Source organism: Cotesia typhae, unplaced genomic scaffold (assembly GCF_013202065.1).
Source record: "Cotesia typhae breed Kobodo isofemale line unplaced genomic scaffold, CoteBio_Ctyphae contig_43, whole genome shotgun sequence".
In the NCBI taxonomy this organism is placed as follows: Eukaryota; Metazoa; Arthropoda; class Insecta; order Hymenoptera; family Braconidae; genus Cotesia; species Cotesia typhae.
This window is the reverse complement of record NW_027423752.1, coordinates 4,081,144-4,137,908: the sequence shown is the minus strand read 5'-3', so window position 1 is coordinate 4,137,908 and position 56,765 is coordinate 4,081,144. Positions and strand designations below refer to the sequence as shown.

General features: G+C 31.3%; 3 protein-coding genes across 4 annotated transcripts; 1 reads left to right on the top strand and 2 right to left on the bottom strand.

Moving 5' to 3' along the window:
- Positions 1-4,487: 4,487 nt before the first annotated feature.
- Gycbeta100b (guanylate cyclase soluble subunit beta-1-like) lies at positions 4,488-30,202 on the top strand. The gene is made up of 14 exons (XM_074244176.1): positions 4,488-4,622; positions 4,744-4,817; positions 9,038-9,138; positions 9,233-9,351; positions 11,681-11,836; positions 11,919-12,072; positions 12,148-12,302; positions 19,566-19,694; positions 20,077-20,159; positions 23,886-24,056; positions 24,304-24,541; positions 25,943-26,083; positions 26,470-26,627; positions 29,979-30,202. The coding sequence occupies exons 1-14, from the start codon at positions 4,620-4,622 to the stop codon at positions 30,106-30,108; spliced, it is 1,812 nt and encodes a 603-aa protein (XP_074100277.1). The 5' UTR covers positions 4,488-4,619; the 3' UTR covers positions 30,109-30,202.
- Stops (SOCS domain-containing protein stops) lies at positions 27,409-29,970 on the bottom strand. Its single transcript, XM_074244178.1, has 2 exons — positions 29,462-29,970; positions 27,409-28,528 (listed from the first exon to the last, which is right to left on the bottom strand). Exons 1-2 carry the CDS (start codon positions 29,589-29,591, stop codon positions 27,618-27,620), a joined length of 1,041 nt encoding a protein of 346 aa, XP_074100279.1. The 5' UTR covers positions 29,592-29,970; the 3' UTR covers positions 27,409-27,617.
- Positions 30,203-40,198: 9,996 nt separating the features above from the next.
- Positions 40,199-42,982, bottom strand: LOC141528250 (uncharacterized). Of its 2 annotated transcripts, XM_074244201.1 has the most exons (3): positions 42,450-42,982; positions 41,063-41,344; positions 40,199-40,988 (listed from the first exon to the last, which is right to left on the bottom strand). In XM_074244201.1, the coding sequence occupies exons 1-2, from the start codon at positions 42,774-42,776 to the stop codon at positions 41,303-41,305; spliced, it is 369 nt and encodes a 122-aa protein (XP_074100302.1). In that variant the 5' UTR covers positions 42,777-42,982; the 3' UTR covers positions 40,199-40,988; positions 41,063-41,302. The 2 variants fall into 2 exon arrangements, with proteins under 2 accessions (XP_074100302.1, XP_074100301.1); XM_074244200.1 differs by lacking the exon at positions 42,450-42,982 and having other exon boundaries at positions 41,063-42,398.
- Positions 42,983-56,765: the final 13,783 nt, after the last annotated feature.

Below are 56,765 nucleotides of genomic sequence, written 5' to 3'. Positions count from 1 at the left end.
TATAAAAGGCCACTGACACTGACTAAAGCTAATACCAAGGAGAAAGCCCCTAAAGATATTGATAGACACGAAAAAAAGCACTTACCTGGAAATAGCTTCATGTTCTTTTGCTGTAAAAGCGTTCGTGCACGATTCAATGAACAGTTTCATATTTTCTTTATGGACAAGATCAGCTTTGATAAAATATATATCTAGAATTTTTTGTTCACCACGAAGCACGAACCCGATAGAAATAATTTGTAGAAAAATTTATTCGTCAAAATTTTTGAGTATAAATTCGTTTGCAGTAAATAATGTTAAAAGATCCATACATTAAAGATTTACTAATCAAAGAATGTTTTGTTCATAACAACAATTTTTTAAAAAATTCACTCATCAAGAAATGTTTTATCACAAAATTTTCGTTTCTGAATGTACTTTTCAAAAAAAAAAAATAATTAAAAATTTTCATGTTTTATATTTCGCGGTAGTATATTTACTGATGAAAGAATTAATTCAAAAGATCGAAGCAAAAAATGATATTTAAAAGCTGAAAAGGGTAATTCTTATAAATTTTGAAAAATTCTAAATTGCACAATTCAGAACGCCTATTTAACTTTTATAAAAAAAAAAGTAATGTTGCTAACTTTTAAAATAAAAGAGCATATATTAATGGGGTCCGGTGGTCTAGCGGCCTAAAATTTAAGCTATTTCGAAAAATTTTATTTCTACATTAAGGTAACGATTAATACTTAAAATTTTTTAGACACTTATTCTATTACTTATCAACTACATCAAAATGAAAATTAAGACAAAAAAAAATGTTTGACAAAATGGCGCGTAGTTGAAAAGTAAAAATCTAAAATTTTTTCTCAAAAAATATTTTTAACTACGGGCCATCTTCTCTAATATTTTTTTTTAACTCCCCGCTAAGAAAATTGAAAATTTTCAAAAATCGGGAAATTATTGGTTTTACCCCGTTTTTTGAAAAACGAGTTTTCAACGGATGATGACGTTTTGAGCTCCTAAGAAGCTTTCCCAAATGTTTCCGCGATGATGTCCGTATGGCTGTATGTGTGTGTGTGTGGCCGTATGTAAACCTCTTATAACTTTTGAACGACATTAGCGATTTCATCGCGGTTGGTGCCATTCAAATCGGCTTGACTTAACTTAGATTTTAAATACAATTTGGACTAATTCGACCCTGTGGATTTTGAGAAATCTCAAAAAAACTAAAAAAAAGATGTTTTTTAAATGTAATTTTTGTAGAACGACTTTCAAACGGCTCCACCGATAAATTCCAAAAACTAATCAGCTGTTAAACTAAAAAAACCACGTCGATCCACTTTTTGTGGACTTATCGTGATTACATACAAAAAATTGCATACTTACATTCGGACATTGACGTAAAATTTCTTTCAAATACTTTTTATTTAAAATAGCAACATAAAATGATTTTTTAAAAAATATGAGGTGGATTATTTAGTGTTTTCTTGATATTCGTTTAATCATATTATATCCTATAAGTGCAATATGATTATGATAGTGATATTTTAATAAGGCCACAAAATTGCTTGAACTTGACGTACTTAAAGTAAAGCATTACCTTAACTTTTTCGTTTTATAAGGAGTGCAAAATTAAATCAACCAAAAGAAAAAAAAGTGTGATCTGATCAAGGAGATAATTTTTTCTACATTTTAAATTGAATAAGGCCTTACTAAAAATATTATTTAATAACTGTAATAATTTTTAACCAAATGCATGAATTCATAAAATAAATGCCTATTATTTAAGGTCGTATGGTTTTCAATTATAGATTTTAATAGGGCTGAATAATTCATAGACCGGATAAAAATACCGGGGGAAATGGTTATTAATTAAAAGGAAAAAATCTAAAAGAACGTAATGAATATTGATTAAATAATATATCTTCTGTTTTCTATTTTCTGTTCTAATATTTGCTATGGTTATTGTTAATAGTTATTAAGCGACTTTGAGGAGACAGGACGGAAGTTTTATCTTAGTGAATGTTTGAGGGTATAAAAGAGAGCTGACTAGAAAAGTTAGCCAGCTTTGGTAATCTATTATTTAAAGGTGACCTCCTTTTTAGTTTACCTCCTGAAATGAAAGCGCAGAAACATTTACGGACTAAAAAAAAAGGAGGAAATTACTACGCATTCATTCTTTTCGTCAAATGAATAACTTTTGGGACACGATTCATGTCAGTGAGATCTAGTCTCCCTTTTCCGTTTTTTACTTTACCGGTGCTTTTTTACTTCGTTTATCTAGCGCCGATCCCAATAGAATGAGAATGAGAATGAGGAGGAGAAAATGATGAGGATTCCTAGTCTAAACATTTTTTTCATTCCTATTTTCATTTTTATATGTATTTTACGGCTCGTAAAAGAACACTTATGAGACTGTTGGTACGTTTTGTTAATGGAGACTAATGAAAAAATTTATACATTCATTTATGTTTCAAATAATCAATAAATTTATTCACTACGAGTAATTATTTTTCAATTTAACAAAGGTAATGAGAAAAAAATAGAGCTCCACTTATTTTAAGTCGTAAAAAATTGAAAGGTTAAGATATTTACAAATTTTTATTCCACATTTTCTACTCTTCGAAAAATTAAAGATAAAAGCTTGCTTAATTTTCGAAATTGAATTTCACTATGATTTTTTTACTTAAAAATTTCTCAATGTAAAATTTTGACTTTTGATTAATTTTCCAACATTGAAATATTTTTTAACTGTTGATAAACATTTACTTGGAGCCTTAAATAAAATATAAGTGTCGAAATTCTGTTTAGATACTTCTTATAACCTCACAACTTTATCATATAGAAAATTTTAAATCAGGTAGATTAATAGTTTTTTTTATTAAAAGATATAGCAAACACAATGAAGAGCGAAGAGTAATAATTATATATTAGAGAATATGTGGTTTGATAGTGTAAATTATTAATGTAATATTGCGAGTGAGACACATTCAATCCTAAAAATATTTATTAACAATCATTAAGTATTTTATAACTGCTCATACATATCGTATTTATTCCCCAAAAAAAATTTTTGCTGAAAGTTAAAAAATAATTGTTTATACTAATCAATTAATAAATTGTTTCAAAGTAATTGAATTTATTAACAGTACATGACGTCACAATTTCACTTGTCAAAAGGAAATAAGGAAAAATTGAGTAATTGACGTATGACCTTCAAATTGTCAATCAAAAGTCAAAATTTCATTTTCAAGATCATTGAATCCCTAAAATCATTTCAAGATCCACTTTTTTACCAACCCAATTCGTTTTTTATCATAGGCAAGTTAATTGCACGACTCATGATGCGAAGCATCAGAGAGTGCTTTATGATCGAAAATTTTTTTTCGCCTCATTTCGGTAACTATTTTTATTATTATAGCCCTGTTGGTTTACGGAATCAAGATATTTTGCATACTATTGTCAAGATTATTTAATGGAAATTAATTCCTTACTTTTCAAAAATTGATTTAGTGCAATAGAAACGGAAAAAAACATCAAAATAGGTCAAAAAAATTTTCTTGTCCGTCATGTATGAAACCCCGGAAACACTGTAACTTGCGAAAAAATGCATTAATTAAGTTAATTTTTTTTTTTTTTAATTCTTTCAGAGAATTGTAGGTCACCGAATGCGAATGGTTAGGTAATTCAGTGTCATTTACTTATAATTAATAAAATAAAACGAAAACCAGAAAATTGTGTATATATATATATATATATATATATATATATATATATATATATATATATATATATATATATATATATATATTGTGTACATTTATCTTGCTAGAGACGCTTGCGCATTATCGTGATATTTCAGCTGCTTTATATATATTTTTTCACATTCTTTATTTTATTAATACTAGAATTTGAATTTGCGCGCGCAAGCGCGCGCCTCATATTTATTGTCATGATATATTTATATGTAATTTATGTATATTATATTCACTTTCAACCAATCATAATAAGAATAGTTATTTTCGACCAATCACATCACGAATAAATTGGTTTCACATACATTTTATCTCTATTTTAATATTAAGATTTCATAACTAAATGAACATTATGAGTCGTGCACTTTTGGATTTTCCAAACTGTTTTTCCATTTATTTTTGGCTTTAAAAAAGGCAAAATCTTACTTATATATAATTGCTCAATATTTTGGATATTATTAGCCTAAGAAAATTTTATTAACTTATAACAATCTTTTAGTATGATAAATAATTTATTGACATTTTCTACAAAATTTAAATTCTATTCCGTACATGAGTGATTTAAAGTTTACCGAGTTAGACGTGGTAGGAAAAGCGGATTGCAAGCAAGTGCAGGGGTTGTATTATAGCTGAGAGCCCAGTAGTATCTCAAACTACCCTTAAAGTGTGTACCTAGGTGGCGCAGTTAGCTCTAGTGAAAAATCGATACTTATCGTGAAACGCGAACTCACTAGCAGTTCACGTCTCGTGTGCGTCAAGTAAACACACATTCTCTTATCCAACAATGATAACAACAACAATAATATATTAAAAATATTCATTATTATTTCCAATCAGTTAGTTATACCGTAGGCTCCTGAAATTTACTTGTCCTAAATCATGGTAATCGCTAAATGTTTTAATACTTGACTTTAAAAATTTTTTTATTATTATTATTGACAATAAATTACTTAATTAATTAAGAATTCATTATAAAAAAATTTTTTTTATTGTGTTTTTACAGTATGGTTTTGTGAATTACGCACTAGAACTCCTCGTTGTCAGGACTTTCGACAGTGAAACATGGGAAGCTATAAAGTAAGTTAACTACTTAATTTTTCTTTTTTGTTAACGTAATTTTTTTGCATGATTAGTTTATTTGTATTCTAGTGAATAAAAAATTAATTAACACCGAGTTTTCTTTAAGAGCTTAAATTATAAAGTGCCGCGCCATTGACTTCCACGTGGTGGCTTTGCGAAAAAAAATACAAAACATTCTATTGTATTGATGAAGAGAATTTAACTTTCTAGTTTTGGGATTAAGTGGTTTTTTATAATAGGACTGATGTTGTGGAGAGAATTGGAGAAAAATATTTATAATAATTAATGAATTGAAAATGGTTGGTTGTTTTTCATTAGAAAACTACGTTATTCATTAGTAAACTACAAAGAGTGAGTTTTTTAAATTTAATCACGCGGAGTAAAATACTAAGTTTTACGTTTTTCTTATTTTTATTTGCGTTTATTGTGAATTAACAAATCAATTGGTATCGAGGGTTCAAATTTAGAATAAATTATTTTTTAGTAAAAATTCCTTAAGATATTTTTGCATTGACACAAGAGCTTATTAATTGCTAATAAATTCATTTATTTAAAAATAATTTATTAGTATATCAAGTATAAGCAATTATTTTAAAAGTTTTAATAAATATTTCTTGGGTATAAACTCTAAATTTATAAAGAGTTTACAAATATTTATTGACAGTTTGCATATTTGTTTCGCTTGCAATATTACATTAATAACTTACACCATCAAATAAAACATTCTCTAATTTCTAATTATCATTCTTCATTATTGATTTTAATTGTTATACTTTTAATCATAAAAATTAATAAACATTTATTACATCATTTAATGCTAAAAAAATCAATTAATAATAGTTAATAAAGCTTATTAAATATCAAAAATCTTTGTATCAGTGCATTTATTTTTGAATCATTAAAAGTAATCAAAATTTCATTCTTTAAATGATGACTAAAATTTTTTCAATGATTCGCACATTTTCAAAATTTTACTCAAAAAGAACTTGTATTATAAATTTTCTTGTAACTCAATTTCGAAATTGAAAACCATAATTTTTCAATTGAAAATTTTTTATCTTTCCGGTAACAACTCAAACCATTTGTCAGTAATTCGAGCAACAAAATCAATTAAAATGTTAATGACCCAATTTAAAAATTGAAGAAAATAATTTTCAAGTAAAAAATAATAAATTTTCAGAAATTTGTTTAAAAAGGCAGTGCAGAATTTTCAAAAAATTTTCTGCCTTTCAAAAATAAACAAAATTTTTTTTTTCGATAGAAGTAACATTACATAAATAAAATTAAAATTTACTTAAGTATTTAGACACTGTAAAAAACTGTCTTTCTTCAAAACTAACAAAATTCTTCAATTTCTCTCAATTAAAACCCACCTTCGTTAAAAAAAAAAACTTGGACAAAGAAATTTTTTTTAATAACTCTCCTGAAAAATAGTAATAATAATAAAGAAAAAATACTCATTAAATTAATCACTGACAAAAAAACCGGTAATTATACCTACCAGAGGGTGAGTTTCTCAATCAATAAAATAATTAGCTCCACAAATTTAAGAATTCAACTTTATTATCAAATCAATCTTTAACGTTTGAACCTCGGATTTGCATAAATTACCGGTTAAATAATGTCAAATGTCAGTTGATAAAATAAAATTTTATAAGATTCAACTCTTTATTTTATTTTTTATTTTTTATCCCTATACCCTTGACAATGATTGATTAGACTTTTAATCGCTGGCTCGCTACTTCTTCTAAAACAAAAATAATTAAAACACTTATATTACTTTGTTCTACTTATTTATTTATCTATTTGTTGAGCTTCTGTGCAAACGGAAAAAGTGATAGTGTTAGTCGGGTGGTGTTTGTCCCTTCTTCACCAAGAGGGAAAAAAGCAATAAACGAAAAAAATACTTTGTACGGAGTAGGCATCGAACGCAGTCAATTACATGCATGAATTGATGAGTCTGGTTGAGAACAATAAGCCCCGTAGAAGTTGAAACAAATATATATAGAAATTTTAGTTATATTTTATATATATATATATATATATATATATATATATATATATATATATATATATATATATATTATATATATATTGAGGCTATTTATTCGAACACCCACACGAATCTTTCATTTATTCTGTATATTTCATAAATATGAGAAATATCATATAGATACAATTTTTTATTTAAAAGCTTATGCGACATTTTCATTGTCGTCGCTTTTCGTTGCTACGGTAACGACCTTGGCAACGGTTACTATGGCAACGGTTAAATACTACTGAATAAAATTTGTAAAAATATTAATCAATTAAATTGTCGATCATCACCATGTTGGCAAAAGCACGCTCGATTTTTTCTAGTATATAAAAATGTTATGTGGGCACTCATATGAAAGGTCTCACCCTAGTTGCCATGATAACAGTTGCCAAAGTGGTTGCCATAGCAGCAAAAAGCGACAACAATGAAGAGAAAAATAAATTAATTTAAATAATCTTAGCTAGAGATAAAGCTATAAAATTTCCAAATGCAGTTTATATTGACACTTCTTCAAAGTCTGATCCATCATGTCGTAGATCTCATTTAAAAAAAAAAAGAAATTGAATTTTCCCGGAGAAATGTCAAAATAGTGGGATGCCCCGGGGCCGGGAGTCCTAATACACCATGAAATATTTATTATAAATAGTAAGCAGACCTTACTGTCAAATAATTATGAAGACTTAATTTGGTCAAATAATATAAAACAAAGTAATTTTTACACAAAAATTAGTTGGGTTATCAACAGAAAATGACTGTTTGAGTTATTCGAATATTTGATTCGATTCGAACACTATTTGCACGTCCCTAAATTTAATTTCACCCGTTAATTAAAGTGACCAACGTTTGTCTTGTTAAATTTTTAATTACATTAAAAAAAGTGACTATTTTTTTCAAAATTTTATCTAAAATATTTTAACAATAGTAAAAAGCAAAGCTCTGAATATTAAGATTTAGAGACCATTCATAAGAGATTTATATTTTCTAATGTTTAATAAGACAGAAAACAAATTTCTTCGAACTTTTGAATATCATCATTCTTTAAGGTGGTACGGAGGTGGAAAGCATATTTCAAGAAAATTGTATAATTTCTTTTATTGATAGATAAATATATTAATAACTCACCACCAAAATTTCAGATCAATTCACCGCACTGTTTCTAAGTAATCAGTTTTTGAAATCGCATCTTTTACCAGTAGAGGTATAGAAAGATGGTAAAGTTATTATGAAATCTTTCGTACCACTTGAGTGATGCAAATAGATTTCATACGAACTTTATCATTTCTTTATCCTTATACGTGTAAAAGATGCAATTTCGAAAATTAATTTCTTAAAAACGGTGCGGTGAATTGATCTGAAATTTTGTTGGTGAATTATTGATATAGTTATCTTTCGATAAAAAAAATTTCAACCGGTGAGGTTAGCCGAGTGGTTCAAGATGCATGGCCTATAAAGCACTCAAACTGGCTCATCGGTCAGGCATGGGTTCGAATCCCAAGCTGGTCTTAGAAACCATCTTGGGTGATATTCGATCCTTGCTGCATAGATTAAGATTTTCACGACGTGACTTGATAAGACTAGTTTTTATATCAGACCTTATCAGAAATTTTTTTACAGGCTATTCGACTGATTCCCAAATTTTTCTTTAAATAATTTTTTTTATAACATATGTTAGACTGATATCAATCTCGTCAAAAACTCTTGTTTTATTTATCTTTCACTGTTATAAAATTTATACTGAACCAACTATTTTATTCAATTTAGTCCCTACGAAAAAAAACGACTACGAAAAAAAAAGTTTTAAAATTTCAAAAAGTTTTAATTTTTAATAAAAAATTCTTTTCATCGTCAATTGATTGAAAAATAAAATGTCAATTGCATTTATTTATTTTTCTACTTTCTTTTTATTTTTTTGCACTCATTGATTTTTAGTATGGATATAAATGTATATTAAAAATATCTATTTTTTTATTGTACATTTTTATTCACCAGTAGTTTCTGCACTTTAAAATATTCCAGGTATACATAATAATAAAATAAAAGTCGCGGTATATGTATAACTATAACTATGAATATTACATTTTTATCACGCCTGTGATACTTTGTACAGTTATTGTTTCCATGACTACACAGATAAAATGTAAATTATCTTCATCTTTCACATGTTTCTACTATACTTCAGGAAGGACGCCGCTGTCAATATGGAGGGACAGTTTCTCGTCAGGCAGATTTATGACGACGAAATTACCTATAACATTATTGCCGCGGCTGTAAAACGGCTCAGTATACAATTATTTTAATTTAACAATTTATCGATTTAATTAATCAAATAAAAATGAAAATTATTATTATTAAATATTGTATTCTACTTTTATAGATATACCAGCTAATGATATTCTCGAGTCATTCGGTGTTATGTTTTTCGAATTTTGTCAAGAGTCTGGTTATGACAAAATTTTAGAAGTACTTGGAGCTACTCCACGGGATTTTTTACAAGTAAGTTTTTTTTGCCCAAAATTAGTTTTAAGAAATTTAAGAGTTAACGGGGTTGTAAACGCAATAATTTTTTAAAAATCTAATTTTTTTTTTTTCAATCTTTTCTTCCGACCAACACAAAGAACCATTTTGAAAATCTTAGCTCAATATTGTTTTGTCTGATAACAATTAATATATTTCGACTGGAAGTTATAACCAATTTGCCACCCATCGGTCAGTCGTACTGTTTATTTTCAAAAATATAAATTTAGTTGACCCATGAATATAACTGAGATTATACGTAGGTTATTGCACTTTCGACCATTGTTCGAAATCACCAGAAGGTGACGTAGTAGTCTATACACCGAAAAAAGTAAACTGTAAAATTTACTAGGATTCCGGTTAATAGTTTCAAACAGTAAAGTGGACATCGAGGTGACAAAAATATAAATATTACAGAACCTAATGTAGAAAGTATGAAAGCCAAAATTTATAATTTAACATTGAAAGTAAGTGATGAATAGCTGTTCACTATAGTAAATAACGAATCTCTCATCTTAAAAAATTATAGTTTCAAACAGTAAAAATAGCTGTTTTAATATATAGTCTTTACTATGAGGAGAAAGGGAACTTAGATGAGAAGAGGGTCTCATTCTGGAAGAATTTAACATTTGAAACAGTAAAAATTCTACTTTTAAAGTATATATTTTCCCATTCCAAGCAAGTCAACATTTATACACTGATAGAAAATTTATGTTGACTCAAGAGATATTTTCTTGTTCTAAGAGTTTATTTTGGAAGACAAATGATTATTTTGCTTTAAGAATTTCTTGTCTTGATTTAGATTTTCTTGGCTTAAGAGCTAAATTATCTTCAATCGATACATTTAATTTTTCAACCAAAATAAAATTATCGTTCAAAAAATTAAAAATAATTCATCAAAGTATACTTCAAAAACCAAATTGTCTTCAATTGTTGTACCGAAAAAAATCATTTCTTGGAAATAAGTAAATTAATGACTCAAAAAAAGCCATTCTTAACACAAGTCGGTAATATCTTGAATCAATGTTATCGCCTATCTTGAACCAAGAGACAAAAATTCTTGAAAGAAATATATCTATATCTAGTTTCAAGAGTTCAAATTTTGAAGAAAAAAAGTTTCTTGAATCAAGATTGTTTTTCTATCAGTGTAGTTTCGTTTAAAATTTACCATTTTACTTTGTAAATATTGACGTTACTTGTATTAGAAATTTAGTAACTGCATTTTATACTTTTTACATATATTATGCGATCATTTTTTAGGTACAAAATAATAAATATCAAAGTCAAAATTCTTAATTAATACACTTTAACATTTCCGATATTCACGTAGCGAATAGCACTGTTTGAAATAGTATTGTCTTCGATGGAAAGAATAAATTATAGCATTTAAATGATTAATATTACATAGTGATTATTAAAATCACGATGTTACTGTGTGAAATGGTAATTTTTAGCATTTGATCATTATTTATTACAAATCGACTATTATTTGTTACAGTTTAATTTTTTCCGTGTTGCGCAGAGTTTCGTTTAAGTTACGGCGGGCTATTCAAAACTAAACTTAAGAAAATATTTATTTTAAAAATAGTATTTAATGTAAAAATTTTATTTTTATCCTCGATATTTTTTTCTGAATCTTTAATGTTCCTATAAACTCTTTCATACTTTTTCTCCTGCAAGGAATAATTAAGCTTCCTTTTTTTTTCAATCAACCTCTATGTTAAAATATTAAAAATGAAGTATAAACGTTTTAAATGAAAAACTTTTTACTCAGCACTCATATTGTAGTCGCTATTGCATCCTTTTTTTTAAATTGACCTTTATGTTGGAATTTTAAAATAACATTGATAATAAAATACCAAAACTCAATTGATCAAATAATAAAAACAATATATCCGTTAATTACATTACACTGTCTATTATTTAAAGCCAACAAATTTATTTCCCCGTCGAAAGTCTCCTCTTAGTCGCCGCAATCAAATTATATTACGGGGAATAAAATATCATCTTAAGCAGGAGTAGTCTCCTAGGGGAAAACAAAGTTTTAGGAAAAACTTTTTGAATTCAATGACTATTCTTGATCATTCAATATATTTAGGTAAATCTCAATATAACAAATTCCATTTTCTGTCCTTTAAAACATCTCAAGCATTATTTTTCAAAACAAAGCTTTTTTTTTTTTTTTTTTTTTTTTTTTCTAAAGAAGTGTCTTGGTTCTTAAGTTGATGGTTAAAATTCAATATCATAAAAAATGACACAAGTTATTAAAAGTCCGGTTCTCTTTTTCATAAATATAAAATACTTACAGAACTTAGATGCTTTACATGATCACTTGGGTACACTTTACCCGGGAATGAGAGCGCCGTCATTTCGATGCACGGAAAGACCAGAGGATGGTGCCTTGGTACTCCATTACTACTCAGATCGACCGGGTCTTGAGTACATTGTAATTGGGATTGTTAAAGTAAGTTTACTTCCTTTTTTTTTCTACATTTTTTCTCAAATTTTTCAAAAAAAATTTCGTATAAATTTTGTTATTAATATAGACAGTTGCAAAAAGGCTCCATGGAACTGACGTTGATGTTCAAATTTTAAAAACTAAAGAAGAGTGTGACCATGTACAATTTCTTATCACTGATACTTCAGCACCGGGTGTTGCTACAAATCCTATGATTGCTGATCTTGAAACGTTATCTGTTGGTGAGTTTTATTTTTAATACAGGAACAATAAAAAAGAATAAAATAATAAAAATAATAATAATATTTTGAATGTAGAGCCAAAAGTAAGTCCAATGACATTTTGTCGTGTTTTCCCGTTTCACTTGATGTTCGATCGTGACCTGACAATTGTGCAAACTGGATGCACAATCACACGAGTCATACCCCAAGTTACGAGTGGCAATTGTAAACTCAATGACATACTTCTAACGGTAAATTCAATAAAATTTACATTGTTCGCTTATTATTAAACCGTCATTCAATCACCAATAAATGTCCAAATTATTTTTTAATATTTAGTACTTATGATATGTAAAAGAGAATTAAAATTGATTAGATTTTTCTTTTTTAACGTTGTTATTATAATCATTAAATTAAAAAGTTCTAATTATTAATAGTATCGTGATAATGTCAGTGAGAAAAAAAATGGGGCGATGCTTGTTGACCTGTGTCAAGGATTCTTTTCATAATTTTAGTAAAATATCGATTTGCGTATTGTTTTAAGCTATACAGTGTAAAAATTTTATTTTTTATTGATAATTGTTTAGTAAAAAGAAATTTCCGTAGAAATTTGAAGCAAGAAAGTATCGTAATTTAAATAAAATTTATAGAAACTAATTCGTTTATTAATTTGCGATCATTATGTCATTTAATTTTTTAGAAGAATTATTAGTTTTATCTTTTATTATTTAAAATTAAGGTAGTACGAGCGCTAGACGGGGTGAGGATAGGTATCGACTCTGGTGCGGTAAGAGGAGAGCAGTAGCCATGTGATTTTTCTCAATGTGTAGATATACATCTAACATTGGCTAATGGCGGCATTTATTTTTCTTTTAATTAATACACTTTAAAATATCGGGCAAGTGTACATTTTTTTGAATTAAATTTATCACAAATACATATATTTTCATCCATAAGTTTATTTAATTAATCGGGCAATGTCCTTCGAATTTTCCGAATTCATTTAGACATATTCAAACTTCATATTAAAAAAAATCAAACCTTTTATCCAAAGTTGCCTTGGTGCTCGCACTACCTTAATCAAAACATAAATAATAATAATAATAATAATAATAATAATAATAATAATAATAATAATAATAAGCCCGTGCAGTGGGCCAACTACCCACTGCATGGAAATAACTGAGTTACCACAAGATACCAACTCAGAAGTGCTCCCCACAACCGGTCCTTTTCGGATGAGGACCATTCATCAGGTGGGAGGAGCATGCCGGACCCGATGAAAGATGACGACCCTGGCGCCTTAAGGACTTACTTTAAGTGGACGGAGGAACTGAGAGTCGATCTCTTGGTGTGCTACCAACGTAGCGAGCCGGGGGTGAGCGGCTATATGGCCCGGATGCACACTCTTTGGAGTGATATGCATCCGGAGCTAGCGCATTTTACGCCCAAACACCTGCGTAATTATGCCGCTCATCTTCGGCGAAATAGAAGATCGCTTGTGCCGGACAGAAGGCAGTCTAATAGACTTTCCTTTCCGGCGCAACACCAAGAGCGACGCCGTTCCTCCTTGGACAACAACAATCCCTTTGTAGGTCGGCAAGTAAGTATATCTAAAAAGATAACTTACTCCCAACAACAGCTTGACGCGGTAAACGAAGATCTCCGTGCAACCATCCTGGAGGACTCCACCCTGCTCACTGTGAGCCAGGTTGTGTATGGTGCAGCAGTTTCGGCTTTTCCGAGAGAGAGACATTGTCTCTCGATCGAGGCAAGGTTGAGACAGCGCAACTTACAACTTGGCTCCAAAATTGACAGATCCCGGAAACATGTCTCCCGCATTCAGTGTATGATTGAGTTCGAAACAACTCAAAAAGCATACACGCCCCGAATTCGACGCATTGTTGCTGAACTTCGGTGGCGTCATCACACACTGAACAAGAGTACTCTTCTTGTCATCAAAGAAGAGTCTCTTAATAAATTGCGGGCTCTAGTGACTGCCAAAAAGTCACTAGAGAAAAGGCTGAAGCGGTTGGTCGACAACTCGTTGTTTCGATCCAGCCCTTCACGGTTTCTGACACCAAAGACCGATGTTACTGGGACTTATCCAACACCTGAGCGGGTGGAAGCTTTTTGGACTGAGTTGTATGGAGATCAACCAAACGTGAACGCCAATACTCCAGGTCTGCATGACTTCAAAGCATTCTGTCGGGAACACCGTCGGCAGAATGCTGATGAAGAGAGCCCTGCAGTCAGTGTGGATGAAGTTCGTTCAGCTCTAAATGGCAGCAAAAATTGGGCTGCCCCGGGACCAGATGGCATTAATGTCTTCTGGTGGAAGAAGTTTACTTCTACCCACCTCCATCTGGCCTGCATATTTACATCGTACATTAGAGCTGACGATCCGATTCCGAACTGGCTTGTAGAAGGGCGAACCGTACTGATACCTAAAAAAGGTGACTTGTCTGACCCTAAGAATTTCAGGCCTATCACCTGCTTGAATGCGGTTTATAAAATTTTTACAAAAATTTTAAATAACCGTATCTTGCAGCAGATAGAGCCTGTATGGCAACAGATATATGAACAACGTGGCAGTAAAAGAGGCCTGTCAGGTTGCAAGGAGAACCTCATAGTGGATCGATGCGTCTTACAAGATGCGATCTACTATCAACGCAACCTGTCAATGGCTTGGATTGACTATCGCAAGGCATTTGACTCAACTCCACATGAGTTGATTTTATATCTACTCAAATGCCTGGGAGTCAATCCGGAAATAGTGGAATGCATTCGGCGTACAATGCAGCTCTGGCAAACGCGTTTTCACATTGGAAGTAGAAACGCATTGCACGTAACCGGAGTTGTAGAGTACAAATGAGGGGTCTTCCAAGGCGATTCCTTGAGCCCTCTGCTGTTTTGCATTTCACTGCTGCCTATATCTGTTGCTCTCCGTAAAACTCGTGGGTACTCTGTGGGGCCTCCGGGTGATCGAAAATATTCGATCACCCATCTGCTTTACATGGATGATCTGAAGCTATATAGTGCTGATGAAGATCATCTACAGTCAAACCGGAAATAGTGGAATGCATTCGGCATACAATGCAGCTCTGGCAAACGCGTTTTCACATTGGAAGTGGAAACGCATTGCATGTAACCGGAGTTGTAGAGTACAAACGAGGGGTCTTCCAAGGCGATTCCTTGAGCCCTCTGCTGTTTTGCATTTCACTGCTGCCTATACCTGTTGCTCTCCGTAAAACTCGTGGGTACTCTGTGGGGCCTCCGGGTGATCGAAACTATTCGATCACCCATCTGCTTTACATGGATGATCTGAAGCTATATAGTGCTGATGAAGATCATCTACAAGCGGCCCTTAACATCGTAGCAGAGTACACACGAGATGTCGGAATGTCTTTTGGGTTGGACAAATGTGCGGTCGTACATCTGGCGAGGGGTAAGTGCTCTGATACTGGTGATGATGTCGAGTTAGTAGATGGGAGCGTCTTAAGACAATTAGACGCCGGAGAGTTGTATAGATATCTAGGCATGGAAGAGCACCGCATGCATGCGGTCTCTGAAGTCCGAGCAACTCTCCGGAGCGAGTATGTTAGGAGACTCCGGAAAATTTGGTCCTCCGAACTTTCCGGCAAAAATAAAATCTCAGCTACTAACATGCTCGCTGTCCCAGTCTTACTATACTCTTTCGGTGTCCTGAAATGGGCCCGAAAGGATCTACGAGATCTCGACATCAAAACCCGTAAAATCATTAATATGAATCGGAGCATGCACCCCAATTCATCAGTCGCCAGATTATACCTCTCTCGGTCCATCGGTGGGACAGGTTTGCAGAGTTTGGAGCGGCTTCACGACCGTTTGGTCCTGGGTTTAACACACGAAGTTGTCAATTTCACTGCAGACGAGGATCACTTTCTTATGCAAATTGTACATAAACATGAAAATGCGCATAAGGGGTCATTCTTGTATAAGGAAGCAATATATGTGGCAAGAACCCTTGGTCTTGGAGAAATAAACGCTCTTATGGAACTCCGAAAGGAGGAATTTAAGAGCGTCATCAGGAACGCCGAGGAAAAACTACTCCTTGGCGAACTGATGGACAAGTCCATGCACAGCGTGTTCTTTAAACACGTGCGTGATCATGGCTTGTCCATCCAGCTGACGTTTTCCTTCTTAAAGTCAGCGGGCCTGATGTCCGAGACTGAAGGGTTCATATTTGCCTGCCAAGATGGTGTCATTAACACTCTTGAGTACCGTAGCAAGGTGCTCCAGGTGCAGCTTCCGGACACGTCCTGTAGGAGGTGTAGACAACATCCGGAGACGCTTATGCACCTTTTGTCGGCATGTCCAGTACTGGCGAGAGGTGCATATATCCAGCGTCACAATGCTGCCCTGAGAGTACTGTACTACTATCTTCGTCATTGCTACGGTATTGACGTGACACCAGTGCTGCCTTATTTGCCAGGAGATATTCCCCAGGTTGTTGAGAATGACAGTTGCAAAATTTATTGGAACATGCCATTTGCAACAACCCGGCGGATAGATCACAACAAACCTGATATTGTGCTCTTCGACAAGGCCACTCGTGACATTTATGTCATTGAGTTCTCGGCCCCGGCTGAATACAACATCTCAGCCAAAGAAGAGCACAAAAGACAAATATATCAGGATCTCCTGTTTGAAATTGGCAAACTTTACCCAGGTTACCGTGTCAAGCTTGTCGTCCTGATTGTTGGCGTCCTAGGAGGGATGAAACAGTCTTTTGTATCCTCACTTGCCAAAGTTCCAGCTTGCTCATCAAAAGCTGAGTTCTTGGCAGTTAGGATGCAGAAGGCTGTTTTACTTGGTTCTCTCCGTCTCTTAAGGGAAATGACTTTGGCCTGCTGTGATCACTAACCGCCTTGTTGTGCGGAGTGGTCCAGCAGTAACGGATGGAGCTCAGGCTGGGCCCTCGGAGAATCGGACTCCGGGGATTACCCCCCTGAGCATTTAATAACAAAATAATAATAATAATAATAATAATAATAATAATAATATGGACTGGCTTGTAGAAGGGCGAACCGTACTGATACCTAAAAAAGGTGACTTGTCTGACCCTAAGAATTTCAGGCCTATCACCTGCTTGAATGCGGTTTATAAAATTTTTACAAAAATTTTAAATAACCGTATCTTGCAGCAGATAGAGCCTGTATGGCAACAGATATATGAACAACGTGGCAGTAAAAGAGGCCTGTCAGGTTGCAAGGAGAACCTGATAGTGGATCGATGCGTCTTACAAGATGCGATCTACTATCAACGCAACCTGTCAATGGCTTGGATTGACTATCGCAAGGCATTTGACTCAACTCCACATGAGTTAATTTTATATCTACTCAAATGCCTGGGAGTCAATCCCGAAATAGTGGAATGTATTCGGCGTACAATGCAGCTCTGGCGAACGCGATTTCACATTGGAAGTGGAAACGCATTGCACGTAACCGGAGTTGTAGAGTACAAACGAGGGGTCTTCCAAGGCGATTCCTTGAGCCCTCTGCTGTTTTGCATTTCACTGCTGCCTATATCTGTTGCTCTCCGTAAAACTCGTGGGTACTCTGTGGGGCCTCCGGGTGATCGAAAATATTCGATCACCCATCTGCTTTACATGGATGATCTGAAGCTATATAGTGCTGATGAAGATCATCTACAAGCAGCCCTCAACATCGTAGCAGAGTACACACGAGATGTCGGAATGTCTTTTGGGTTGGACAAGTGTGCGGTCGTACATCTGGCGAGGGGTAAGTGCTCTGATACTGGTGATGATGTCGAATTAGTGGATGGGAGCGTCTTAAGCCAATTAGACACCGGGGAGTTGTATAGATATCTAGGAATGGAAGAGCACCGCATGCATGCGGTCTCTGAAGTCCGAACAACTCTCCAGAGCGAGTATGTTAGGAGACTCCGGAAAATTTGGTCCTCCGAACTTTCCGGCAAAAACAAAGTCTCAGCTACTAACATGCTCGCTGTCCCAGTCTTACTATACTCTTTCGGTGTCCTGAAATGGACCCGAAAGGATTTACGAGATCTCGACATCAAAACCCGTAAGATCATTAATATGAATCGGAGCATGCACCCCAATTCATCAGTCGCCAGATTATACCTCTCCCGGTCCATCGGTGGGAGAGGTTTGCAGAGTTTGGAGCGGCTTTACGACCGTTTGGTCCTGGGTTTAACTCACGAAGTTGTCAATTTCACTGCAGACGAGGATGACTTTCTTATGCAAATTGTACATAAACATGAAAATGCGCATAAGGGGTCATTCTTGTATAAGGCAGCAATATATGCGGCAAGAACCCTTGGTCTTGGAGAAATAAACGCTCTTATGGAACTCCGAAAGGAGGAATTTAAGAGCGTCATCAGGAACGCCGAGGAAAAACTACTCCTTGGCGAACTGATGGACAAGTCCATGCACAGCGTGTTCTTTAAACACGTGCGTGATCATGGCTTGTCCATCCAGCTGACGTTTTCCTTCTTAAAGTCAGCGGGCCTGATGTCCGAGACTGAAGGGTTCATATTTGCCTGCCAAGATGGTGTCATTAACACTCTTGAGTACCGTAGCAAGGTGCTCCAGGTGCAGCTTCCGGACACGTCCTGTAGGAGGTGTAGACAACATCCGGAGACGCTTATGCACCTTTTGTCGGCATGTCCAGTGCTGGCGAGAGGTGCATATATCCAGCGTCACAATGCTGCCCTGAGAGTACTGTACTACTATCTTCGTCATTGCTACGGTATTGACGTGACACCAGTGCTGCCTTATTTGCCAGGAGATATTCCCCAGGTTGTTGAGAATGACAGTTGCAAAATTTATTGGAACATGCCATTTGCAACAACCCGGCGGATAGATCACAACAAACCTGATATTGTGCTCTTCGACAAGGCCACTCATGACATTTATGTCATTGAGTTCTCGGCCCCGGCTGAATACAACATCTCAGCCAAAGAAGAGCACAAAAGACAAATATATCAGGATCTCCTGTTTGAAATTGGCAAACTTTACCCAGGTTACCGTGTCAAGCTTGTCGTCCTGATTGTTGGCGTCCTAGGAGGGATGAAACAGTCTTTTGTATCCTCACTTGCCAAAGTTCCAGCTTGCTCATCAAAAGCTGAGTTCTTGGCAGTTAGGATGCAGAAGGCTGTTTTACTTGGTTCTCTCCGTCTCTTAAGGGAAATGACTTTGGCCTGCTGTGATCACTAACCGCCTTATTGTGCGGAGTGGTCCAGCAGTAACGGACGGAGCTCAGGCTGGGCCCTCGGAGAATCGGACTCCGGGGATAATCCCCCTGAGCATTTAATAACAAAATAATAATAATAATAATAATAATAATAATAATATGTCTGAGGCTACTCACACTATTGTTGAGCGCCCAACTTGCATGTTAAATTCTACGTCATACTATACCATAAAGATATTTTCAAAATTGAAGTCATACAGTGTGATATGGAATTTAATAATAAATTAATTTTTTCAGGTACGACCACATTTGGAACTGACATTCGAGAATATATTGTCTCACATCAACACAGTTTATGTGTTAAAAACCAAAAAAGGTGTCATGCAAGTTGATGCTTCCGAAGAATTTTCAAATTTACGTCTTAAGGTAAATTTTATCATTTCTATAAATTTTCAAATTTCTTGAAGATTTTGTTATTGTTTTACTTTCCTTAAATTTTTTTTTCTCAAAAATTTCAAGTTAAATTACGGTCCTTCAATAATTTTTTCGATCACATAATGGCACATTTATGACTGTCAAAAAATGTGTTTAGTCTTTTAAATAACTAAACATTTATTTCTGATTAAAATGACGTCATATATTTGAAAGTATATTTGGCGCGAAGCACTGCCGGGTCCCTGACAAAATATTTCTTTAATAAAAAAAGAAAAAAAAAAGGGAATATTCAAATAATTTGAATTAAATCTCACTTATTTTTACTAATTATTTTAAAATCAATGATCGCTAACGAATAATTAATTTTTTTCAGGGTCAAATGTTGTACATTCCAGAATCAGACTTAGTAATATTTTTGTGCTACCCAAGCGTCATGAATCTCGATGACTTAACCAGGTAATATAAAGAAAAAAAAAAAAGAAAAAACTTTTCATAACCGACCGCTAAAAAGCATTTATTATTTATTAGTTAATTGTCTAAAAAAGTATAACCACCGGTACTTTTCTTGTCATGCAAATGATTTTACTTACCGCAATCCTCGCCCATTATTATTATACAGAGAAAGTTTTCTCATCGTCGTTTCTTTGTAAAAAATTTTATGAAAGCAAAAATTATTCAAATAAGTTTAAATAATTCATATTCTTTTTACTTTTTTTTTATTAATATTTTCTCTTTAAATTATACCGTACTCGACTTTAGTTTTAAACAACGTATTTACAAATTTAAATATACATATACCATACTCCGTTCCATCCCGCGAACCAACGTTTTATTAAATCAGTAGCGCTAACAATTATTTGTTGGTTAGTTTAATTTACGTAAAGTGCCCACCGGTAGATCTGAATAGCTTTACAGTAGAGGTAAAATAAGCCATCACCGGACTATTATGCATAAATATATAGATATAAATTTATATACTACCACCTGTACGGTAGTAGAGTAATAGTAGAGGTGAGTATAGAACGCCAGGTAGTAAACAAATTAAATGGCTAAATGCATCAACCTCCATTATAGTGCCTGTTGCAAGTGATATTATTTGTTACTCAATGAGGGTTAAGTGCTCCACGTTTAAATTTCATACTATATAACTAACACTGACTTGTACGCATACACACAAGATAAGAGAACATGAGTCGTATCAGCGTTGATACATTAATGATTACATGATTTACCTTTTTGTTAGAAAAAAAATTTTTTTTTATAGAAAATTATACTCCTGCTTCGAAGTATTTATCTTTTTCATTTTTTATTCTTTCGCTAAAAAAAAATTTTTTAATTTAGAGAAAATGTTCTGGATACTCGATGAAAAAAGTTTTTGTCAGATTATATATGATTATATATGTTCATATAAATGATCATATATAATTATATATAATCATATATGAAGTTATATATAATCATGCATGATTATATATGAGGTCATATATAATTATATATGACCCCATACATAATTAGATCTGATCATACCTGGCTGTTATAACCCCATATATAGTCATACATAAGTCTATATATGATAAAATTCATTTTTATATGATATTTATGATAAACTTGATTTGATACGTTATGTACTTCATAGAATCATTATCATATAAGATAGCAGCACAGCAGACGGGAACTTCAAGGGGCACGGATATCACCAAAGTTAAGCAGCATTGAGCGTGGTTAGTAGTTGGATGGGTGACCGCTGGTGTTACAGCTGCAAAATTATATACAAAGCTTTTTTTTGTATTTTAATTGGTTATATAGAATCGCGTATGACCATATCAAGTACTACATCCATAAAAGTAACCAAATAATTAATTAGAAGTAAAAATATATAATTAAATATTGTTATATATAATTATATATTATTATATATAGTTATACATGATTATATGTAATTAGACCTGGCCAATTTTTGGATCTGATCATATATAGACAATTATGCATGATTATATATGATTAGACAAAATCTTTATTCATCGGGTAAAAAAAAATTATTTTGAAGAGAACCGTTTGTGTTGTTTATTTATCCGTATAAGACTAAGCAGATACTCAGCCAATAACAGGGTCATGCCTGTTGGCAACAAAATCAAATAATAATAATAATAATAATAAAAATAAAAAGATAATAGTAGTACAAGTAAAATATTTGAAATTAACAATAATTTCGTTTTAATTTAAGAATTTTATACTTTGGGTTCAAGAAAAAACTTTCTTCATTCGAAGTAGTAAAAAGAATAAAAAAAAAAATTTTGTTACTTCAATCCATTTTAAAATATATTTGAGATTTCTTTTCAATGATATAGAAAATAAGAAAAAGATCGGAGAATTATTGGTATTTTTGAATTGAGTTGGTAATATCTTTAACTAACTTTTTTTTTGAAAATAGTAAGATAAACGGTTGAATTGATGCAATTTTTAACTGGCAAACTTTGCTCCCTTTATTCTCATTGTTCAATTTTTAGTAGATTTCATAGAAATCTAACTATTGTATTTGTCCTCATGTCGGAATTTTTGAAAAATTTTGCTATATCCTGATTCAGCTCGACGAGCTGAATCAGAAAATACATATAGTTCAAATGTTTATATATGTATGTATTTATATATATATATATATATATATATATATATATATATATATATATATATATATATATATATATATATATATATATATATGGGATATAACGCGGGCTTGTCAGCACGATACCGTCTACAATTCTTAACGGATCATAATGAAACTCAACATACTTAGTTTATGACTAATTACGAAGGTCGAGTTCAAATTTGAGCCTAATCGGTCGATTAGTTTAGTATTGTCGAAAATTGAGTATTTCTGCTATTTCTCCCTCGTGTAACTTTCGAACACATTGAGATATTCGATCCTGGTCAAATGCATCTTAAAGCTGAGAAAATAAGCTTTAATTTACATGTTTACGCGTATTTTTAGCCCGAAAAAATGTATCTGTTCTGGGATTATTTCAATGAAATTTTACTCTTGTAGTCGTTTTAGATGTTAAATAACACCCCTTGTCATTCTGCCATACTGATGTTAGTTAGTCAATAATTCGTTCAGTTATTACGCAGATTTCCACATCACCCAAGAGGTACTGTGTAATAAGATGCGTTCCCTTTCTTTAACGTGGCGGGTCCCCGTAGGCCTTTACCACGTAGAGAGGAGGAAAGGAAGCAAAAATACAGCTCTAAACATAATGAATACTTTCTACATTAAATTTCATCGTAAGGTAGTTGTCGCAGAGAATCGCATTGTCCCAGAAAATTCTAAATTTTTTCTATCATTCTGATGCTGAAAGGTTTATTTTCCACTCTATTTTTAAGGATGAAAAAGTTACATTGCCGCCTGAGTAATGTACGCGTGTATTTTAATCATTGTGAAACAGGAGGGGAACATTAAATTAATTATAAACATAATGATTATGATAATTATTTTATTTTTTTATACTTCACATGTGAATTTATATAGTTTATGAAATCTACTTCCATTTCGGCTGCCGAATGGCTTTTTTTTTTTTTTTAATTGATTAATGAACTTCTTGGGTTGAGTAATTTTTTTTTCTTACAGTTTAAGTTTATAAATGGAAACTTCTAGATGGTCTCTTATTGTTTTAAAACAAAAATGCAGTACGTTAAAGAAAGATACAATTATATAAAAAATGTACTTCTTTAGTTAATAATCAAAACTTATCAAATGATCGATTTTTAAACTTTTAAACAATTTTAAGTTAAGAGTAAAACTATTGGTGAGAACAGCGTTTTTAAAATTAAAATGGCGGGTTTTTTTTTAATTATTGTTTAAATTGATGATAAGTTTGAATTAACTTTAACTAAGAATTTTTCTTGATTTAAGTAAATTTTACTTGATAAAAGCTTGATTAAACTCTAAAAAACGTTGATCTTAGTTCAAAATTTATCTTCTCGAATCAATGTACTTTTTTCATCGGTGTATGCATGCATATCCAAATTTTCCACACTCTTTCACTCTTAATAGAATGAGTTTTTGCTCCTGAAACGATTAATCTCTTCGTGCCTCTAAAGAAGAGTTTTAATATCGTATTAATGTGTAAAATTATCAAGCTTAAAAAAATATTAATTACCAATAACAAATGTTCTTAAAATTAGACGCGGGTTGTACTTGAGTGATGTTCCACTTCACGATGCAACGAGGGACCTAGTTTTGATGTCGGAACAATTTGAAGCAGATTACAAACTAACGAGAAATCTGGAGCTTCTGACTGACAAGCTGCAGCAGACGTACCGCGAGCTTGATGGTGAGAAGCAGAAAACTGACAGGTAAATATGTAACTTATAATTTATTAAGTTAAATATAAACTAATCTAATAGCAGTAGCAGTAGCGCTTCATTAAGTTAATTTCAAATTTAATTTGATCTCGTTTATTTACATTAGTCATTTCATTTGAATTTTCTGGAGTAAAATGAAATTGAATTTTCAATAATTAACTTTATGAATTGTGTAATTATACAAGTAACTTATTGGAGGATGAAATAATAATGATAATAATAAAATTCATCTAAACAGTTTGCTGTACTCAGTTCTACCGATATCTGTGGCAAATGAATTGCGACACTCGAGACCAGTGCCAGCACGACGATATGACTGTGTCACATTATTATTCTCTGGTATCGTTGGTTTTGGCGCTTACTGTGCCGCCCACACAGACTCAAGTGGTGCTATGAAGATTGTTAGTATGCTCAACCAACTGTATATTCATTTTGACGTACTCACTGATCCTAAAAAAAATCCTAACGTTTATAAGGTAATTTACCAGTTATTAAATTTTTCATTATTTTTACACTTTTCTTATTTTGTTATTTGTACATTTGTATCAACAAATTGTTTTTAAGAATTTTTTAAGCACTCCATAGAATTTAAAGAAACATTTAAAAGAATGAGACAGAAATTAATTTTAAAGAATACTTCTAGTGAATTCAAAATGTTATTGTTGTTTTTTCTTTCAAAATTTATTGGGAAGGAAACTATTAAATTTAAGTTGCAATAAATAATCGTTACAATAAAATTTTGAACTTTGTTAATATTGAAAAGTTTCATTGTCTTAAATCAAAACGAAAAATTTTTTAATCAAAAAAAATTTACTTAAATAAAAAAAACATTTCTTAGTTCAAGAAATTTTTTACTTAAATTGAAACGATGAAACTCTTCAAAATGATTTTTTTGGTTCAATAATTTATCTCTTAAATTGAATTAGTTTTCAGTGTAAATATTCACTTATTGATTGTAATTATTATTCTTTAAGGGGGATAGCCATTGTGAGGATAAATAGGTGATTTTCGGGAATTTTTTTAATTGGGGTAATAAAGGAATTTGGGGATCGGGTTTTTTCTTTATTTTATAAAGTATAAATTGAAGATCATTCTCCTAAATTTTGATTAAAACATATTTTGTCGTTATGAAGTTATAAGCGTTCTTGTAGAGCACCAAAAAAATTTTCCCACCATTGTGGGAACTCTAACTCAAAAACAGATTATTTAAAACATAAATCAAAATTGCGTTGTAATCTGATGCATGATGTGATTATCGTTCCACGGAGAGGATTTTGAAAGTTTGAATTAAACAAAAAATGGCGACATACTAAAAATTTTTTCGTTTTTTTTCTCAGTTTTTTGGGTTTAAACACTCCTACAAAATATTAAAAATCAAAATTTACAAAACCCTCTACGTGCAACTATAACTACTGAATAGACGAATGCGGGTACAATGGTCATTCGACACGTTGTTAGAAAAATGACTATAACTCGAAAAATATTCGAAATTTTCATATAAAACTCTAGATACATATTTTTGAATGTATAAACTTTGATTTAATAAATTTTTTTTTTTTTTTCCAATATCACAGTGGCTATCCCCCTTAAAAACCATTAACTGAGCCCATAACGTAACTCATATTTTTCTTACACTTTTTAGAAACTTTCTTTTCAAAATAAACATTCATTTGAATAAATCTTTCAAGTTGCATTTCATTTCAAAAAATCTTATTAATTATACTTCAATTTTAAATAAAAAAAAATAATAAAAATTTTTCATTACAGACTAAGCTTCAATTTAAAATTCTCCAGTCTATAATTAAGAAAAAAAAAAAAAAAAAAATAAGAAAAGAAAAAAAAATCAATAATGATAATAAAAAATATGTAACATACAGGTAGAAACGGTCGGTGACAAGTACATGGCGGTCAGCGGGTTACCAGAGCCATGTTGGAGCCACGCTCGGTGCATAGCTCGACTCGCCTTGGATATGATGGATTTAGCCGCGGACGAGGTCCAGATAGATGGAGAGCCAGTGGTATGTTAATTTTTTATTAAATACAAAACCTTCAGCATATACATACAGTATACATGAACCTCAACTCTCCGGACTGTGGACTTACATAAATTACTGGGCTTAAATAAATCATTTTATCACATAACACATAACATTACTGAGATTTGTGCGTTTGTACGCGACAGATTTTTTATTTATTCATTTTACGGTTGGTTACGATGACGGGTATGGAGAAAGCACATCAACCATTTAATTCATTCCAGATCGTTTTTTAAAGAGACTGAGTATAGAACTGTACCACGGTGCTGAGAGTTGAGAGAGGTAGAAATATATGTACATTGTACAAGTAGAAGTAGAAGTAGAGACAGATATAGAGTGTGTACCGTAACGAGATGATTAATTCGCAGAAAATCACTATTGGTATCCACAGCGGTGAAGTTGTTACAGGAGTGATCGGACACCGTATGCCACGTTACTGCCTGTTTGGTAATACCGTCAATCTTACAAGTAGAACGGAAACTACCGGCGAACCAGGAAAAATAAATGTCTCTGAAGACGCTTACAGGTTTGGATTTATTTATTTGTTATATTATTTTTTCTTACTATTTTTATTTATTATACTTCATTGACGTGACTTAAACTAATTTCGTTTTTGATTCGGGATGTAGTTTTGATCTTTACACGTTATGTGTTATTCGGATAAATAATTTGTTTGCTTTTATCCGAGATAATACCTGGGTGAAAGGAAAATAACTATTTATTGTAACTTGTAACTTGTACTAAGTAATCAAATGAAATGAGTAATTATTGTTACGGTATTTTGTATATTACATCAGAGCATTAAGTTCAACAGATTATTAATTTTAATGGAAAGTTTATTAAGATTGTATTATTCTTCTCTATTTATTATTTTTTCCAGTTTTATTAATTTACCGAATTATTGTTTCATTAATTAGAATTTTGTTAGACTTCACAATTATTCTACACGCTACAGTAAAAAAATCACATTTTTTATTGAAAATTTTTTTTATAAAATCACATTAATTTGTTTTTATGGAGAGTTTTTTTTTATTCTTTAGATAAATATTTTTAACAAAATCAAAATTCTAGAGTTAAAAATAAAAAAAGTTTATTTGAATAATTGTTTATAAATTAAAAATTTTCTAAGAATTAAATCTGAGTAGAAAAACTACACAATTTGCTCAAGCAAAAAATTTTGTTCAAAATAACTTCATTATTGTATTTTTATATAAAAATTTTCTTAATATTTTATTATACAATCGTACCCAGAATTTTTAGTCAAAATTTTATCAAATTTTTTTTTTATCATAAAAATCTTCTTTATAAAATCAAAATTCTGAATGAAATCAAAAATGAAAAAAATTAAGGAAAACTATAAAAAAAAAAATTTTAATTTTCTCTAAAAAATTCCGGATAATTTAATTTTAAACATCTACAAACTATTTTTCACCTCCAAATTCTCATACAAAATTCAATACCTGCATACATTGATTGCTCACCAGGATCAATTTGTTCTATAATTATAAAAAAAGTCTTAGTCAGCCATTAAATCAAGATAACTTTGCAATCCCCTCGGAATATGCAAAGTTTTAATACCATGAGGCAGCGCCCAATTTTTAAACAACCTCTGTCTAATACAGCATCTACACAGATGCCTCAACTCCGGTGGCACTAATCCACTTCTCTCCTTCGGGACCAAATTTCTCTCTACTAATTGCGGGTACTGTTCATACAAACTAACATGCGTTAAACCACAAGAGTTCGCGATATGTTCCGGAGTCTTAACAGTTGCCGTTGGAACGGTTCGAAGGATAAACCTCATACAAGTAACCAAATTTTCTGGAATTTCTTTCATTACTCCGCCATTTTCTTCTTTCATGTCATACTCATTTAATTTTGTTAGCAAAATTTCCAGCGGAGAAGGCGCTAAAGTGTCAGATTCAGTCGAAGCGCCGTACCTCAACATGATCAACAAGATATCGGGCGCACCATTTTGGATCGCGACTCTCAGAGGCAGCACTTGTCCGTAAGACTCCATGGGCACGTCAATAAATCTTCTCTTTATTCCTGCTGCCGTTGATGTGTATTCAAGTCTCCCGATGATTGCGTGGTCTAAGAAATATATCAAAGCGCGCAAATTTTCCTCTCGGTCTTCAAAATCGCTTTTCCAACCGGACAAAAAATGCGTTACGCGAATCCCAAAGATGGCGCCCACAATTATTCGTTCGAAGGTTTGCTCGCAGAAATAGATGTCGTTGAGCAACCGGGAGACTATTATATTGTTGGTTAGGTTCCAATCGTAACACAGTTTTGCGGCTACGTACAAAACGTTGTGGAATTTACCCATTAAGCACACTGAACCGTTTTCAGACATGGTTATGTTGTGGTAACGTAGCGCCGACATTACAATCCGCTCACAGACGTCGCTAGTTTCCAGATTTTCAGCTAGTACCAAAATTTTTTTAGTAATTTAAATAGTAAATGAATGTATTCACTGATAGAAAAATTTGTTGATATTTTATAAACTTTATTAATCGTCAATAAATAATTTCTAAACAATTAATGATTTAACAGATATTTATTAATAGTTAATGAACAAGCTGTTAAATTATAAATATTGTGCTTAATTCTGAGGGAAAAATATAAGGTTGTTTTGAAAAATGAAAAAAAAAACTTAGAATTTTTAATAAAATTTTACTCAATTTTTTACCCTACATTTAAAGAAGAATTGGCTGATGTTTAATTAACTTTAATTGATATTTGTTAATAGCTAAAAAATTTTAATCAAAAGTTAATAAATCGTTTATTGAACACAATATTAAAACTGCTAATAAATATTTGTTTACTGTTGATAAATACTTTTCAACTGTTGATAAACATTTATTTTGATCTCTGAATAAAAAATGAGTGTCGAAACTCTATTCAGAAATTTTTATAACCTCATAAGTTTAATACATAGTAAATTCTAGTAAATTACATAGATTAATAGTTTTCTTTAATAAACAAATGTAACGAATAAAACAAATAATGAAGAGTGATATTTATGAATTACAAAATGTTTTTTTGGTGGTTTAGATTGTTAATGCAATATTGATTGCGAGAAACATTAAGTCTTAAAGATTTTTATTAACTATCAATAAATATTTTTAACTGTTAATAAAAGTATTATTTATATAAAGAAGGAAAATTTATTGAAAGTTATGAAATAATTGCTTATACCTGATCAATTAATGAGTTATTTTTAAATAAATGAGTATATTAACAGTTAATAAACTCATCTATCAGTGCATTAAAATCAATTTTTATAAGTCAGAAATTATAAAAAAAAGCATTGCAGTGTAATAAATCACAAGTTATTATTTATGATATAAGTTTTACCTTTAGCAGAGCTATTTATCACATCGGAAAAATATTTAACAAGTTGTCGTCTTTTGTGACGCGATACCAAATAGTCGCGCTGCATGTTTTCAAATAATTTGTCAAAGTAACAGTCAATAACCACTTCCATTTTAATTCTTGTTTTGTTTTGTAATTTATTTTTAATAAAAGTTTTGAGGAATAAAACCACTACTCGATTGTTCACTGAGTGAAGTACACCAAAAAGTAAACAAGCGAATTCACGTCGGGGACTATAATTTAATTAGGGTTCGCATACCAAGGGCTTCTTTTGTTAGGTATTAGTTTTTAATTTTTTAATCAATTTATGGATTTTTTTAAATTTTATTCATAAAATTTTTAATAAAATTCAGTCGTGGTTTTTTGTGTTGTTTTTACGAATTTTCATTTTAATTTCAGTAAGTTTTTATTTTATGATTTTTATTGATTCAAGCATGACTATGAAACTATAAATGAAAAATATTTTATCTGTTTTACTAACACAAAATATTTTTTTTAGGTATCTCTGTATGCCGGAAAACCAAGATCCGCAGTTTCTGCTGGAATACCGTGGACCAGTTTCAATGAAAGGCAAATCGGACCCCATGAATGTCTGGTTTCTGTCCCGCGAGCATGAACTATCATCCTAAAACTCAAGCAAAAATACTTTATAGCAATAATTGCGTATACTTGTAATAATAAATCGGACATACATGTATCATAAAATAAATGCATACTACTGAACTTCGAAGGAACGAATCAATACAAAAGTATAAAAGAATAATTAAAATAATTAGGAAAACGGTTGACCCTGAAGGCCATCCCTGCAACTTTCCGCCAATTCCATACCTAAACGCTTGAAATTGCATTTCATTTGTAACCAGGGGGTTTTGCCCAGGTTCAGTTAGCTACCCCTTTCCTCTTTAGAAAGGGCGCCACTGGAATTTTAGACACGGTGTCCCAGAAACCGGGGAAGCATGAGAGGGAAAAGACAGGGTCGTGAGAAGTCCGAGAAAGGCTGTAAATAAAACTGAGAAAAAGTTATTTATAACAATTAAAATTATTTATTCAATCAATCTACAAACTTAACAATTTCCTTATAACTAACTTAATTGTGAGAACCTCTCACCTACGCTGGCCCTTGCCAATTTATTCAAACCTCGTCACTCCGGCGGAATACCTTAAAATCTAAATTTTCCCTCGTCAACCTGACGGAATACCATAAAATACCAATTAATTACCTCGTCAACCTGACGGAATATCAATTAACATTATTTACCTCGTCAACCTGACGGTTGACATTGTTAATTCATTAACAATTTTCTCAATAAATTAATTCACTAAATTTACTAAATTAATTGAATTTAGCCTAACGGCCTAGAATTAATTTCACAAAATTACAAATTTCAAATTCTACAAATTTAACAAGCCTCATTAAATATTCAACTTACATATTTTCCAAAGTGACCTTGACTATCTAAATTACACAATTACTTCTACTATTTCAACTTAATCAAATAATTTTAACTAAATAATTTTCCATAACTAAAAGGCTTGTAACAAACTAATTAATTGACATTATGAATAATTTACTTATAAAAGAATCTACTAAATGAAAGTGACATCTGAGACAATAGCGATCATTAATTGACAAATTTTTTTACAATTAATTCGGCCTCTCAATTTTCAAATTCAAGCTTGGCCTGAAATAATTGTAATAATAATACCTGACTTAACTTTTCCAACTCTCCAAATGTTAAGTGATGTCCTGGTGGAAACTGGCGAAATCAACGGCTGGTTGGTCTCTTTCTCGTCTTCACTGAATTATCTGACTCCAAGTAAAGGGTTCCCAATTCCGGATCGTACATTGACTTCCTTCTTGATGGTCCTAAATCTTGATGACAGAATTTACTACACAGCACTACACTGACTCACTGTTTTGCCGAAAGCCTCACTGTCTCAAAGCGTCACTGGCTCAAAAAGCGTTACTTGTTCCAGGGCCTGGCTCAAAAAGCCTCGATGTTTCTTTTGTCGGCTCTTTTATAACCCTCAACTCCGAGTTCTCGAACTTTCCTATTGTCAACCCCGCTTCGTTTTTGGGGACAGCAGTGGGGACTTTCGATTTGCACGCCCGGTGACAAGTCTGAACTACTTGTCAAAAATCGAACGGTAAGGGAAAACCCTCATTTATCGTGGTGTCAATAAAGTGGTCGATAACGACCATGGGAAGTTCAGTTTTCCCTGTCACACATTCACGATATTTATTTCATTAGGAGAGGAACTTATTTCAAGGATAAATTACAGTTTTTGATTAGAAGTGACTTAGTAAAGATTTTTAAAAACCTTAGGGTTAGCCTAACCCAACTATTTTTATCACATCGAACCTGAATGAAATTCATTACTTGCAAATAATTCTTACGTCCTTCGAATTTTCAACTCATGAATGTTTCACGTGTTGTTTTTACCTTCTTCTTCTGTACCAAACGTTAAAATCATTTTAATAATACATAGAAAAAATTTATGAATATCCTTTTAATTTTCACGAAAATACATTTTTTTTATAGGGAAAAAAATTTTTGTTTGTATTATTAATTGCGTTTTTATGCAAATGAAACTTAAGTTACACGAAATTTTGCAATAGACCTCGGGATTTTTCACACTTTGGCCATAAAAATTAAAAAAAAAAATTTGGAAAACGGTTGATCCTAAAGACCATCCCTGCAACTTCCCGCTAAGTTCAGTTATTACGCACTTGCAATTTTGCCGCTGTTGCGATGTTTTTAAGCTCTTCGTTTTTGGAATCGATCGGTAAAGCCGTTTAAAAGTTATGCCAAAAAAACCACTGTTAAAAAAAATTTTTTTGCAGTTTTTTTTAAATTTCTTGGAATCTACCTGTCCGAATCGGTTCAAATTTTCAGAAAATCTAAGTTTGGTGGAACCTAATCGAATGTCACGAACCGCGTTTCGATCGGTCGAGCCGTTCAAAAGTTATAGGAAGGTCACACACACACACACACACACAGGCGCACGTACATACACGCATACACCCACCCACGCCCACCCACACATACACACACACACACACGCGCGCGCGCGCGCGCGCGTGGTCTGGTACTAAAAATTTCGATGCTTGATGGTATATAAATCGAAACTTATCGAAACAAATCGTGACTTTTCGTCAGTTCAATCGTGTTTGCAGTTGAATAAGTATCAATTTGAATCAAGAGTGAACAGTGACTTTAAAAATTTAAGTGATTTTGACAAATGATACAGAACAAACTTTCTGAATGTTTTGGTGTTCTAATACTAGAAATTTCGATGTCTGATGGTATATAGACTGATATTCAGTGATTTTTCATCAGTGTATCATCTTAACAATTAAGAAATTAATTTTGTGTAACTTCAAAACTATAACATAAATTTAAAACATAATATAATACAAAAATATAAAATTTAAATGTATATTATACGTCAATTCATCATAGACATGTAATATGTCTATGGATAATATAATATGTAAGTAATTATTTAAATAAAACATAAACTTTTCTTTTACTTAGCTATTTCTTACAATTATTTCAATTTGTTAATTGTTTACTCCATTAGATATTCTCTATATATGCCGTATATTTAAGAGCTGAATAGGTCTCTCGAAATTTAAAATAGATTTCTATATAATATCTACGTTAAAAAATGGATCCTCATATGATTGAATGTATGATGAAAAATGTCGTGAAAAAAACAATGAAGAATTCGATAGTTTTTTTGCCTTCAAAAGTTGAAAAAACTTTGGCTCATGTTTTTGGATGAAATTTCTATTTGATCTTTTTCAATGTTTTTAATATATATATATATATATATATATATATATATATATATATATATATATATATATATATATATATATATATATATATATATATACAGGGTGTCTCTGAAGTGGCGGGAGTAATTGTTGGGGTCGATAGAGAAAAAAATACTGAATCGAAAGTTCCTGAGCCAAAAATTTTTTTGGGCCATAGAATTTGAGTTATGAATTAAAAACGATAGCCAATCAGAAGCGCGCTATTCGAGAAATGAAAATGAGCGGGGAAGTAGAGGAGACGCGAGAGTGAGATGCTGCAATAGCAGCTTACTCGCTCACACAAAGCCGAGCATGAGAGGGGATTGTGACGCTATGAGCCGAGTACGTAAGTGTGAATGAGTGGATGTATGAGGTCGCAAGCGGACGGCTTAATGTATGAGTGTGTGTCCGTGTATCGCAGCATTATTGGAGGCGTTGTAACGCTGAATTAAAGCTAACCGGGTACTCTAAGACAGAGGAAAAATTTTAATTTTTATTTTTATTCGAAAAAATTTAATAAAAAAAAATAAAAAGGCCCAAGATTTAACCAGACCCACAGAAACGGAGAGTAAATTTTTAATTCTCATTTATTTTGCTGGGGATTATTTTCAAATACAAAAAAAAAAAAGGCTAAGATTCAACTGGAATCCAAAAAGAGATGGATGAAAAAATTTTATTTTTATTTTTAATCAGCAAAATTATTTTTCTTTAAAAAAGAGCCCAATCTCGACTGGAGCAAGAAAAAATGATTGAAAAATTTTATTATTAATTTTCAATCAACAAAATTATTATAAAAAAATAAATGGGCCCAAGTCTCAACCGGACCCAAACAAACGGATAAAAATTTTTATTACTTACTTAATTTGCTGGAAATTATCTTTAAAAACGAAAAAAATGCCCAAGACTCGATCGGATCCAAAAAAATAACAGTACAAAAATTTTTCCTTATTTTCAATCAGCAAAATTGTTTCTTTTAAAAAAGGCCCAATCTCGACTGGAGCAAAAAAAAATGATTAAAAAATTTTATTATTAATTTTCAATCAACAAAATTATTTAAAAAAAAAAATAGTCCGCAGACTCAACCGGACCCAAACAAACAGATAGATAGTTTTAATTACTTATTTATTTTGATGGGAATTATTTTAAAAAACGAAGAAAATCGCCCAAGACTCGACCGGACCCAAAAAAAAAAATAAATTGAAAAATTTTGTTTTCATTTTCAATCAGCCAAATTAATTTCTTTTCGAAACAAGGCCCAATCTCAAACAGACTAAGAGAAACTAATTAAAAAATTTTATTTTTTATTATTAATCAAATATTATTTAAAAAAAGAAAATAAGCCACAGACTTAACCGGACCAAAACGAACAGATAGAAAATTTTTATTACTTATTTCTTATGCTCGGAATAATTTTTGAAAACAGAAGGAATTGCCCAAGACTCAACCGGACCCAACCAAACGGATGGAAAACTTTCATTTCTCATTTATTTTGCTGGGAATTATTCTGTAAAATAATTTTTCAATTAATCGTCAGGTAAAATGTCAAAAAATAAATTAAAACAAACATTGAACTCAAGTCCCAATAATTTTGATATTTTAATTAAAATTATTTTTTAATTAATTGACAGGTAAAATGTCAAATAAGGAATTGAAAAAAAAATCGCTCTCGAGTCCTGATAATTTTGATATTTTTATTAAAATTATTTATCAGTTAATTAACAGGTAAAATGTCAACTAATAAATTAAAAAAAAAAAAATTGAACTCAAGTCCGAATAATTTTGATATTTTAATTGAAATTATTTATCAGTTAATTGACAGGTAAAATGTAAAAAAATATACTAAAAAAAAATCGCTCTCGAGTCCTGATAATTTTGATATTATTATTAAATTATTAATCACTTAATCAACAAGCGAAATGTCAAATGATAAATTAAAAAAAAAAATGAACTCAAGTCCGAATAATTTTGATATTTTTAATAGAATTATCTATCAGTGAATTAACAGGTAGAATGTCAAATTATAAATTAAGAAAAAAATTGAACTCAAGTCCGAATAATTTTGATATTTTTATTAGAATTATCTATCAGTGAATTAACAGGTAGAGTGTCAAATTATAAATTAAGAAAAAAATTGAACTCAAGTCCGAATAATTTTGATATTTTTATTAGAATTATCTATCGGTGAATTAACAGGTAGAATGTCAAATTATAAATTAAGAAAAAAATTGAACTCAAGTCCATTGTTTGTCCGGTTGATTCTGGGCCCTATTTTTTTTTTCAAAATAATTTTCTCGATTAATAATAAAAAATAAAATTTTTCAATCAGTTTCTTCTAGTCCGGTTGAGATTGGGCCTTTTTTTGAAGAAACATGATTTTGGTGATTGAAAATAAGGAAAAATTCTTTTAATTATTTTTTTGGGTCCGATCGAGTCTTGGGAATTTTCTTCGTTTTTAAAAATAATTTCCACCAAATTAAGTAAGTAATAAAAATTTTTATCCGTTTGTTTGGGTCCGGTTGAGACTTGGGCCCATTTATTTTTTATAATAATTTTGTTGATTGAAAATTAATAATAAAATTTTTCAATCATTTTTCTTGCTCCAGTCGAGATTGGGCTCTTTTTTAAAGAAAAATAATTTTGCTGATTAAAAATAAAAAATAAAATTTTTTCATCCATCTCTTTTTGGATTCCAGTTGAATCTTAGCCTTTTTTTTTTTTGTATTTGAAAATAATCCCCAGCAAAATAAATGAGAATTAAAAATTTACTCTCCGTTTCTGTGGGTCTGGTTAAATCTTGGGCCTTTTTATTTTTTTATTAAATTTTTTCGAATAAAAATAAAAATTAAAATTTTTTCCTCTGTCTTAGTACCCGGTTAGCTTTAATTCAGCGTTACAACGCCTCCAATAATGCTGCGATACACGGACACACACTCATACATTAAGCCGTCCGCTTGCGACCTCATACATCCACTCATTCACACTTACGTACTCGGCTCATAGCGTCACAATCCCCTCTCATGCTCGGCTTTGTGTGAGCGAGTAAGCTGCTATTGCAGCATCTCACTCTCGCGTCTCCTCTACTTCCCCGCTCATTTTCATTTCTCGAATAGCGCGCTTCTGATTGGCTATCGTTTTTAATTCATAACTCAAATTCTATGGCCCAAAAAAATTTTTGGCTCAGGAACTTTCGATTCAGTATTTTTTTCTCTATCGACCCCAACAATTACTCCCGCCACTTCAGAGACACCCTGTATATATATATATATATATATATATATATATATATATATATATTAGGGTGGGTCAAAAAAATCGAATAATTTATTTTTGACTTTATACTCTGAAAAATAGGTTTGTAGACACCTAAAAAGAATTCTCTCCAAGTATAAGCTCTTAATTATAACGGGAAGGTCCTCCGCTTTGCGGGTTTCTATTTTTTTCGAATAATCAGATAAAAAAATTTATATCTCGCTTCCAACTGCTTGGAAAAATATTCCGTGGCATAGATTTTGTGAGAAATTGAATGCTTTACAAAAAAGGTCTCTTATGACTTTTTCAAAAACTCAACCGATTAAAAGATATTCATAGTTGAAGTTTGGCTATTTTAAGGAAAATATTCGTTTTTATTATGAATTTTATAAGTCGATGAAAAAAATTATTTCGGATTGCGGAACTCATGATTTTGTAGGAAATTTACTGCTCTACAAAAATGGTCTCTTATGATTTTTTGATTAAGTGAAGCCGTTACGAGATATTCATCGTCAAACATTAACGAATATCAATATTTCCAGTTTTTGATCAATAATTCGATAAATTTTAATTTAAACTATGAGTTTCAGGAAAATTTACATAAATTTGAGTTTCGATCGATAAAGAAATGTTATAAACAATTTTTTTAATATTGTTTTCAGTCTTGAGCTTGTTTGATTGCATTAAAACAAGAAATTAGAGCATTTTTTCGACATATAGCCAATGATTAGTTTAATTTGAAGTGAATGACATATTTCTTTGTCAAATTTAATATGAAAAGTATTGAATCAAGTGAGAAACAACCAGTATTTAACTTTTTTATAGATAAATTTTTTATTGAATTATCAATTGCAATATAATTGTCTATATTTTTAACATAACAGTACGCTATTACTATAAATAATTTCTTTTATTACAATTTGGGAATGTTTTTGATGTTCTTTGACAACTTGCAATAAGTACTGGAATTGTTCTTCATTTTTGTCAAGCATTGATTATATTCACTGACTAATGCAACAGCTCGCTCTGCTGAATCATTGACAACTTTTAGTTGTTGAAAGTATTCTTTATTTTCGAGATAACTCTCATTAGTAGGCCATAATTCAACATCGACATCAAGAAAGTCATACGGTAGATCGAAGATTTTGAAAAGATTTAATGACTTTTTAGACACAAAGTCACTCAGAGTTCTCTGCGCCAATGAATTCAAATCTTTTTAGCAATTACAAATCTTTTAGCTTTAGAATCTGTACCTTCACGAGTATTAACAGCTTCAACAATACTTTTTTTACTTCTAATGGAACGCCATCGTCAAACAGTGATAAAATGGCAAGTTCATCGCTCAAATACCATAAGTGCGAAATCATTTTTTCACACGTAGCTGAAGAAATCAAAGGATTGATATGTTTGTACTCCAATAAATTTTTCATAAACTGCAAGTCATGATAAGCAGCAGTTGTTGCAGAAGTTGATGAAAACCAAGCTTTTAAATACAATGTGACTATAAAAATACAGAAATGACGAAGACCATGCAATTCTTTCTGAGAGAGTTTGAATTCATCTCTGAATAGATACATTTTCAAACTATAAATGGCCTTAGCCATCCATCTAGCATGATGAACAGCACCAGGACGTTTGAAAGAAATCTTTTCTTGAGGCATTTCTCCAAGGAAAATCAATGATAATTCCAATAATTCTTTATCTAACTTATTATAACATTTCTTTATCGATCGAAACTCAAATTTATGTAAATTTTCCTGAAACTCATAGTTTAAATTAAAATTTATCGAATTATTGATCAAAAACTGGAAATATTGATATTCGTTAATGTTTGACGATGAATATCTCGTAACGGCTTCACTTAATCAAAAATCATAAGAGACCATTTTTGTAGAGCAGTAAATTTCCTACAAAATCATGAGTTCCGCAATCCGAAATAATTTTTTTCATCGACTTATAAAATTCATAATAAAAACGAATATTTTCCTTAAAATAGCCAAACTTCAACTATGAATATCTTTTAATCGGTTGAGTTTTTGAAAAAGTCATAAAAGACCTTTTTGTAAAGCATTCAATTTCTCACAAAATCTATGCCACGGAATATTTTTCCAAGCAGTTGGAAGCGAGATATAAATTTTTTTATCTGATTATTCGAAAAAAATAGAAACCCGCAAAGCGGAGGACCTTCCCGTTATAATTAAGAGCTTATACTTGGAGAGAATTCTTTTTAGGTGTCTACGAACCTATTTTTCAGAGTATAAAATCAAAAATAAATTATTCGATTTTTTTGACCCACCCTAATATATATATATATATATATATATATATATATATATATATATATATATATACTAGCTGACCCGGTAAACTTCGTATCACCTACAAAAATTTTTTTTTTTACAAATATTGATTTGTGATTTTTAACCTGTAAACTCTAATTTATTTTTGTCAACAATTAACACTGGTCGTATTGTAGACGGTTAAGTTGGTATTAAGTTATTAAATGAAACTTGTTGGTCATTTTAATATGTTTTATGTGTTTTATTTATATAATAAATGTATAACAAATTATAGAGCTTTTGGCGCGTAACCAAACGATCCGGGTTCGATTCCCGGTCTGGGCTGTCCGAATTACTTTTTCAGTTACCGAAAATTCCTACTGAGTAAAGGTCCTCCCCTTCCCCCTTTATCCTTTATTTCCCCCAGTTCCCAAAAATTTGTCTTTAATGACAAATTTAGCTATTATATATGGCTTTTATATATATATATATATATATATATATATATATATATATATATATATATTAGGGTGGGTCAAAAAAAATCAACTGTTTTTTTTTTTTTACAATTAATACGGAAAAATGGGTTACTAGGCACCTTAAAAAAATTCTCACCAAATATGAACTCTTAATTTTAATAGGAAGATCCTCCGCGTCGCAGTTTTTCATTTTTTTCTCAGTCTAATAGAAAAAAATTCATTCCTCATCATTAATTGGTCGTACAGAAAAAATTTTTTTAAGAATTTTGTAGGAAATTTAATGCTCTACAAAAAAGGTATCTTATGTTTTTTCCGTAAACCTCACCATTTCACTAATATTGAAGATTTAAGATTGATTATTTTAAGTCAAATGTCACTTTTGTTTATGAATTTTATAACTCGACAAGAAATGGCTATTATTAAATGGGCAATAGAAATTTTTGTAGCAAATTAACTGCTCTATAAAAATGGTATCTTATGTTTTGGCGATTAAATTAATCGTTCAAAAGATATTCATCATCAAACTTTCATGTATATCGATTTTAAGAGTTTTTGATTAAATAATCGAAAAATTTCAATTTAATCTATCAGTTTTGAGAAAATTTACACGAAAAAAATTTTTTTCATCAACTGAGAAACTTCAAAATGTTTTTCAAGCTTTTTTTATGTGTAAGTATTTTTATCTACATTTAAAAAAATAAATTGTACATTATTTATCGCTTAGTTAATCATTTATCAATAAAAAAGCAAAGTTTTCATTATAAATATATTATGATTTCAGTTTTAGAGAAAAAATGTCCAATTAGTTATAAGAAAGTTTTTATTTCAATTTTCAACTGAGCTATTTATTTTCAAACAATTTTTTGTTGCAAGTAGGGTAGTTTTTCGATGCTCTTTCACAACTTGCAATAAAAATTGAAATTGCTCTTCGTCTTTCGTTAAGCATTGGTTATATTCACTTACTAATGCGACACCTCGCTCTGCCACATCATTAACAACTTTCAATTGTGCGAAAAATTCTTTATTTTCATTATAACTCTCATCAGTAGACCATAAATCAATATTTTTGTCAAGAAAATCATACGGCAGATCAAAGATCTCAAAAAGTTTTAATGACTTCTTAGAAACAAAGTCACTTATATTTTTTTGCAGAATTAAATGTAAATTTTTTCTATCAATAATAAATCTTCTTGCTTTAGAATCTGTACCTTCGCGAGTCTTAACAGCTTCGACAATATTCTTCTTTATGTTTAATGGAACGGTATCATCAAAAAGTGATAAAATAGCAAGTTCATCACTTAAGTACCATAAATGTGAAGTCATTTTTTCACATGTAGCCAAGGAAATTAAAGAATTAATTTTACTGTACTCAATTAAATTTTTATAAACTCTAAGTCGTGATTAGCAGCAGAAGTCGCAGAAGTTGATGAAAACCAAGCTTTTACATACACCATAACTATGAAAATACAAAATTGTCGAAGACCATCCAATTCTTTCTTAGAAAGGTCAAATTCATCTCTAAAAATAAACATTTTTAGGCAATAAATTGCCTTTGCCATCCATCTTGCATGATGAACTGCACCAGGACGCTTGAAGAAAACTTGCTCTCGTGGCATTTCTCCCAGAAAAATTAATGACAATTCCAATATTTCTTTATAGTCATCTCAGGGTTGCGATAACTACCAAAAGTAATCAATTATTCGTAAAAAATCAAAAATTATCCTCTACACTTAAAATTGTATTTAAATAATACCTGTAAGTATCGCTTAATGAATGAAGATAGATTATTTTTTCATTCGTAATAATATTAGCAACAATACTATCTTCAACACCAGATTTATACTTCGTTTTATCGAATGTGTCCCAAAATTTTTGAATCTGCCAAATATTGGAACATTTGGTCCGGATGATACTGGCCAATAGACTTCGAATGCACTCCTTAAAATGATCTCATAAATATGATGGCGACATGGTAACCAAATTAATTCTTTTCCTAAGGCCTTTTCAATTTCTTTACATGTACCATGATGGATTCCTGTATAGTAAAAATAGATAATTACACTTTAAGTTCTGTATTTAATAAAAATTGTAACGCATATTTAAAATCTATAAATAAATAAAGAATTATAACTAATGGGCACGTGTCGAAAATTTAATTAATGTATGAAAACAATTCAACTAGAACGATGAAAATAACATTTTCTTTTAAATATTTTATCATTGATTAGTTACCCGTATTAACCGCAGTCGTGTCAAAACACATCGCCTTGATACCTAAAAAAGTCACCTTTTTTAGGTATCAGTACGGTTCGCCCTTATTCAAGCCAGTTCGGAATCGGATCGTCAGCTCTAATGTACGATGTAAATATGCGGGCCAGATGGAGGTGGGTAGAAGTAAACTTCTTCCACCAGAAGACATTAATGCCATCTGGTCCCGGAGCAGCCCAATTTTTGCTGCCATTTAGAACTGAACGAACTTCATCCACACTGACTGCAGGGCTCTCTTCATCAGCATTCTGCCGACGGTGTTCCCGACAGAATACTTTGAAGTCGTGCAGAGCTGGAGTGTTGGCGTTCACGTTTGGTTGATCTCCATATAACTCAGTCCAAAAAGCTTCCACCTGCTCAGGTGTTGGATAATTCCCGGTAACATCGGTCTTTGGTGTCAGAAACCGTGAAGGGCTGGATCGAAACAACGAGTTGTCGATCAACCGCTTCAGCCTTTTCTCTAATGACTTTTTAGCAGCCACTAGAGACCGCAATTTATTAAGAGACTCTTCCTTCATGACATGAAGAGTACTCTTGTTCAGTGTGTGATGACGCCACCGATGTTCATCAGCAATGCGCCGAATTCGGGGCGTGTATGTTCTTTGAGTTCTGTCGAAGTCAATCACTCACTGAATGCGGGAGACCTGTTTCCGGGATATGTCAATTTTCAAGCCAAGTTGTGAGATGCGCTGTTTCAACCTTGCCTCGATCGAGAGACAATGTCTCTCTCTCGGAAAAGCTGAGACCGCTGCACCATACACAACCTGACTCATAGTGAGCAGGGTGGAATCTTCCAGAATGTTTGTACGGAGATCTTCATTTACCGCGTCAAGCTGTTGTTGAGAGTAAGTTATCTTTTTAGATATACTTACTCGCCGTCCTGCAAAGGGATTGTTGTTTTCCAAGTAGGAACGGCGTCGTTCTTGGTGTAATTGCGCCAGAAAAGAAAGTCTATTAGACTGCCTTCTATCTGGCACAAGCGATATTCTGTTACGCCGAAGATGAGCGGCATAGTTACGCAGGTGTTTGTGCGTAAAATGCGCTAGCTCCGGATGCATATTACTCCAAAGAGTGTGCATCCGGGCCATATATCCGCTCACCCCCAGTTCGCTACGTTGGTAGCACACCAAGAGATCGACTCTCAGTTCTTCCGTCCACATAAAGTTTATCCTAAAGGCGCCAGGGTCGTCGTTGTTCATCGGTTCCGGTGTGCTCCTCCCACCTGATGAATGGTCCTCATCCGAAAAGGACCGGTTGTGGGGAGCACTTCTGAGTTGGTATCTTGTGGTAACTCAGTTATTTCCATGCAGTGGGTAGTTGGCCCACTGCACGGGCTACGTCGTTCGCCTACAGACCTGATGTTATGGTCTGCGTTTCCCGCGATGCGCCGCTTGGAGGCCACGTAGCAAGCACCGCTTATTATTATTATTATTATTATTATTATTATTATTATTATTATTATTGTTATTATTGTTATTGTTATTGTCATTTTTATTGTTACTACTATTATCATCATCATTATCAGTACTAATTTCTCTTGAGCAGCATGGTCTTCTTTTGAAATCTGAATAAAGTAATTTGAACATAAACATAATGAATATATCACCGTACTACTTCTCAGCAATGATATTACACTCTGAAAGCCCGACAACTTAGCATCATCATCACCGGTTAAAATAAATTATAGAAAAGAATGAAATAGAAATAATTACAAGGAAAAAAAAGTATAGAGCGGCTGAAGTTGAGTGTATTATTATACAAATGACAGAGTCGCTCAATGCAGTTTAATAGATCACTCTTATTACAACTGCAACCCTCTTCTTTTGTAACCAAATGTGATAATCTGCCACTGGCAGTCACGATGGATTTACAAATAAATTACAGTTTTGATTTAACTTACTTTTATTCCACTATTAATATTACTATTTTATTTTTGTTTAAATTATAATAAGTATTAAACTCCGTTTCGCATCGATCGTTAATCGTGACTTAAAATGACTGAATAACTTTCAACCTCCTCAAGTTTATCAGTCTGATATTAACGGTTAATTTTCTAGAATTAAAATAAAACATTAAATATAAATATATATACATATATATAAAAAGATAGTACTTGATCGCTCGAATTATAACGAGCCATATTCCAGTTGTCGAGAGAAATCGTTGAAATAAAATATTATTTATAAGTATAGCTAACATAACTATATAGTGAATAGTATCCTTAATTTTATACATAAATATGAATATATATAATCTATGATCTATGGTATCATTATATATAATATTCTTATAATATATATTTTATTAAAACGCATGCATTCAGATAATCAATATTTTCCATAACTTTTTACCAGCTTTTATCCACAATTACTAATGACGATGTTTTCTTTTTTTCATGTCTTCTTTATTGGGAGCTCTGTTTATCAACCGTTGATATTTTAAGTTGATTTGTTGATTTCTGATCTAGAGAAATCTTAACTTTCATAATATCAGTTTAATAATGTTAAATAATAATAGTGAATATTTATGATTTATTAATATTCTATAACTTAGAAAATTATTTTAGCAATATGATTTTGGTTGGACATTTTTAAGATAATGTTTCTTTTTTAGCTTTTCTGACAATTCCTGAGGTGATGTCACCGTGTATGTATGTATGCATGTATGTATGTATGTATGTATGTATGTATGTATGTATGTATGTATGTATGTGTACATGTCCCTGATTAAAAAAATGAATTTAAAAGTATTGGAAATAACGAAATTTGAATTCTTTCCAATACTTCTGAATACTTTAAATACTTTTGAATTCTTTATCTTATGGAAAATTAACATTGTCAATCGGTTTGAATTCTTTTTTTTAATCAGGGGTATGCATAGTCGTCTTAATTGATTTGTAACGGTTGAAAATGATTTGAGTAGAATAACAAATTCTCAATTTGGACATCTCTCACTAAAAATTTCGATTAATAATATGTTTAGAAAATAAAAGAAATAAACATAACTATAAAGAAAATTCACATAAAATAAATAATTGTAAACGCAGACAAACATAATTATCGAAATTGATCCAAAAAAAAGGACTATACATAGAGATAATTAAAGATAAAAAATTCCTCTATGGTAAATCACCAGAGAAATAATTTGAATGTTAAAAATATACAAATTAAATATTTCAAATAAATTTGACGTTTTAATTATAAGAAAATAAATGAAATATTAGAAAATACAAAGGAAATTAAAAAATAATTACAAACCTAAATTCAGACAATTCGAATAAAAGACATCAAGGTTATTTGACTTATACAATTATGAACAACTCTGAATATATAAAAGCTCTACAAATTAACATCTCTGATTTTGGACAAGAAAATTCAGAAATCTCTCAATTTGGACTTCTCTAATAAAAGAATACAAAGAAAATACAATGTTTATAATTAAAAAATTAAAAAATTAAAAATGTGTTGAAAAACATTTTTTCCCCTCCGGGCGTAAAGCGTCAACTTTAGCCCCGCTGCGCTAAACGAAGTTTCCGCTTTACGCCTTCGTTGAGGAAAAAAATAGTATACACTCCTCGGGAAGTAAATAAGAAAGCTTCAGATCACATGTTTGTTGACCTCGGCTTCGCCTCGGCCAACAATTGCATGTGCTCTGAGAAATTTCTTACTTTTCTTCCCTAGGGGTGTAATATACTATAAGGAATCACTCAACTATCGTAACAAAAGAAGACTATCAGAGTCTTTATTCATTTCATAGCAGTGTAAAAATGTTAGGTGAAGGATGGCATTTATATAATATTAAAAGTTTCGAAACACATTTTTCAAAAATTAAAGTTATCCAAGATGTTAAAAAAATTTTTTTCAAAAAAGTCAGTATAAAGATCAAACAGAAGTGCCGTATTAAACTTCATGAATACCATAAATATGAATCTGAATCTGAAGTTTTTAAAAATATCATTAAGAAAAAACAAAGTTTTCAGAGAATTACTCTGTCACAATTAAAATTAGGGCACTCAGTAAGTGAGGCTGAAAAAGACGACGTTAAAAATTTGCTTACTAAATTATACGGCCAAAATTGTTCCAGGGATCCTAATTTTAGTTGGTATGTTGACGTTTTAAATCGTAGTTCGAATCATTATATCTTAAGGAGCCAAATGATGAAGAACCAAGTACAATCAGATACTGAATCAACAAGCGAACTAACATTTCCTGAGTTTCTATCCACACCTACGACGACAGAATACCCATTGCTGCCGAACCTTCCAGCAAAGAAAGCGTACCCGGAATCATCTACAGGGTCTTTAGTAAAAAACCTAGAAAATGAAATGATAACTAATGAAGTAATGAGCAAGAAAATGAGCTTACGAAACCTAATAATAAACCAAAAAACACTCAGAAAAAATAGAAAAAGACATATGAGACTCCCAAAGAAACAAATGAGAAAGCTCTCGCGTTTATAAAAAAAATAATGGAAATCAGTCTGAATTTAATTTTATCCAACTGAAACACTTCATTGACAATACTTACGGCAAAAGTAACATAAGTGAATTAATCCCAAATTTTGCTAACAATCCAAACTCGCTGGCTAGACATTTAAAAGCTCTCTACCCTTTTCTTACATCTCGAAGAGTGAAACACCGCTTTACCCATATCAGAGGACAAATAGAGAATAATAATTACGAGAATGATATAGACTTACCGTACAGCCCCTGTGAACCAAGTGATGAAGAGTCCCATTTTTCACAACATTATTAGACGCCCGAAAATGACAATATTACAATGGAATGTAAATGGATATGCACCCAGAAGCGAACAAATACAAATGCTGATCCGCCAATACAAATTCCCAATCTTATGTCTTCAAGAAGCAAACTTCAGAGAGAACTATTTTGAAAATATCAAAAACTTAAAAATCTTCTATAAGAACAGAATAGATGCATCCATAGCTAGGAGGAGTAGCAACATATGTAAAAGAAAACATCCCATTCACAATTTGTGATATAAGCACAAATCTGGAAACTATCGCGGTTCAAGTTCGAGCCCCCAGCTTAATAACTATTTGTAACCTATATCTTCCTAACGCTTCACCTCTTAACAATGCTAATAGTTATTATCTAAATTATCTAAATTATCTTATACAACAACTTCCTGAACCCTTCCTAATAGTTGGGGACTTCAACAGCCACAATCTGCTCTGGGGTAGAAATAGTATAAATAATCGAGAACGTATAATCGAAAAATGGACTAAAGATAACGACTTAGTAATACTCAATGATGGAAGTCCCACCCACTTTTGTTCAGCATCAGGAAACTCCAGCTCGATTGATCTCAGCATCTGTTCAGCCAGACTAGTACACATAATAAACTGGAGTACAGATGAATATTTTAGACAGCGATCACCATCCTATCTACATTGAACTGAACAATCCTTCTAACAGCACTAAATATAGAGAAGAACAACCTACCTGGAATCTGAATAAAGCTGACTGGGACTTCTTCGCTCGCACCATAGACGACTACATAACGGAATTTGAATCTAGCAATAATGATCAACCTGGATCACAAATGTTCTATAATTTCATCGCACACTTACATATGTCAGCAAATTTAGCTATTCCATCTAAGAAAGGCCAATATCGACACTCCAAAGTACTATGGTGGAATGAAAAATGTGCTATTGATACTGAAGCAGCTAAAAATGCCTTTTACAAATTCAGGAAATCAAAATCTTTAGACAGCAAAATTGAATACAAAAAACTAAGAGCAAAAGCCAGACGTACAGTTAAAGAAAGCAAAATTGAAGCCTGGAGGAATTTTATTAGCGCACTTAACCCCCAGTCGTTCTCCAAGCTCATATGGAATGCCATTAAAAGAATTCAAGGATCCAAGAAATCTATATTTACATCAGTTATGATTAATGAAAGCAATGAAACCATCAGCTCCATCCATAAAATGGCGAAATTGCGGGGCGAATCATTCGCCAAAAACTCAAGTGACAACATATATTCTAAAAAATTTCTAGATTTCAAGAATCAAATGGAAAGTGAGCAATCATGGAGTGACTTCATGAATATTAACGAAATTCCTTGGAGTCACTGCCCAGTTAATCGAGGATTCTTAATACAAGAACTCAGCACAGCAATCGACACCTGTAAGTTTTATACCCCGGCTCCCGACAGCATTCCACTTGCCCTACTCAAGAACCTAAGTCCAAGAAGTAAATCACATTTATGAGAAATATACAATAACCTATGGGCAAACCATTAATTCCCAGTAGTATGGAACAAAGCAATAGTTGTACCTATTGCTACACCTAATAAAGATAGTACAAGAGCGGTGAACTAATGACCAATATCCTTAACATGTATAACCTGCAAAATTATGGAGAAAATGGTAAACCGTAGATTAGTATGGTTCCTGGAATCACAAAATATCATTTCGCCAGTACAAAGTGGTTTCAGGCAATCCAGATCCATCTACGATCATCTAAGCCACCTAGAAAAAATAATTTGCAAATCTTTTGCTGAAAACCACCACGCAATCATGATGAATATTGATTTGAAAAAGACGTACGAAACAGCTTGGAGACACCGTGTAATACAAATATCAACTCAATTAGGGCTACAAGGACTCATAGTAGCTTTTATTATCAAATTCTTAGACCAAAGGTAATTCCAAATCAAAACAAATGGACACCTTTTCAGTAGCTTCTTCCTAGAAAACTTAATACCTCAAGGCACGGTTATTGCTGTCATACTCTTCCTGATGGCCCTCAATGATGCCATCAAACTTATAAGGATACCTGCTACAGGACTATGGTTTGCTGATGACGGTACTATTATATGTGCAGGGAGAAACATTGATACGTGTGCTGAAATCCTTCAAGACTCACTTAACTCTGTACAAAAGTGGTGCAATCAATCTGGTTTCAAAATATCACTAAATAAAACCAAATGAAAGTGAAAATAAAATACTTTTGTGTTGGATCATTTTTTACAACTGTCATCCATAAATCAGATATTCTAAGTTTAGAGTTAATCAAGAAATTATTTTTAAAATTTTATGTGTTCATAAAAAATATTCTGATGTTGGATAAGAATATATAGAAGAATGGAAACAAAAGTTGATTTAATAATTGGTTAAATGAAAAGACAATGTCAGGTGAGATTCTTAAGAGAATTAAAAAAAAAATTATCTATACTCTAGAAGTTAAATCTTTTATAAGAAGATTTAGTGATTTAGTGATCATGTGCCATATATCAAAAGTCATCCACACTAATTTTAGACACAAAAATATACATGATCACATCAGACCTGATACGGACATATAAACTCATATCAAAACTTCTTTTTTATTTTTTATTTTTATTTATTTAACATTTTACTTCTGGTAAAAATATTCTATAGAGATGCATAAAGCACCTGTGCATAGACACCAGAAGGAATATAATACATTTATAAAAATTTATACAAAATATTAGAGTAACTTAGTCAGTAGTATACAAAGTAACTTAAGAATAATTTTACTAATTTTTCACAAAATATCGATTAGTATTAATTAAAGTTTAATTGAACTAATCCATCTCGCAATACGTTTTCTTAATCTTTTATTATAATTTAGTTCTTTCAAATTATTTGGAAGTCGATTGAAGTATTTTATTGCTATGTAATTTGCATTTTTGGTACTTATTGTTCTATTAACTTTTGGAAGAGTTATCTGTTTAGACCTGGTATTAGTTATTCTCTCAAAATATAATGTCTGACAATCATAAAAGTAATAATTTAAAGCTTGGACAATAAAAGATTGTTTAATCTTCAGTGGTCTTAACAAATCATCCGTAATTTTCATTTTGTTTAACAATTTATTTTGCAGATTTACAATTGGTTTTAAAGCGTTCTCATAGGCACCACCCCATGCAATAATTCCATAGTTTATAACACTTTCAAAAAGACCATGATAAATAATTTTCAGTATCGATGGGTTTAACCAATTACTTAATTTATAAAAGAGGAAGGTAAAGTACTTGACTTTTTTCATTAGTTCGGAAATATGTATGTTCCATTTCATATGGCAATCAAAAACTACCCTCAAATATTTACAACTTTCAACTCTTTTCAACTCTCTATCTTTAATGAACAAATGAAAATTACTAGGTACACTGTCCGTATAACAACCAAAATTAATAAAAGTAGATTTATCAACATTCAGCGTTAGCTGATTGCCTTTTAACCAATGGTCTAGCTTATTTAACCAGTCAGTTAAACGGTCAGCAACGACCAACCAATTGTAACCAATTGCGCTTTAGAAGGTAGAATACTAAATATATCATTTATGTACATTATAAAGAGAAGAGGCCCTAAGATAGTCCCTTGAGGAACACCAATTTTTACTAATCTATAATCACTAGAACAATTATTTAATTTCACACATTGTTCTCTACCTGTTAGATAATCTACAATCAATTTATGAGGTAGACCTCTGATTCCTTTGCGCCACAATTTATCTAACAAAATTTTATGATTTACTGTATCAAAAGCTTTGGCTAGATCCAAGAAAACCAGTACTGATGCACGATTCTTATCTAAATTATCGTATATAAAACTAGAAACAAAAGCTAGAGCATCATCAGTGCCTCTGTTCTTCATGAATCCAAACTGTTTATCTGAGATCAAGTTATTGCTCATAGAAAATTCGTACAATCTTACATAAATTACTTTTTCAAATATTTTAGCTAAATTAGATATCAGTGATATTGGCCTGTAATTAGTTGCCAGGTGTTTATTGCCAGATTTGAAAATTGGTATAATATCAGCTTTTTTCAGCGCATTAGGCCAGATTGCATTACTAATACATAAATTAAAAATATATTCTAAAGGTAAACTAATATCTTTGGCAATGCACTTTAATACTTTACTATGAATATTATCTACTCCACCTGATTTCTCTTTCATTTCATTAATAATTTTTTCAATTTCAGTCTGATTTGTTGGCGATAATAAAATACTATTACAGTTGGGTTCTACAGTTCTTTCAATATTTACTTCTTCTAGATAACCAAGATTGTTCGCAAGTTTATTTCCAACATTACTAAAAAAATCTATAAAATTATCTGCAAAATCTTTCTTATCAGCAACAATTTTCTCTGAGAACAATTTTTAATTCATTTTATTTTTAATAGAGCATTATTATAAATAACTTTTCTTTGTAAATTATAACATTTCCATATAGTTTCAGGATTTGAAGCTTGAAATTCTTGAGTACAACCGAAATATTTGGGAAAACGCACTTTAAAGTCTTGACCGTATTACGAGTCGAAAGTTTTGCACTCGGAAGATCTCAAGTATATCTTAAAAAAAGTTCTATTTCATCGGTAATTATAGAAATAATTACAAATAATTCAACAATTGCTTACAAAATCAAAAGAAAATGAGATAATAAATAAATAATGAGTAAAATGTTTTTCGTAGGACTGATAATTGAAATAAATTGTATTATCAACAAAATAGACACTCCCGTAATAAATAATGCCATTGAGTGGTCACGAAAAATCACCCTGTCTAGGTTAATTATTCCACCGCGCATTATTCAATTAACAAATTAAAATACCGGTGATTTATGACTCATGATCGTGATCATAAATTATGAAAAAAAAAAGATAAATAATTTATTTAATTATTTAAGAGTTAAAAATGATAAGTGATAACGATAATTTTATTCAAGCAATAGACCTCTGAATATTATTCAGGTAATAGGTACATATCACAAACAGGATCTAATTAATGATAAAAAAAATGAAAAGTTAATTGTAAATAAATACAAATTAAAAGCACACGTGTAGCAATCAACTGCTTGCTATTGGGTGATCAATTGAACTGCTTACGTTTAATCAATACCATAATTTGAATGTTCATGCATGTGTGTTAATGTGTATAAGCATGTGATGTAAACATTTATGCGGATATTATCACCGGATACAGGAAATTGGTAACCATTAGAAGAAGATTGTGCATAAATAAATAAATTAACGAAAAATTTTATGAGAAAGTTAGAGTATAAAAAATGAATGTTGATAAATACATAGAAAAAAAAAATTTTCATCATTGCCTTAAAAAAAAAAAATTAGGAAAACGGTAGACCCTGAAGGCCATCCTTGCAACTTTCTGCTAATTTTATACTTAAGCGCTCAAAATTGCACTTATTACGTTTTTGAGCTTTTTGAGCTCAAACATATAATTTTCATGTCATTTTGTTCTTCGAGCTTAAAAGTCTGATAGGATTTTAATGAAATACTTGTTAGGTTCCCAAATTTTGGGTGTAATTAATTAAAATTTGAATAATTTATTTAAATCCAGATTTTGACCTCATTAGGATGTCAATAGACTCCAGGTGGGTCGTATCACTGATTCCTCCACGAAGTACTTTTTATATAATTTAATACAATTTTTAATTTATTTATAAAATATATTTTAATATTCTACTTTTTAATTTAACTGCCTACAGGTAGGTAATGGTTAGAGTTCCTGAACGCTGGCTAGCGCTCTGGGCGATTTCACCAGGGTGAGAATAGCTAATAAGTGCTCACACCCTGGGGGTAATAGTTAGGATATTTTTGAGGATAGGATACCTGAACGCTGGCTAGCGCTCTAGGTAAAAGAACCAGGGTGGAACGCTGATAAGCGCTCTCAACCCTGGGTGAAGGTTTTAATGAGTACCCATTTTAATTGATTGACAATTAAATAAGTATTTATTAATAAAGGATTAGCAGGCTCAGCCTCGGACCAACAGAGATTGCTCCTCTGCTAAGTCCTGGGACTGACTGTTCGAGAGGAAGTCTGAAGACAGAATGTGTATTACAATAATAATTACAATGAGTTTTATAATGATTTTTAGCAACGTTGCATCTCAGGTTACCCTATGTGAACATCAACGCAGTCCAAATCCCACTACGTAGACTGTTTAGTCTACTAGGCTGCGTTGACGTTCCAGAAATCTCTTATCTTGAGGTATTTTCGTTTCGAAATACCTCGGATAATAATTAATTAATTAAAATATTAATCAATTGATTTTAAATTAAATTTAAAATTTCCGAGAACGTAACACACTATTTTTTGAATTTTCAAACCGTAATAATTTTCGGATGAATAAACCGATTTTTAGCCGGTTCGCGATATTCGATGTAGTTTTTTAAGCCCCATAAAGAAGTTTTAAGTTTGAATTGATCGATCTAGGAATTTTGGAGTAATCTCGAAAGAACACTTTTTCCCTTGCACAATACCAATTATTATGTTAAATTTATATTAATTTTTTTTTGCATAAAATTAATTAAATGAATTGGTTCCTTATGGGAAAAGGTACGGTCTTATGGTATACCAAAAATAAAAATTACAAAAATGAAATATTAGCAATATAAAACTCAAGCGTGATTATGAACAGGTTAGATCTTATTATTGTCATAAGTATAAACATAAAAATATACGTCTTGTACACTATTTTCACATACCTTCTAATTTTAATGATAATAACGGCAAACAATGTTCTTATATGTTATAATTATATAATATATAATATATTATATATAATATAATTTATAATATATTATATATAATATAATATAATATAATATAATATAATATATTCAATATTTGAATAGCCACATACTTAATTCACTAATTATATTTCACCTAATTGTCAATATATGTTGAGTGAATATAACTCACAAATTATAAACAGCACATCACGCGCAGGTGCTAGAAAAAAAAATGGCGGAGTCATCGTGGGCATAATCCAAATTTCAACCGAGTATAATTCAATTTACACGAAATAATTTTTCGGATTATACTGCGTGTAATCTTATGCGACATAACAAGAAAAATTAGTCGATTAAATCAGAGATTACACCGATTATAATACAAAAATAATTTAGTATACTTTGAAGTATATTGGCTATAGTTTGAAATTTTTTTTCATCACAGATAACACGGAGTATAATACGACAGGATATGCAGTGTTTTTTTTGTTCTTTCCGTGTATAGTTAAAAATTTTGCGTGCTAAAACGATTCAAGTTAAATAGAACATTTTTTTTAAAGAAAAGATGAATTAATGAAATTAATTATTTGTAAAGCTTATGATTTAAACATATTGTCATAAAAGCAATGAAGAGAATCTGAATAGCTTGCGAGACTGAAATACGAAAGGAATAGAAAGGATGGTAGATGATAGCAGAGAGAAAACTAAACGTGAAACGTTACGGTCCAATTGTAAAAATCGTTGATTCGCGCAAGCACGAATGATTCGTAGTGCACTAGTACTCTTGAAGCAAATCGACTGTCGATGTTTCACGTTAAGATCTCTGTAATATTATATTTTATATATATATATATATATATATATATATATATATATATATATATATATATATATATATATATATATATATATGTATGTATATATATTACCTGACAGTATAGTACAATGCAATACAATACAATGCAGTACAGCACAAAGCGATAGAACACTAAACACTGCAGAAAAGTAACACGGCAGTGCTTTTTCTTCAGTCTTCCATTTTTCTCTTTTCCATTTACTGCGTTCTATTTATTGTGAAGTATTTACTAATATTAATATTAATATGAAAGTAATAACTGAGGCATTATTAACTTTTAATAAATTCATTTCGATTTATAAAGCGCAGTGAAATTACTAATTATATTTAATTGAAAATTAAAATAAAATATTTTCACAGTAGTCAATTTTCCGCAACTGTCATCAATAAATCACACATTTTTAATTTTTGCGGTTAAAACAGAAAATTATCTTAACAATTTTGTGTGCTCATGAAAAAATTTTTACATGTGGTTACATATGGCTTTGAGAAATTAAAAAAATTATTGATTATAATTTTTAGTTTTTTTTAGAAATGTGTACATCAATTAATATGTCGTATAAAACGAAAATTGATTTAGCAGGTGATTAAACTAAACAATGTCAATATCCTTCTTAAGAAAATTGAAAAAATTATCATTTATAGTTTAGAACTTAAATATCTAGTCAGAAAGATTCAGCGATCATGCGGCAGCTGTAATAAGTTTTCCACACTAATTTTAGTCAAAGATTATTTTTTAGCTTACAGAAGCATGTCGACATATCAAGACATATCTAGCAATCTTAAACCATATATGACCTGAAATGTTCATATACAGCTAATTTTTCTGTAAAGACATATCAAACCGTACATGGAAAAAAATTTCTGGGAAAATTTACGATACAACTATAGTAAAGCTCGACTATACTTTCATTAATAAATTAATTGTCAAATATTTTAGAAGAAAATTTACTATTTATTTACGAAATTTTACAACTTACTATCGTAATTTCACCAAATAATTATTGTATTGAATTCGATTAGAAAAAATACGATATTACTATTTTAAAAAGAAAGAGATTAAAATTTCCAGTGCTGCCTCTGTATTTTTCGAATAAAAATATAAATAATTTTACAATAGTTGAATTGGAATGTTTTTCAATTAGTGTGAATGATGGCCATGACAGTGCTAGACTTCTAGTTTATGTAAATGTTGAAGGACACCAGGTAGTATTTTACCTCGGATAGCGTAGAGGAAGAATCTCCGGCTACCGACTAAGTGTTCTAGGTTCGACTCCCGGATAGGATGAAAATTTCGAATTCTTTTTTGTTCCCGCAAAGGTATCAATTAGCCTGACCTCTTATCACTCTCCCTCTCTAAAATTTCTTTTAAAAATACCAACTGCCAATTTTTACAATAATTGAATCGTAAAGTTTACAAACACATCTTGTATAATTTGCTCTATAGTATTCGACTTTTTAAGTTTCTAATTAGTCTTGTTTGTTGGATAAAATTTACAATAGTAGATTGTAAAAATTACTAAATGAGAAGTATAGTCCACCGTTATTATTTCATTTAATAAAAATTAGGACAATGGTTGACCCTAAAAGTCATCTCTGCAACTTCCCGCTAACTCTATACCTAAGCGCTCAACATTTCACTTACTTTGTTTTTGAACTCTTCGAGCTTTGATCTGTGGATCTCGGGAATTGATCGGTAAAGCAGTTTAGAAGTTATTCCAAAAAAACCATTATTTGAAAATTTTATTTTTGAGATTTCTTAAAATTTAGCAAACCGAATCGATTCAAATTTTTACGAAATTTAATGGCAATGATGCTCTTTGGATCGCAATCTATATAAATCGGATCGGTCGAGCCGTTCAAAAGTTATAAGAGTTTTACAGACATACACACAGACACCATCGCGGGAATAGTCAGGGAAGCTGCTTAGGACCTCAAAACATCGAGATCTGATAAAAACTTGATTTTCGCAAAACGGGGTAAAAACAATAAATTAACGATTTTCGAAAATTTTTAATTTTCTTAACGGGAAGATACAAATTACGATAATAAATTAGTAAAAATTCCTTCAATTTTCTTTCCGTGTATTAGATCATATATGGACATAAAATTCTCTGACATAGCCATGAATTTGTAATATAAATATATATTTACATATATGACCATATCAGAGAATATTTTTACAAATGTTTAGAAATAACACAACACATGTACCCTTTTTTCTTGTTGCATATTAAATATACTAATAAAATTTTCAATTATCCATCAATTTTGTTTAAAAAAGTCATCAATAATAAACGGAGGGTAAACAAACAAAATAACTCTTATCTAGTTATAAAGCACGTGAACGCATCATTTAAGTATCCATGTAATCACGATGAAGTCCGTTCATATAAATATCAATAAATATATGGGTATAAATCATGACAAGTGCATCGGCATACGTAAGAGTATATATGCTCGTGTCATTACGTATGTTTTACAAAACCGTATTTAATGATATCTCTAGAAACGGCAGTCCCAGTAGTAGTATTACTATTTGTTATATATACATTCATATATTCTGTACTCTATTGCTGTAGGAGTAATATACGCAGTTAAAGTTGTAGTGAAAGTTTATTCAACAAAATCACAATCGTTGTCCCTCAGGTGCGACACGTTCATTTACGTAATGGATTTTAAGAAATAATGGATATTACTGCCGCAATAAATATAACTATCTATATACATTCACAAGTCCGTTAATAAGATAAAGATAAACAAATAAGCTAGAAATTTTTTTTATTTAATATTACTATGGATGCA

What these genes read in the sequence shown, in the direction of transcription:
- Stops (XM_074244178.1), bottom strand. Translation starts at nt 29,591, where the DNA reads ATGGAAGTGGTTATTGACTGTTACTTTGACAAATTATTTGAAAACATG. An exon ending in GATAAATAGCTCTGCTAAAG is followed by an intron (nt 28,529 to 29,461) that starts GTAAAACTTATA and finishes TTTTGGTACTAG; the next exon opens with CTGAAAATCTGGAAACTAGC.
- Gycbeta100b (XM_074244176.1), top strand. An exon ending in TCTTGAAACGTTATCTGTTG is followed by an intron (nt 12,073 to 12,147) that starts GTGAGTTTTATT and finishes TTTTGAATGTAG; the next exon opens with AGCCAAAAGTAAGTCCAATG. An exon ending in AGATAGATGGAGAGCCAGTG is followed by an intron (nt 26,084 to 26,469) that starts GTATGTTAATTT and finishes ATTAATTCGCAG; the next exon opens with AAAATCACTATTGGTATCCA.
- LOC141528250 (XM_074244200.1), bottom strand. Translation starts at nt 42,095, where the DNA reads ATGAAGGAAGAGTCTCTTAATAAATTGCGGTCTCTAGTGGCTGCTAAA.